We start from the raw sequence: 72089 nt of genomic DNA, 5'->3' as shown, positions 1-72089 counted from the left end.
TTTGTATGATATATGAAATAAAGTTATATATAACTTCCCAGCAAAATTTTATGGAAGTGGTTCCATGAGATGTCATGATTTCACTGGATCTTTTGCATTGGTTCAAATGAAGTCGTGAAAGATCCGATCTTTTCATCAGCATTTGAACCAATTCAAAGGAAGTCGTGATAGGTCCGATCTTTTCCTTAGCATTTGAACCCATTCCATCGATCCAATAGAGATGAATTTTGTGTTTTAATTTTTACACATGTATATATTCTTTTATTTATCTAAATATGTACGTTTAAAGCAATGGAAGATTTATTATGCTAGGAACTCCCAATCATTGAGCTAAAAGTAGAGTCGGACTGCACTCTTTGGTATTAGTCGTGTCCCTTAACGTGCCTGAGGTTACCAGTTTTTACCCGCAAAGTGTTTCCTTATTTTTAAAAGCATACAATTTATATGAGAGCAGTTCACCACTTTTACCATTTTTGCAACAATTACCATTTTTAAAAGTAAAGGAACAGACCAATTGTAAAAGTTTCCTTGCCCGCTCTAGAGAACCCTGCTAAACAAGTCGATTTGTAGATCCCTACAAAACAACAAACATTTCCAAAACGTTGTAAAATAAAGCCTTTACCTAAATAACTGCGTGTTGCGTGTGCGTAAAATACAAAAACAAAATACATGTATTTCAAATTGACAACAAAAACAAATACATGTATTTTATTTTTGTTTTTTGAACGCACACGCAGTTAATTAGGTAAAGGCTTAAAATTCACGAAATAGTAATCTGCAGTTGGAGTCAATGTCGAAATCTGCACTGCACTGATGGGAAGTAAAATCCTTTTGTAAGATGAATCAAAATCTGTTGCGGAGGAAGTAAACTCTGTTGCGTGCAGCGGCGGTGTTTAGACTGCAACAGCTGGGACGGCTAATGCCAAAAATAACATTCATTTCACTTTATTATAAAAAAGATTCCGCACAAACCACTTTGAAAAAAAAATGTTGAAAAAATTCTATGAAATGTAAAAAAGTCATAACCCTAATGTTTAGTTTTTAATTAATTTCCTACCACAAATAGTGGATTTTATTTTGCACGTTTGTTTTGTTATTGCTGAAGATTCAATAATACGATTGCTTTAAGTCTGGAGTATTCCCCAATTGGTTTAACTTCATCATTACTCTCTATTACAGAGAATATTGTTTACAAAACAATATTGTAAAGGGTACAAAACACACTGACAGCCTTACAAAATTTATTGATCGCTACCAATATCATGATTTCATCCCGACGAAGGGAATTATCAGTTTTTGAAATGTTTAATTTTTAGTTAAAACTCGAACTTTTTAAGTATCGAGTAAATTAAAATGCTGTCCAATTTTCGGCTTTCCCAAAAACCACCAGAACAAAATATTTTCAAGCTGTCAGCACAACAAAGAGCTCAACAAAGAGCTCATCGAGTTCTATAAGTTGAAGACATCAACACAGTTACCAGTGAGAGAGTTTTTGGAATTTATTTAAAATTCCCTTTGCACTTATTTTGCATGTTTTGTGCAAAGTTTGTGGAAAATACTAAGATTTTTTTTGTAAAATCCCTTCAGTTTTGCAAGGGAGATTTTTTTGGAGCCAAACACATGTTTACGACCTGTTTTTTCTCAACCGGAATTTTTTTCGTGCGGATTTTTTGTTTGTGATGGGAGAAAAGGGAAAAGAGAGAAATTCCTCACAGAATTTTCATTCGTGATTGGACTGATCGTTTTCGTAATGACGTAAGGAGTTTCCAGCATAAATTTTAGACATTTATGGAGTTGGTATCATAAACAGTGGGCCTAATTGTTCAACACAGTCGACAAGAATAAAATCTAAAATTGTTCATATATTTCAAATGTTATCAAGGGAAGTACGGATAACAACATTTTAGATTTGTAACTGGATTTATTCTTAAAAGTGTTTAGCTTTAGCTTAGTCCATCTTAGAACTTGCTCTATCTTTTGGGCAGTAAAATACTAGGTCTCTTGACGAAACCATATAAATGTTAAACTTTTTTACATTACTATGAAGACTCGGCCGAGAACATGTATAATATGTCACACAACTTCGAACTCCACTTTACCCAAACAGGGGAATGACAGCGGCTGTAGAGTGAATTGTACAGTAGTTAGGAAACCCTGTTGCGAAAATTTAAATTTTTGCGAAAAGATATATTCCATATACGAAACTAATCTATGTCTGGTAGAAATTTTATGTACACACAATATCCCACAAACATCTTCGAAGAGACAAGAAATTTTTTCAATCAATAGGTGCAACCCAATTCATAGTAGCTCAATAATATGGGACCAAGTTTTTATAGTTGATTCCACTTTGAAGATAAGTTTTACATGGCTAAATGAATGAAAAACAAGTGAGAACGGCGATAAGTTTGGCCTGGCCGAACTTGTTATAACCCTCCACCACGAGTTATATTGAAGTAAAATTGAACAATTATTTTCCTTTCGTTTATGAAGAAGACTATTTAACAAATTTCAGCAAATTTCGGCGACCTATACCGACAAAATTCCGGGGGAAAGTTTCATACAGGGTTTCGTAGTCGAGGTATTTTGGGCTCGACTCCGACTCCAGACCAATTTCTTTCACGACTCCGGCTCCGACTCCGACTCCGGGTCGACTCCGAGGTTAAAATTCTATACCGCTAAAATTAAGAAATGTGCACAAATTTTTAACTTTTTCGTATATTTGGGCCCATATAGGCTAATCTGTTGATTTTTCCTAGCATATTATTTAGAAAGGGCATCCGTTCGCATATAATACTCAACTACAGAACATAAACATGAAATAAAATTCGTGTCTATATTGTTTCTGCTGAATCTTACAGTAGAAAATAGGAAAAATACAAGTTAGAAAGCATTTATCGGTTTTGCCCGTTGCTTGCACGAGAATATTTGGAAATAACTTTTATCCGTCAGCAAATATGTGAGAATGAAGGAGCAATACAAATCATATACGGACTATACGCAGTAGAAATGATAAGCAATTCATGACCATGTTTTAAATGGATATAAGCCAACAGGTTAGAGATCTTCGAGAGCCCCACCCCAAAAAATCCAAATACAAACCATTTTGCATAATTTTTTTTTTTTTTGAAGAAAATCACGAAAATTTTTTGGTAGATTTTTTCCTTCATCTGAAAGAAGCACTAACCTAATCTACTTTCTGAATTTTTTGTTGAAAAATATTTAGGGCCTTTTTATGTATGTATGTCGATAAGAAAATGAATGAGTAACAAACACTACCAAATTTGAGTGTGTTTTTCAAATAAGTTGTTTTTCTGCAAGGAGTTTTGTGACAAATGACCGTCTACGAAACACTGTTTCATTAAAGCGTTTTGCGGTGCCAACTCTAGCTCGAAAACTAATAATCCGTTAGTCATATGTTTTTGTGGGCTTATCAAAGACATCAAAATCTAGTCTTTCGTCGGTCGATTTTGTAAAAAATATTAGATTGTACGGAAATGGCGGACAGAAAAAGACAAAATTTCTATTTCTGGCTTTACAAAAATGACGTTTTTGGTTATAAAACGGCCAAAAAAGATTTGAAAAATAAAATCAATCGATGAACTACTAGAGGAACATTTCTGTAAGCATTTTTAATTTGGAAAGTCTGATTTTCATTTTCAGTTCAAGAACAAAAAGGACATGGAAGGAACTAAGCTAGAAACACAAAATAATCTACAAAAGGATTCTTCATTCTATTTATCTGAAAACATTTCATCTCAAAATGATGAATCAATATCGCCAAACAAAGATATAAAGCTACTTACTCAAGCATTAATCATTACGTCATAACTCAGAAACTTCTGTTATGGGTCCTTTGGAGCTCTTAATATATTCAATTAGGGGCTTTCATTCCAAAGGTGAATTTTTACCTCCAGACCTTGAATTCCATTTTATGTCCAGTGTAATCAGTAGAATTTCCCATACAGAATGTCCTTCATAGGAGTCCAACAGGTCTTTTAATAGAAGACAAGGATGACATCTCACAAAAGACAAGATAAGAAGATCAGTCGATTTTTTTGTGAGAAGACCACTAGGTTTTCTGACAGAAGACTTGTAGGGCTTATATAAAAGACGTTAAATGTCCAATTATAATTCGATTGTCATAGAACTTTACTCTTGCTTGCAAAAAATTAATGGATCAATTGGACCAAAAAATATTCTGGACATGAATTTTGTAATCAAAATAGAGATGAAATAGACTTCAAAGGACAGTAAATATCCTGTGAATCGTCCTCTAAATTTGTATAGTATACCGTTTGCTTAAATGTTTTCTTTTAGCTACATTTTAAAATAATGATTTTTGAAAAAATGGTGTCCAGAATTTAATGTTATATTTCTAGTTGTAGAAAAAATTGCTCGGAGTCGAGTTATTTTTTCGACTCAGACTCAGACTCCAGCAAAATTGCTCGACTCCGACTCCGAAACCCTGGTTCCATACCCCAGCGAAGACTAAATACTAAATTTTAGTCATTTCGGAGGAATATTGAGGCCACAACCTGCAAAATACCGCAAATCGGAAGGTACCGTTCTAAAAGGGCTATATGAAGACGTGGACCTATACCAACAAAATTCTGGGGCAAAGTTTTATACTCCAAATGAAGACTAAATACTAAATTTCAGCCATTTCGGTGTAATATTGAGGCCACAACCTCCAAAATACCGAAAATCTTGAGGTACCGTTCTATGGGGGCTATATGAACGCGTGGACCTATACCGTAAAAAATCCGGGGGAAAGTTTTATACCCCCAGCAAAGACTAAATGCCAAACTTTAGCCACTTCGGAGGAATAGTGAGGCCACCACCTTCAAAATACCAAAAATCGGGAGGTACAGTTCTATGGGGCTATATGAAGGCGTGGCCCTATACCGACAAAATTCTGGAGGAAAGTTTTATACCCACGGCGAAGACTAAATACCAAATTTTAGCCATTTCGGAGGAATATTGAGGCCACAACCTTCAAAATACCGCAAATTGGGAGGTACCGTGCTATGGGGGCTATATGAAGGCGTTGACCAATACTGACAAAACTCTGAGGGAAAGTTGTATACACCCAACGAAGACTAATTACCAAATTTCAGGCATTTCGATGTGATAATGAAGATAAAAAACCTTAAAAATACCGAAAATCGGGTGGTACCGTTATATGGGGACTATATCAAAACGTGGACCGATATAGCCCATTTGCAATACCAAACATCATAGGAGTAAAAGAAACTTCTATACCAAATTACAAAGCTCTATCTTAAAAATTGCGAGCTGTATCTTGAGTTCAACAGACGGACGGACCGACATGGTTATATCGACTTTGGATTTTACCCTGATCAAGAATATATGTACTTTATAGGGTCTCCGATGAATATTTCGATGTGTTACAAACGGAATGACAAATTTAATTATACCCTCCATATTATGGTGGAGGGTATTAAAATGTAGCCAACGTTACGCTGAGGGGTATTTTTGCCACTGTTGAAAATGTGATGTTGGATAGCCCGGGAATCGAATCTGGGTCTAAATACCATTAAATGAGTGCCCCCTTTAGATACGTGATTCTTTCGTTTATCCAGTTTCGTTTTGCGTTTATTCAGTCCTTGGAACCATTTGGATCACGTTAGAGTGATACCTTCTGGGGCAATTTCCAGGATAATGCTTATGAATATATTCCTAGTTTGCAAAAGTATTAAAATATCATCTCGTCTAATCATCTATCGTTTAAGTTTGTAAACAAAACCTATTAACCTACGTATACGACATTTTCGAAGTATTATACGTCGGAAAAGTATGTCATATACGTTACTCTTCAGTTACACTCTTTTATTTTCGTCAAAAAGGCTTATGTTTTGAAATCAGACTGTAACCTTCACCTAACCCAATTACTTTACTTGATTTTTCTAAAACGAAAAAAATTTGATAAATATTAAAAAAAAACAATTAACCGTTTAAAAGCTTCAATTTCTTGATGTGACCCGTCTACATAATTAAGTCAACGGTTCTTTCTTCAGCCAAACAACATTTCAAAGTAGCGTTAGATTTCAAATGTTTTGTTTTTTTAGTGAAACATCAAAAGAACACATTTTCCTTTTAAATAATACATTATGTAGGAGAACGAATACGACCACAATAATAAATAACTAATAATCATTAGCTGTTGAAACAAAAAATAATATTTTGCCAATGCGAAAACCATAAGAGCCAAAAAGATTTTATTTTTTTAGTGTCAAAGATACTGCTTTGTGTGCTTAGCAGAATTTTTAGCGGTAAATTTTCAGTTCATATAGCACTAAAATTCCATAAGTTTAAATGACCTAAGGGCACGTTTGAGCGGTGCAAATGAAACAAAAAACACTTTATGATAATTTTGGTTGTGTTTCTTTTTTGTTTGTTGTTTTTGGTGACCTTACTTTTGGGCCATATAAACATTTTACATTAACATATTTGGTGGGTTTTCAAAACCTACATAAAAAGAGGGTGGGTTTGGTAAGTTTTTCATACTGTAACAAGGATCATATGCACTCCGAAAATGTAAAAGCCTCGGTATATAGGGGGCTGGCTTTCGTGCTTTCGTTATTTTTGGTACAAGACTAAAAGGAAAAAGGCAACCTAGTTCGAATTTGTCCCGGCCGTTCTTTATTCTTGTGCCAAAAATGACTTAAGGAAGAATATTATGCCATTTACGTATCGAGGTCTTCAGTGTTTGACATCCCTTGTCAAGCTTTTCAACCTCTTTTGAATTGTATGGGTCACTTCATTATGACACTTTGAATATCAGCTGGCACTCTTTGTTATGAACGAAGCCTCCTCCCATCCCTCCTTGTATATTAGTGGTCAATAGATTTATGTAAGAAGCCAATCCATCCTCTAGTTTTCTCTGTAGTAGAGTATCACATGGTTGTCTCACCTTGCCTTGTTACTTGTTTATTTTTATTCTTTTATCAAATCTGTAAAATACCTTCTACAACTATAAACCTTCGATGTCTACTCTTCACCTTTCAATGAAACGGAAAAGTGTTATAAAAACTTTGCTAAAATATATATTAGCATTGGCTATGCTTTTTGTTTTTGTTTTCTTTTTTGGAATATGACAACATCTCCCGCCAAAAAAAGCCAAAACCAAAACAACAATAAAACATACCAAAGAAACCAATTAGTCAAAAGAGAAATATCATATGCGTGCCAAAATGCCTAGAGCAATACGGCTGTGTAGCTCTTTTTCCTGTTTTTGTTTTTGACAAACGTATGGTTTGATGTTTGAAAAAGAAAAAAAATAAATAACCGACAATGAAGCAGACATACGTTTGAAGTTAATTATGCTTGTATTTTCCAAAGAATTTCTTATTTTTACGAAGAAACTAAAGTTTCGAATACTAGTTGTTATCATACACCTGACGAATGAATTCATATTGATAACATATGCATTCCGCTTTAACAAACAAATTTACGAATGTTATTTATTTATTCTCTGAAAACAAAGTTTGATCGAATTCTGACAGATCTGGTGTCACGTTTACGTGAATATCGATCTGACTATTTATACAGAAGGAGTACAAACAAAACATTGGGCTAGTAATTCGTCCCTCCAAACAAACAACATAATATGAAAGAAAACATGAAGGAAACGAAAACCAAACACCTCTAAAGTTGACGGCCCCCGAAAAACAAACACCTCTAAAGTTGACGGCCCCCGCAAACGTTGTTAGGATCATGATTTGCGAATCTTATTTACTTACTTACCTGGCACATTACAGAACATTTGTTCCATAAGCCGAACTAAGACAAGATCTCCAATTCTCTCTATTTGTTGCTTCGCTTTATGGGATACCGCGCCTTGTCATCTCTTCCACCACTTGTTTGCTCCATCGAAGCCTTGGCCTGCCAGCGTGCACCACCATGGGGCGTGTTTATACGCCTTTTTAGCGGGTTCATCATCGCTTATTCTTATGACATGGCCTTGTCGTTGTATAGCAGATACAGCTCGTGGTTCATACGACGTCGATATTCACCGTCAATCAGGGACGTACGTAGGATTTCATTTCGGGGGGGGCCCAACTTGATCAAAAGTCATGAAAATTTTAAATGTTGTGTAGCGTTACGTGAATCTATTTTAAAGGGTTTGTTAGTTGATTTTATATGAAATATTGACACAAATTATATCAATTTAGTAGTATTTAAGATACAATTTTAATTTTTTAAAGAGTATAAAATATAAGTCCTCGTATATTTAGAATTGAAAATAAACTATATCGAAGCCTTTAATCATGTAGGTCTACGATATGGTATATTCCAGAATTTTACAACCGCAGAGAATTGCAATTGTTTTTGTTATCACAAGATTTTAGTATTTCGAATATCTTAGATTAGATTTCGGGATTCCCTATATAACTCTATTCGTGAGTAGGACGAATTAAGTTATACATGGGTTTAATGTGTTGGAGGGTATAGTTCGACCCGATTGTAACCCCTTTTTCGACTTCTATGAATTAAATACCTCGAAAAAGATGAATACTCGAATCCGAATATTTGTTTCTTTACTAGAAGTGATAGAGTCTGTGCAAGACAATTAAAAACGTCAGAAATTTCAAAACTCATGTTGGGCTATGTAAAGAATGGTTGAACAAATATCTCAGAAACCAATATCAGAAATCAATCGGCAAAGTCTTAGCTAAATCGTGACAAAACACTTCAAGTCGAAAAAATCCATGATTGTTTTTTTTGGAATCGATGATATTAAACACTTCTTGCAACTTATTAGAACTAGAATTTAAACATTTCTTAAATTAAATAATTGTATTGCTTCAAATATTGTATTGCTTGACAAACAACAACTGATCCTTAAATAACCCCCCACATAATTATTCGCTAATAATAAGCATATTAATCAAGAAGGACCACTCGTGTCCAAAAGAGTTTTATATTTGTCATAACGTGTAATCGGTTGAAAACGAATTTAAAAAAATCTTGAATTTTGAATTCTGAAAAATTTGCCGAACATATGTGCCCTCAGCCTGCGTGAATTTGCGACAATGACCAGAATAAGAGCTACACAACCCCAAATATTTTACCCAACAATATTGTATTCAGAGAGTTGGACGAAGAAAATTAATAATAAAAAATATCGGAACTTTTGTGGTATTTATCTTAACGATAGTGGACATTCCGTATAAATGCATACGTTTTGCTAATAAATTTAATTTAGATCAAAGAGCTGACGTGTTAAACTTTCGCGGAGAAGGTACCTGTAGAAATGGAGCGACAAAGTAAATTTTGGAAAGGATGTATTCTTTCAATAGTTACCGCGCCACAAGCCCTTTTAGTTTGTCACCGCAGTATTTTGAGCTTTATCAGTAAACAAGACTACAAGTATCAACAAAAAGAAATGTCCAAAGGATCCTCGAACTTTTCTGAGGGATATAACTGAAGATGTTGTCCAAACATATTCTTTTGGAAATTGAGATTAATTTGAAAGTAATTTTACGATATTTGAAGGAGTGGACCGATTAAACCAATATTAGGTTCGATCTATGTCAAGGAAGAAATATTGCGATGTGCAAAGTTTAGATAGAAACGATTACTCCCTTCGAGGGATGTAGTATGCACCATTTTAGCGAACATTTTTGAACGTTTATGGCGGAGGTACCAACATGATTTAAACTTAAAATATTATATAATTGTTCCACAAACATCCCATACGCGACAAGGAAGACTTCTCTCGTATCAATGAGTGCACCCCGATTCATATTAGCTCAATGATATGGGACCTACTGTTTATCGCCGAGTCCGAACGGCGTGTCTTAAGGCACCACTTTGTAGAGAAGTTTTACATGGCTGAAATACTCAGGAAATGTCGCCAACATTACTGAGGGGTATTTTTGCCACCGTTGAAAATTTTGATGTTGACTGGCCGGGTTATCGAACCCACGACCTTCAGCGTACGAGGCGGGTATGCATACCATTGCACCACGGTGGCACCCAAACTTAAAATATTACGAGATTCAAAACTTTGACCAAATCAGTTAATCCGTTCGACAGTTATCATGCGCTCCATCCTGCCAGACAAACAGAGATACAGACAGATTGTGCTAAAGGCCCTAAAGGCTGAGGGTACTATTATACTGAGCAAGACTAAAAATGCAAACAACTTCTGGTTCGAATTTTGTGGCTTCATCTAAACCAGTCTAAAACCACCTTTTTCGCATTATTTGTTTTACAGTCTTTAGCAATATTGTAGACCGACCTCAAGCAGCAGAACTTATATGTCATACAAAAAATCGATTAAATATAGAAAATTTTACATCATTTCTGAAATTCTACTCAATAGCTGCTAAACCATTGGGAGCTGAACCATGTTACCTTTACAGAAAATTTTCCAAAAAGTGCGCTTAACAATTCCTTGGAACATTGTGAAGATGTAAAATGCTTCCTTCATGTTGTTTCAGCAGTATTTTATGTTACTCTTTTTACATCATGTATGTATATCAAACACCGTTAACACGAACACACTATTCTCATATTTGGCAATTCGCGGTGAATTATTGAAATATTTATTAAATGGTCGTTGAAAAATATACTAGATACACCGTGATAGAGACATTAGACAACGAACGCATGTTCAGATGAATTGTGTATCACATTCAAGCGAATATTTTTGCTTTTTTTTTTTTTTTTTTGAAAGATATCATGACGACAAATTGAAAGTTTGGGAGATATGGTGCAAACAATATCAAAACTGTGGTATTTTTAGATATTGCATACATTTTATAGCGCTTATGCAGTTTTTCGAGTCGATTTTTTGCAAAAATATTTTCTTTGTTCCCTTATTTTTAAGTTTGCTAAAAAGGTCAAAACAAAATGCGAATTGGTTTCCAAAATATAGCCCCGATTTGTTCGAAAAAACTAATGTTTAGCAATTTTTAGATGAGAACTTAAAATCTTAGCTTGATCTGACAAAACAATAGCCAACTAAATCCTCGATAGAATTAATTTCACGTCAATATTTTCTTCTACTGTTTAGCAACAAACTTGTCTAAAATGGAATAACAATATTTGGGTGAAGCCAGTGAGACAAATTTCTAATTGGCTTTAATATATAGTTCACGCAAAACCCTTCATACATCTTGTCCAATAGACATTTTTTCATGCACATCCATTGAGTGTAATGCGTCGATACCTCTATATAGCTCGAATATGATATAACCATATTCAATAGTCATTACGGAATTCGTATTTAATAGTGGAATTATATGACATGAAGAAATAATTCAGATTTCATTAGAAGTTTCTCTCAAAAAAAGTATAGGTCCAACCAAAATTTTCAAAACATTTCTTAAAAAGAAACTTATTAATGATGCAAATTTTCTGAATAAACTTCAGAAAAAATATAAGTTTTCATATCTTTTGAAATCTTCAATCATAAAAAAAATGTTTATGAGAAAGAAGATATGTAATAATTTTTTACAGTAGCTTAACAAATTTTGTTCGACCAAACCATATCGGGGGGGCCCGGGCCCCCTGTGCCCCCCCCTGCGTACGTCCCTGCCGTCAATGCAGATTGGTCCGTAGATCTTTCGAAGATTTTTTCTCTCAAACACACCAATACTGCCTTGTCTGCTTGCGCAAGCATCCAGGTTTCGGAACCATACATCAGCACGGGTAGTATCAGTGTTTTGTAAAGCGTTGTTTTTGTTTGACAATATGTGGCTTTGTTTTTAAACTGCTTACTTAAGCCAAAGTAGCATCTGTTGACCAATACAATTCATCTTTTTATTTCACAACTGATGTTATTTGTTGCGTTTAATTATAAGAAAAATTATAAGAGCCAACTTCAACAGTTAGTCCGAGCTCTATGAACGCATTGCGCGTCGACACCATCAACTTGGTCTTCTCGCCGTTTACCGCCAGATCCACTTCAGCAGATTCTCATTCGACCCTCACAAAGGTGTCAGTTACTTCCTTTACCGATCGACCCATGATGTCTATATAATCAGCCTAAGTAAGTAATATTGTGGCATTGTGCCATTTCTTTTAACGTTTGCCTCTCGTATAACTTTTTCCAGCTGACTGTTGAATAAATCACACGAAAGGCTTTCTCCTTATCTAAAACCTCTTTTGATAGAAACCTCTTCGGAGAGGTTCTTTCCTATTTTGACTGCGGATCGAGTGTCAGTTAAAATCATTTTTGGCTTGGAATACCGTTGAACGTAAAGGGTTGTCGAAGGCTGCTTTATAATCGGGAAAAAGGTGGTAGGTGTCGATCTACATCTCCTCTAAGATTTGCAGCAGGGTAAATATCTGGTCAATGGTCAATGATCTGCGAATCTAGACCTGGAATTTTCGCACTCTTTATAGAGAAGGTGCATTATGCATTGACAGAAAAACAAGTGAGCCAAGGCTATAGTCGGGTCGGGGCCGAATATGTGATACCCTACACCACTACCCCTGTACATAAGCTTATGACTGGCAAAATTCAAAATATTAAAATTGGAATAGCTTAGCGCCTTTGCTCTATATGCCTTCATTAATACAGGTCACATTTAAGTACATCGTCAGTACAACTTAAATAAAAAATGGAAAAGTGGGATGTACGCTAACCATTAATAGACTTCTTTCTCTGTGAGACTCCCTCAACCCCCAAAATTTCGTGAGGATCCGATCAAAATTCCGACCTGTAGTGTGATTGCACTCAAATTGGAAAAAGGGATGCATTACCGACTATTGCGATATTTTTTTTTTATGACAACTTACTTCACATCGTTATAACGGCGATATTTTCTAGTTTCCTTGCCAGGTTTTGCTTTCGATATACCTCTTACAGAAGAGAGATATTCGCTTTGAAATAAAACGTTGGCCTTTTCTCCAAATAAGTTTTTTTTTTTCAAATTCCGACCCCTGAATAATATTCGACCATTACCAGAATCAATAGGTAATTTCCTCTGTGAGACCCCCATTAACACCCAAAATTTCGTGACGATCCAATCAAATTTGCGACGTGTAGCGTGATTACAAAAAAAAATAAATAAAAAATTGTATGTATTACTGACTATTGCGATATCTCCGTTATTTGACCAACTACGCCAACCTGCTTTTCATCATTGTAAAGGTTGGATTTTCTTCTTTCATAGTCAGACTTTGCTTTTGGAAGGTCCCCAACCAAAGCTGTGATATTTGTCATTATTATTAAAATCGCAAAACTGAAAAGTTGTGTTCTATTAGCGGCTATTGTGATATTTTCGTTGTTTGACCACCAACGACAACCTACGTTACATCGTTGCAAAGGCGATATTTTCTACTCTCATCAGCAGGTTTTGCTTTTGATATACCCCTTATAGAAGCGGAGATATTCGCTTTGAAATAAAACGTTGACTTTTTCTTCAAATAAGTTTTTTGTCCATTCCGACCAATGAATATAATCCGACCATCACCAAAATCAATAGGCTTCTTCCTCTGTAGGATCCCCAATAACACCCAAAATTTCGTGGCGATCCGATCAAAATTGCGACCTGTAGCGTGATTACAAAAAAATGGAAATATGGAATGTGTTACCGACTATTGCGATATCTCCGTTATTTGGCCCCCTACGCCAACCTACTTTGCATCATTGTAAAGATGGGATTTTCTACTTTCATAGTCAGGCTTTGCTTTTGAAAAGTCGCCAATCAAAGCTGTGATATTCGTCATTATAACTAAAATCGCAAAATTTGGGTTTAATTTGCCGCTATTGCGATATCTTCGTTGTTGGACCACCTACGACAACCTCTTTTACATCGTTGGAAAGGTGATATTTTCTACTTTCATTACCTTTTGGTATACCCCTTATAAAAGCTGAGATATTTGCTTTGGAAATAAACGTTGACTTTTTCTTCAAATAAGTTTTTTGCCCATTCCGACCCCTACATATTATCCGACTATCACCAAAATCAATAGGCTTCTTTCCCTCCGGGACTCTCATCAACACCCAAAATTTGGTGACGATCCAATCAAAATTGCGACCTGTAGCGTGATTACAAGGTTTAGGTGGACAGACGGACACACATAGCCAGATCGTCGAGGCAATCATTTTGATATATATAAGTATGGGTCTACGACCATTATTTCGATGCGTTACAAACTTTTTGGGTAAAACCAACTTATAATACCCTCCCCACATAGTGGTGTAGGGTATAAATAAAAGACCGATATTACTGCCATACAAGAAATACAATGGATTGGGAAAAGGCATCAAAACAACAACTAAAGGTGGTGCACCGTATTATAGCTGCCATGACATAAAGTATGAATTCGATTGCGGATTTCTAGTTGGTCGGAGGTTAAAACATCTAGTCTCCAGCTTCACCATAGTGAATGAACGACTTGCTGACTTGCTGCAATACGCGTAAAAGCAAAATCCTTCAACATCAGCTTTATTTGCGCTCATGCTTCCATTGCAGAAAAGGACGAAGAGACCTAAAATATATTTTACGAGCGCTTACTAGGCGTTTACACCAGACAATTTGTCTTCAAATACAACTCTGATTTACTAACACATACATACATTTGTCGGCTGTCTCCCAGCTGTCCATCAGTTTTTCACAGACAGTAGGGTTAACAAATTTTTGACATTTTTTGTAAAAATGTGTGAGATAATAATTGAAATGTGTTGAAAACAAAAGAACCTGAACAAAAACAAAATATGTGAATGGAAAATAAAAGGAAATCGAAGATTTTCATTCATAATTTTACAACTGTTTTTGCAGTTGTCAGGACGCCTACGTCACACGGGCAAGTTTTGGGATTTTGACAATCAATACATGAAGTCAACTGTCCTGTCTTGTGTAAACGCAGGGTTAGAATAAACATTTGATAGTTGTCCTGCCCATGACATTGAAATTATTCTAGGTTATTTTAAAGCCAAAATTGAAAAGGAGAATATCAGTTTCCACAGCGAAGCATCTGACAATGGAATGAGACAAAAACATGGTAGTAAGGAGTAGCAGATTTAAATATATCGACATTCATAAGTGCACCTGGCTGTCGCAGCCCATCAGATCCTTCTGTCTTATTATTCTTCAGCCGATTATTTTATTTCTTGACCTCACTTTGGCTGGGTGGTAAACAATCCATGCTGTCATGATACATTAGATCTTCAGTACCCCAGCAAAATGTTTGCCTCCAAAGATGCAGTTAAATCGTATGTACAAGTGCATCAAATTATGCATTTTCACTCATGATTTTTACAAAAGCGTGAGTACTGAAAGATGCTTTCCATTAGCACTGCATTTTAAATAACCCTTCGGCACTGCATTTAACTATCCCTTTGGAATCGCATTATAACTAACCCTTAGGGTGGAATAGGATGCAGTTCAAGTTGCATCCAAAGCACGTGTTTTGATGCAGTGCTTTGGATTGAATTTAAAGGCACTCTTTGGAATGTGTTTTTATGCAGTTCAAAGATGCAGTAAAAATGCAAGCCATTGCAAAATATCCCAGAACAAATAAAAATAATTTATTATTTGTGTAAAACAAGAACTTTATTACATTAACTTATTACATTAACACAGATTATGAAATTTCTTCATTAAATTCAATTGTAACTGAGTTTGTTTCGTCCGCTCTCCATTTAATCCAAGCTGAAATGTTTTTGCTTCATCTGCTAAAGAGGTTATTGTATTGTCTTCCCATGACCAGTTAAGATTTCGACAAGCACTCCAAAAGCACTTCATTAGGAAATTTTCTTCTTGTGAGTTACCGTAAAAATGTCCTCATCTCTTGGTTGTATTTTTTTAATTTATATAAAAGTTTTAGAAATTGATGCACACTTTTTCTATCTTTGAAAAAAATTCTGCAGTTGTAGGTATCTACAAATTGGCTTGCTTGCTAGGGATCACTAAGCAACTGCTTGTAAAATGTATCGAACGGAGTGTCTCCCTTGAACTGCATCCGGATGCAGTTTAAATGTGAGAAATGGATGTCAATCGTTCGATCACATCCAAATGCTGTTAAAATGTAAGGGATGGAGTGCCTCTTTCACGACTCCGTTTAAACTGCATCAAAACATGCCGTGAAAGAACTAGTCTACATTGCACTACTTCCAATTTATTTTGCTGGTACGTTATCTATGTTTGTTCCCAGGTTAGCTTGATCACTTTACAGGAGAAGGTGCCTGCACCATATCCTTCAGTCTGGTGTTTTACACTCTCGAAAATTTTGAGGACTTCATTCTGACTCCTGAACATCTGGAATTTCACAGACGCACGTTTTTTCCTGTTATTTCTTCTTCCTTCTAAAAATAAGCTTCTCTTCTCTCCTCATGATAATTTTCCTTGGCGCTTCGTATCGTAGTAACAATAAAATTAAAACAAAAATCTTTATAATTTAAAACAAGTAAAAAAGCGTTAAGTTCGGCCGGGCCGAACTTTTCATACCCTCCACCATAAAATATTCTGAACAAAAATGGAATAATTAGTTTTCATTCTTGTCCTCAGCTTTAAGTGGGTACTTTAAAATGTCAGATAATGTACATAAAATGCTTCATTCGGGAGGCCCTTTTTATGGTGCCTATATCTAACTATGTACATATGTTGACAATTTTTGGTGGGCTAGAAATTGGGAGGTACCGTTATATAGGGGTTATAATAAAACATCGACCTATTTTGACAGTTTTTGATGGGAGCCTTTAATGTCAAATAACTCAAATTCGGTTAAAAATTGTAGCTAGAATCCTCAAAATACCGAAAATCGGTACATAACGTGGGAACTTCAAATGTCATTAACAGCTAGTTCGGAGGTATGTGGGCTATACGAAAATATGAACTTAAATGAATAATTTTTGTTGCAGAATTTTTGTTGGTTTTTAACTTTCAATTTACGGAAAGTACGTCCAAAAATAAAGCTAAGGTACGGAAAGTCGGGAGGTTTGTTTTGGGGCTATACCAAAACATGGACCTACGTTCGGTTAAACAATTTAAGTAAAATATTGGGGCTATGTTGAAAATTGTTGATGCAGATGTGTGGTGACCACTACAACCTTCAAATGTCAAATTACAGTTAGCTAAAATTGCCAAATTACTGAAAATTGGGAGGTACCGTTATATGGGAGCTATATCCGAACATGGACCTATGTTGACAATTTTTGATGGAGAGGTGTTGTGACAACTAATAACTTCAAATGTCAAATTACTGCTAGTTCGGTTAATAATTGTAGCTAAAATTATCAAATTACTGAACATCGGGAGGTGCTTTTATATGGGGGCTTTATCAATACATCGACCTTTCTTGACATTTTTGGTGGAGAGGTGTGGTGACCACTAAGAATTTCAAATGTCAAATGTTCAAATTACAGATAATTCGGTTAAACTTGTAAGCGTGGACCTATGTTCATAATGTCTAGAAATGTGACTTAAATGGGATGGGGGCTATTCCAAAACATGGACCTATGTCCACTAGTTATATAAGTTTATTGACATTTAAGAATCCTAAATGTCAATTTATATCTAAATCGGTCTGAAAATGTACCTAAAAACGTAAAATGCCGTAAATCGGGGGTACCGTTATATGGGGGCTATACCAAAACGTGGACCTATGTCCACAATTGTTGTTATATAAGTTTATTGACATTTAAGAACCATAAATGTCAAATTATAGCTAAATCGGTCTGAAAATGTAGCTAAAAACGTCAAAATACCGTAAATCGGGGTGTACCGTTATATGTGGGCTATACCAAAACGTGGACCGATATAGCCCATCATCGAACTTGACCTGCCTGCAAACAAAAGACGCATTTTCCCAAAATTTCAGACAATTTTGGTGGAGAGGTGTGGTGACCACTAAGAACTTCAAATATCAAATGTTCAAATTATAGCTAATTCGGTTAAAACTTATAGGTAAAAATCTCAAAATACCGAAAATCGGGAGGTACCGTTATATGGGGCTATACCAAAACATGTACCTATGTTCATAATTTTTTCGAATATAAGTTTTTTGGTCACTTAGAACCCTAAATATCCAATTATAGCTAATTCGGTCTAGAAATGTGACTAAAAACGTCAAAAAACCTGAAATCGGGCGGTAACGTTATTAGGGGCTATTCCAAAACATGGACCTATGTCCACTGGTTTTTTTTATATAAGTTTATTGATACTTAAGAACCCTAAATGTCAATTTATAGCTAAATCGGTCTGAAAATGTACCTAAAAACGTCAAAATACCGTAAATCGGGGAGTACCGTTATGTGGGGGCTATACCAAAACGTTGGCCTATGTCCACAAGTTTTGTTATATAAGTTTATTGACACTTAAGAACTTTAAATGTCAAAATATAGCTGAATCGGTCTGAAAATGTAGCTAAAACGTCAAAATACCGTAAATCGGGGGTACCGTTATATGGGGGCTATACCAAAACGTGGACCGATATAGTCCATCATCGAACTTGACCTGCCTGCAAACAAAAGACGCATTTTCCCAAAATTTCAGCGTCCTATCTCCATTTTTGTGGATGCTAGAGTGATTACCACAGACAGACGGACGGACGGACGTGCACAGATCGACTCAGAATTTTACCCTGATCAAGAATATATATACTTTATAGGGTCGCAAATGAGTATTTCAATGAGTTACAAACGGAAAAACAAACTTAATATACCCTCCATACTATGGTGGAGGGTATAAAAATACAAGTTGTCGCGTGTGACACCCCAGACGGCATTATGGCTGTAATATATATGCGGATGATTGTACGATCTTATCGTCGGGTCCTATCGTCGATGACATATGTGATAAGTTAAATGTGTACATAGATGACCTAGTGCAGTACTTTCATCTGAAAATATACGTCACTAAATACACCGTCACTCTGTTCAACACATAGACGGCTGAAATGGGCGTCTCCGGAACATATTGGCAAATGATTGCTACCACTAACTCCCCCCCCAAGATAATGGGTTTAAATTTCGAGAGCATGTTAAATTCATCCGTGCATACCACAGATCAGAAGCAGGAACAAGGTCCTCAAGTCGCTGGCCAGCAGATCAAAGAACCATTGTTAACGTCTTACAAAGCAATAGGCCAACAATACAAAAAAACTTTTTCACCCTCCCGTCGTCGCTTCTAGGTCTTCTATTGCATCATACACACACAGCACTTTAGTTTGAACTAAGCGAGAGCCCTGTTGTTACGCTCTTTGAAAAAAATCCTCTCTCAACCCATAAAAAATATGTTCTAACATAAGAAATATGTATGTTCGTACCCAAACAAATAAAATTGAGATATGTTACAAAATGTTGCTGGCATATATTTGTTTGGACCCAAACATATTTGTAACATATATTCTTCTACCTGTAGATGCTCGTAGAATAATAACATTTGTCTGATAACCTTTCTCCCAGGACGGCAGTGGTCGCAGATAAGACTCATGTTAAAGAACTTCAGTTTTATCCGTATTGTAAAAATCCGGTAGATTTTAGAGGCCAGGTTTTTAAGTTTCTGATTCACCAAGAATCCAACACCTAAGGATAAAATAAAGCAAAGAAGTTTTCTGGCCACAGAGAATTCCAATTGCAAAAATAGTCCATATTAACCACTTTAACCTGAGGTTTTAATAGTGCATCTTTTAAGCAATGGAATATGGTGGCTGGCGATAGTTTGTTATTTAAGTACATGAAGCAACGGTGTCATCAGACAGACTCTGACCACTACCCCGGTTTGATTAGTATTAATTTCATAAATCTTGCTCTTATCAATGATCGAAGTAAAAACTTATTATCGTGTTGTATAAACTTGTGTATATTGTATCACTGTGAGTATTATTTGATATCATTTAATTTGTTTGGAAACTATTGACTTCTTTTAAGCAAATCAAGTAAACGCGATCACAAATTGATATATTGAATATTTTCAGGTTGGAATTCCACGAATTTCCTACTCTACTAATGACTTTTTCGAAAATCACATTTTCAGAACAAAAAGAGTCAATTTTTGTTATTCCATCCTTTGTTGATTTGAGATTAAAACAATAACCTTTCTTTGTTTAAAATGTGTAAAATCTTTTAGAATAACATTGAAAAATGGTAATGACGGGACGCATGACACGGATAGAGAGAGCGATTGAGAGTAGACCTAAGTAAATAAAACGCTTTAACTTGAATGCATAAAATCATTATGAAGCGTAACTAAACCCTTTGGCAAATATAAACAACAGCAGGATCTATGAGCAAAATTTAATCCTTCCACCCACTTTCTCGTATAGGAATTCGAACTACCTGCTCTACTAGAAGTGCACAGAAATAAATATACAACGATTTTGCACATATTATTTTAATGCAATGTTGTTTTTTGCGTTGGATGTTGCCTGACCTGTCTGTGTGCAACAAGTGCATCCAGGTCATCCTTGTATCGAATATAGTTCCTGTCTGATCCCATTAAGTCGTACAATGACTGGCGCCAGTCGTTATTGTGTGAGCTCGTCAGATTAGGGCGTTAAAGTACTTAATCCAGTTTTCCTTAAACCTCTCTGCCTTGTCCACCAGTTAAGCCAACATCGTGCTAGGTGTTGACCTGAAGTGTTTATTTTAGTTGTACTATGTGAATATTTTTAGGTTTGTGTCTGTTTTTATTTTGTGGAAAAGAAGTTGGTGTGTTTTGTTGGCAAAGACAGAAACTGCAAACATTTTTGGCCATTATAAACATAGCAAGATGTTGGTTATGATTGCTGTCTAAGGCCAAAAGTAAATAAAAAGGTGTTAGGTTGTTCTACCCGAACTTTTTAAAACCTTCTCTATTTAGAAAACTTACAAAAACGGTGAGACATGTTTCGGGAAATGATTTGTAGAATGCTTCTTTTAGTACATCAAAATTCCAAATTTTTTATACCATGAGAATAAAATATCCTCATACAAAGTATCAGCAATCATCTATATTTTGCAACAAAAAAAGAAACGCCAATATCTTTTTTGTGTAGAATATTTCTGTTCGAATGCATATTTCAAAATTCTCACTCAACACTTCAAGTGGCAACAGCGGCATTATTTGTGTTAATTGAAAATTAACAAAGTCATCACATAATCCAATAATTTGTTTTATTCGATAATAATCGAAAAACAATGCCAAACAAAAAAAATCCTCCAAGGAACCAATCTTAAGTGGTGCATATAAACATCATGTGTCCATCATATCAAAGGATAATAATAAGTTGCCGCAACGAATGCAAAGGGAAGCATTAAATAAACAAAAGGAAAGACAAAATTGAAACTCAATAAATCTGAAAAGTAAACAGAAAAGTGATCAGCAGCCGTGATCTGATTATGGTGATGACTGGCATTGTTCAATAAGTTTTTAAGGTACTTAAGTTAGGCTGGGGGAAATTAAGGGGCCTTTATTATTTATTATCACTTTTTTTAGAAAACAGTACGAAAAACATTTGGATTTTTTAAGATTTTTAGGAGGACCCTAAGAAGGCACTAAACGAGGATTTTCTATAGACTTTTACGAGGACCCTAAGAAGGCACTAAACATGGATTTTTTAAAGACTTTTACGAGAACCCTAAGAAGATACTAAACGAAGATTTTTTAAAGAGTTTTACGAGGACCCTAAAAAGGCACTTAACATGGATTTTTTAAGACTTTAACTAGGACCCTAAGAAGGCAATGAACGAGAATTTTTCAAAGATTTTTAGGAGGACCATAAGAAGGCACTAAACGAGGATTTTTTAAAGAGTTTTCGAGGACCCTAAGAATGCACTTAACATGGATTTTTAAAGACTTTAACTAGGACCCTAAGAAGGCAATAAACGAGAATTTTTCAAAGATTTTTACGAGGACCCTAAGAAGGCACTAAACGAGGGTTTTTTAAAGGTTTTAGGAGGATTTTTAAAAGATTTTTAAGAAGGCACTAAACGAGGATTTTTTAATGTCTTTTACGAGGACCCTAAGAAGGCACTAAACGTGGATTTTATAAAGACTTTTACGGGGACCCTAAAAAGGCACTAAACATGGATTTTTGGGACCCTAAGAAGATACTAAACGAGGATTTTTTACGAGGACCCTAAGAAGGCACTAAACGTGGATTATTTAAAGACATTTACGGGGACCCTAAGGGTATACTAAGGCACTAAACCTGAATTTTTTAGACTTTTAAGAGGACGCTAAGATGGCACTTAACCTGGATTTGTTAAAGACTTTTACGAGGACCCTAAGAAGGCACTAAACATGGATTTTTTAAAGACTTTTACGACGTGGATTTTTTAAAGGCTTTTACGAGGACCCTAAGAATGCACTAAACATGGATTTTTTTAAAGACTTTTACGACGTGGATTTTTTAAGGGCTTTTACTAGGACCCTAAGAAGGTACACATGGATTTTTTAAAGTCTTTTACGGGGACCCTAAGATGGCACTAAACATGGATTTTTTAAAGACTTTTACGGGGACCCTAAGAAGGCACTAAACATGGATTTTTTAAAGACTTTTACGAGAACCCTAAGAAGATACTAAACGAGGATTTTTTTAAAGTCTTTTAAGAGGACCATAAGAAGGCACTAAACGAGGATTTTTTAAAGAGTTTTACGAGGACCCTAAGAAGGCACTTAACATGGATTTTTTAAGACTTTTACTAGGACCCAAAGAAGGCAATAAACGAGAATTTTTCAAAGATTTTTACGAGGACCCTAAGAAGGCACTAAACGAGGATTTTTTAAAGATTTTTACTAGGACCCTAAGAAGGCACTAAACGAGGATTTTTTAAAGGTTTTAGGAGGATTTTTAAAAGATTTTTAATAAGGCACTAAACGAGGATTTTTTAAAGTCTTTTACGAGGACCCTAAGAAGGCACTAAACGTGGATTTTATAAAGACTTTTACGGGGACCCTAAGAAGGCACTAAACATGGATTTTTTAAAGACTTTTACGGGGACCCTAAGAAGATACTAAACGAGGATTTTTTAAAGACTTTTACGAGGACCCTAAGAAGGCACTAAACGTGGATTTTTTAAAGACACTTACGGGAACCCTAAGGGTATACTAAACGAGGATTTTTTTAAAGACTTTTACAAGGGCCCTAAGAAAGCACTAAACGTGGATTTTTTAAAAAGGACCCTAAGAAGGCACTAAACATGGATTTTTTAAAGAGGACCCTAAGAAGGCACTAAACATGGATTTTTTAAAGACTTTAACGGGGACCCTAAGAATATACTAAACGTGAATTTTTAAAGACTTTTACGAGGTCCCCAAGAAGGCATTAAACGTGGATTTTTTAAAGACTTTTACGAGATGCTTAAGAAAGCACTAAACGAGGATTTTCAAAAGACTTTTAAGGGAACCCTAAGAAGGCTTTTAAATACTTTTAGGAGGAACTTTAGAAGGCACTAAACATGGATTTTTTAAAGACGTTTCCGGGGACCCTAAGAAGATACTAAACTAGGACTTTTAAAGACTTTTACGAGGTCCCTAAAAAGGCATTAAACGTGGATTTTTTAAAGACTTTTACGAGATCCCTAAGAAGGCACTAAACGAGGATTTTCTAAAGACTTTTAAGAAGACCCTAAGAAGGCACTAACCATGGGTTTTAAAGATATTTTCGAGTACCCTAAGGAGGCACTAAACGTGGATTTTTTTAGGACTTTTACGAGAACCCTAAGAAGGCACTAAACGTGGATTTTTTAATGATTTTTACGAGGACCCTAAGAATGCACTAAACGTGGATTTTTTAATGATTTTTACGAGGACCCTAAGAATGCACTAAACGTGGATTTTTTAATGATTTTTACGAGGACCCTAAGAATGCACTAAACGTGGATTTTTTAAAGTCTTTTACGAGGTCCCTAAAATGGCACTAAACGAGGATTTTCTAAAGACTTTTAAGAAGACCCTAAGAAGGCACTAAACGTGGATTTTTTAATGATTTTTACGAGGACCCTAAGAATGCACTAAACGTGGATTTTTTAATGATTTTTACGAGGACCCTAAAAATGCACTAAATGTAATTTTTTTTAAGATTTTTACGAGGACCCTAAGAAAGCACTAAACCTGGATTTTATAAACACTTTAACGAGGACCCTAAGAAGACACTAAACATGGATTTTTTTAAAGACTTTTACGAGGACCCTAAGAAGGCACTAAACATGGTCTTTTTAAAGACTTTTACGAGGACCCCAAACAGGCACTAAACCTGGATTTGTTACAGACTTTTACGAGGACCCCAAAAGATTGTTAGGAGAAATAAGAATTTTTAGCATGACCCTTAGAAGGCCTATGTCTGGATTTGTTAAGAATTTTAGCGGAACCCTAAGAAGGTATTAGGCGCGGATTTTTTAAAAAATTATATTCGGGGCCAAGAAGCCATAAAACGTGGGTTTTTTTAAAGATTTTAGGGGGGCCCTTCGAAGTTATAAAGCGTTGAATTTTTATGGATTTTAATATAATTTTTTAGATGACCCTAGGAAAGATTTTAAGAAGGGCTCTAAGAAGGTATTATGCATGGATTATTAAAGATTTTTAGGAGGTCCCTAGGAATGCATTAAGCGTAGATTTCTTAAAGATTTTTTGGAGGTCCCAAGGAATGTATTAAGCGTTGATTTTTTAAAGATTTTTCGGGAAACCCTTTAAATATATTAAACGTAGATTTGTGAAAGATTTTTAGGAGAACCCTAAGAATATATTAAACTTGGATTTTTAAAAGATTTTTAGGAGGACTCTAATAAAATATTAAACTTGGATTTTTGAAAGATTTTTAGGAGTACCCTCAGAATATAATAAATGGGGATTTTTGAATAATTTTAAGGAGGACCTACATATTTTAAACTTGGATTTTTGAAAGACTTTTAGAAGGACCCTAAGAATATATTAAAAGTGGGTTTTTAAAAGATTTTATGGAGTACCCTCAGAATATATTAAATTTTAAATTTTTGGCGGGACCCTATGTATGGATTTTTTTTTAATTTTTTAGGGCGGATTTTAGTGGGTTCCTTAGAAGACGTTATACGTGGTTGTTTTTGATAGCTTAATGGAGCTCCCTAAGAATGCATTATGGAGGTTGTTTTATATATTTTTAAAGGCACGCTAAGGTGGAGGTTGTAAAAAGTTCGGCTCTGCCGAATGCTGTTGTTGTTTGTTGTCAATGGACCAATTTAAAATTTTTAAAATATTCTTAAGAAATTTTGTTTTTCAAAATAGTCAGGCTTAATCCCATAGTCGTTGTTTTAATATTTTATTAAAACAACTTTAATTTATTAGTGGGAAAAAATTGGCGATGTTTACCAAGGGATAAGGCAGGGAATACTATAGTTTCAGATCTCGCCAACCCTCCTAATTGTGAGACCGGGCACCGTCAAAATGTTGTTTATTGCTTACCAACAAATTAGTTATGTGTTTTTTCGTCGAGAATCGACGAACGCATAGCAGTGGGAAAGATTTGGTTTTGTTTGCAAGTGAAGTTGCTAGAGTTTAGGTAGTGCCAAAGAAATTCACGATCAGAGTGTTTCTTTGCGCACGTATCTATTTGAGCTAGCAATTGACACTTGGGTATAAAAAGTTTCTTGTTGAAAAACAAGAAATAAGGGAACTGATGAAGATCTGTGGCGAGATCTGAAACTATAGTATTCCCTGCCATACCCCTTGGTAAACATCGCCAATTTTTTCCCACTAATATAAAATATTAAAACAACGACTATGGGATTAAGCCTGACTATTTTGAAAAACAAAATAGAAGTCGTCATCCCAAACAAAAAACGCCAACCCTCCTTATTCTTAAAAAAAAAATAAAAATTATTTGTAGCCTTTTGGGCCAGATTTTAATGTTCTAGTTAGACGTACACTCTGCAGACATTTGGAACATATAGAACTCCTATACTTTCTTCTCTCTATCCTATAATATTTCCACCACGTTTGTTCCCCTATTTATCGTTTATTTTTCCTCTCATCATTCTGACCATTTAATAAGGCCCCATAGCAAAAAGCCCCTCATGTTTCTTTGTTTTTTTTTTTTTCTCTTCAATCTTCCTATTGTGGGTTACATCTTTATCAAAACATAATAAGGCGTTTCTAAAGCGCCAAAATAATGAAACCAAACCAAATAATGCTGACTCAATCCATAACTCTTGAATGAATGAAATCATTCAGTCTCTCTTTTATGTGGTGGTTATGGAACGGAAAGTCCCGATAAAGTAGTCATCGAATAGGTAGTGTCAGGTCATACAATTAATTTGTATGACTTGAATTTTCAAGTGAACAATCGATGCTCAGCGTATCCACACTTAGATACAAAACGCTGGTTTATGGATGAACGGACGGATGAAGGAGACTCATAACATCAGCAAAAACAGGCAAGCATCAGCCAGGCTTGGGGCAATAATATGCATAGTACCAATGTCCACTTGACGTTGCTGGTTATTGGAATAGTGGATGGATGGTGGTGGTGGTGGTAGTTACACCTCAAACGTTTGAAGGCACACAAAAAGACAGACAACGGACAGTGAGTGACTCTTTGCTCTATCAAAAACGTCAATCTTTTGCTTGTTGTTGTCAGATAAAGACATAAGGAAGCGAACGAATGAAAAACAAAAACAACAGTATTCAGTAGATGGTTTGTAAATCGAGACACAACAATCATTGAAATAACACAACAACGTTCAATATGTGTAGCATAAACCGAACTTTAATCTTATTTGTTACAAAACGTTCGGACAACAACAATAACAAGAATATATTCCCTGGTCAGAAGCCCTAACCATAATTTGATTATGACCCTTAGATAAGATTGGGCTAGAACAACAATGTTGTCAAACCATCCATGATCGAGACTGGTGGTGATGTCGATCTAATGAAAATGGTAGCATTTGTTTTAATACAAGTTGTTACATTGTCGTTTCAAGCATTCATGCAACAGGTGAGAAAACATCAACATATAAATTCAGCTGGTGGAACTGTGTTTTCCGATAGTGGAAAATCTTTGTAGTCAATGGGGGAGGTAGTAGAAGCCCTTGATTTTTTTGTGTTATATATTTTCATTTTACCATTTTCTTAGTATGTTTGTTTATTTTACTCACAAAAGTTCAAATTTTGTCCATTCACGCTTAAAACTACCCATAAGGCTCTCAATATCACAGGAAGTTCCCCTTCGTATAAATTCAGAAAAGAATATAAATGCGGGAGGAACGAAAGATCTTATATCACCCTATATAGATATATGACTTTTCTCTTGTTATGTTGTTATATATGCAATCAAAAACTCTTGTTGCTCATTCTTTTTTATTTAATTTCCATTTATTTAGACTATAAAAAACAAAAGACTTAAGCTACAAACCTTCGAAAGATCGTCTCACTATTTAGCAAGACTTAAATCAAGTTTTTTCATTAAGATTTTTCTTTTTCGTATATATAAACCTAAAACAGAAGCTAGCTAAGATAGATGGTATGTCATTGTAAATAATGAAGTATGATGTTTCTAAAGCCTTTGAGCTATTGTTAACTGATACTTGTAATTATTGATTATCGGTGGCAAATGATTTGTCACCCAACAACTTTTTATTAGTACAGCTCAGGCACATACACGTACACAAATAAAAATATCTCTGCTACTGTATTAACAAAATTAACACTAACGCAGAGCCTCAAAAACTAAACCAGATATCAATATTAATTAATCTTGTGATCTGCATATTTTGCCTGGGGGAGTTAATTTTAAGATCAGCTACCAAATACAAAACAATGACTAAATCATTTTGATAAATCAAAAGATTAAGTTTCAAGATATCGAAACATTTCCGTAGTGGAATTCTGTAACTCATTTTTCGAATAATCGACAAAACTCGTTAAAATAAAACACAAAATTATGAATGAAAAGTTTAAATTAAATTTAATAGGACTCTTGCTATCGGTAGGACATAACGTCAACTACAATTTGACTTTAATTATTATTTTACGTTAAATTTTCTAATAAATTTGATGAGGCGCTACAGAACATAACGGGCGCGAAAAAATGTTATATTCATATTTTATTTTTGTTGGTTTTCTATATTTTTCTAATTTTAACAGTTGTAAAAACCAATACGTAGCAAAAGTATATGCCAAAAAATTAATTATATGTGATTTTTGTTGACATATTTCCTAGCGTACTACATGTAGTACGTTCGGCACTTGTGTGTAAAAAATAAAAATATTATTTTTACATTTTTTATCACTAAATGCGATAATAAAGGTCTTAGAAGAAATATTCAAACAGTTTTCTACACGATTTTCATGGCTTCGCAATTGTACCCGCCGAAGGTGTGAATACGAGGGCTTCTAGATAAGTTTCTGGCCTAGGCAATATCGTCCAAAACGGCCGTTGTGCCAGAAAATATTGATGCCGTGCAAGAACTAATACCCCGGTTACACTTACGAGGGCAGTTCGGAAACTTCTTAGCCTAGCACAAAAAGCGCGGTATAATCAGAAAAAAGTTAAGTGTGTTGGAAACTTCCATCTCTGTTATGAACACATGTTAAATTTTGTTTCGATCTGGGAACTCCTTCATATAGAAACAGGTGTTCAAAAAAGACGCATCCGCAATTTTTTTACAATGGAAAAATTAGAAATGCGTGCTGTCATTAAATATTTACATAAAAAAGGTTTATCGGGACAAGAAATTCATAATGATATGGTGAATGTGTTAGGTGAAAGTGCTCCTTCATATGCAACAGTAAAAAATTGGGTTGCTGAATTTAAACGTATTGAACATGAACCACGTAGTGGACGTCCAAAAACAGCAACAACAACAAAAATTGTAGCCAAAGTGCATGATATGGTATTAAATGATCGACGAATAAAAGTGCGTGAAATTGCAAATATCATGGGCATCTCAAATGATGGGTGCCGAATTTGTTATCAGCCGATCAAAAACGCATAAGAATGAACATTTCTCAAGCTTGTTTGGATCGTTTTAAGCGAAATAAAATGGATTTTAAGCGTCGTTTCATAACTGTTGATGAGACATGGATCCACCACTATACTCCAGAGACAAAAGAACAATCCAAACAATGGACTGAAGCTGGAGAAAGTGCCCCAAAGAAGGCAAAAACAATTCAAAGGTATTTTATTGATTGACTATCTGCAAAAGGGTAAAACAATAAATTCAGAGTACTATTGCAACCTTTTGGATCAATTAAATGTACAAATTCGAGAAAAACGTCCTGGCTTACAACACAAAAAAATAATTTTTCATCTACACAACGCACCAGCGCACAAGAGTGTTTTAACAATGGCTAAAATCAACGAATTAAAGTACGAGTTGCTTGACCACCCACCTTATTCTCCTGATTTAGCTCCCAGTGACTTTTACTTGTTCCCTAATCTAAAAAAATTCCTTGCTGGCAAGCGTTTTACCTCAAATGAAGATGCAATTACAGTTGTAAACCACTATTTTGAAGACCTTGAGGAAAACTATTTTAATCAAGGGATATAATTGCTAGAAAAGCGTTGGACTAAGTGTATTGAAGTTTCAGGAGATTATATTGAAAAATAAAAATATTTTTGAAAAACTAACTATTCTCTTTCATTGATAGGCTAAGAAGTTTCTGAACCGCCCTCGTAAACGGATTAACCCAGTACGTGTGGATTTCAAATGTCAATTCCATAACGCAAACGTCAAATAAATCCTCTCCGGCAAAAAACTGTAGTGTAACCGTACTATAATAATGCAAAATCGTCATGTGATATACGGTGAGATATAGGCAGCCTTAGTCATTTTTACATATTGCATAAACACATGTCCGTAAAAAAGGTTTTGTTGTCGTTGGAACCTCCACAATTTGGCAATCGCTCGTGTCGATTGGTGCAAAGAAATGTTGAAAAATATGACTGCGGTGCTTCACACGACGTTTATACGGTCGTCACAGGTGACAAATCGTGGGTATAAGCGTATGAGCCTGAAACAAAACAGCAATTGACCATGGGGTCTTCGAAGACGAGGCAAATCCAACTAAAGCTGTTCATTGACGAATCACTTCGAAACAAATGGTCGCCTGTTTCTGCGGCTGAACTGATTATATGGCAACTATATGGCTTGAAAAACGTATGACGATAAATTCTGAGTGGCACACCACAATTTGTTTAATGCCTGATGTCTTCGGAAACGAACAAGAAAAGTCGAATCATCGTGCACCATGACAATGTGAGCTCTTACATATCGATTCAAACCAAAGCATTTTTGACCGGAATTGATGGGTCATCCGCCGTACATCCCTGACTTGGAACCCAATGTCTTCATTTGGTTCCCGCACATCAAGAAAAACCAGTGTGGTCAACGATTTTCGTCGCCAGAAGATGCTGTTGAAGCGTTCAATAACCATGTTTTGGAGATGTCTCATCCGGAGTGGAAACAGTGCTTGAACAATTGGTTTGAGTGGTGCCAAAAGTGCATAAATCATGATGGAGAATACTTTAGAAAACAACAGAACTATTTTTGATTATAAATATTCGCGTTTTCATTATTAGGTCTGAAACTTTTATAGAGCCCTCTTAATTACATTATAGATGAAGATCCTGGAGTAGATGATGCGAATTTTAAAAATTTTCTCCTCCATTATTAAATGTTCAAGCTGATTTTTTTCGAAATCTTTATTCCACTGTTTCAGATAGCGATGACGATATTGCACTTGCGTTATTGTAACAGATATTGCTTTGCTCTTCTCACTGACAGCTTGATACGTCAGTGAAAAGAGCGAAGCAATATCTGGAAGACACCGATTCTATTATTTCAGCATTTTAGCTAAAACCAAAATTGTTTATGGTGATTTGGTGCAAGTTATACATGATAAAACTATATTTATCTTTTGCATACGTATATGCCGAGTCATGATACAATAAGAAGGTAGCAGCAACTGCCGTTTTTGGTAACATAAGATGTCAAAATTTGACATAAATTCAATGCAATTGACACATTATGTTACCATCAGCTGGGCTGATAATGCTACCTTCTTATTGTATCATGTGCCGAGTGTACTACATGTAGTACGGCCCTAAAATCCAAGTTAGAAAATATTTTTCTTTATTTTTTCTTCAGTTTTGTAATATTATCAGTCAGAATAACAATATTTCGGAAAATCGCGAAAATTGCTGCATTAGTTTGCCCGTCGGCATATCCGGGTTAAGAAAAAATCGTCATTCAAAATCTGTTTTTGTAACTAATTTTGATCGTTGCGCGCAAAAGATAAAGATGCTCTAATTTTAATAATTAGAAAAAATTCTACAAAAGTCGCGGCTTACTATAATAAGCTCTTATATCCCATTACCGTTTCCAAAATTTTTACTCTTTGCGATGATGGTAAAATAATTATAAAAAGTCTCAGCGGATTCGCGAAGATCGAATTTCTTACAAAATTTTACGTATTTACAAACATAAATTGTATAATAATAGCGCTTGTACTAACAAAAGATACATTAAAAAAATACAACAGCCTCCACACAATGTGAGAAATAAAATGATGCCTAAGTCGTGCAGCTTGAAGCTGTAATATACATACATGTTATTTGCAAAAATACAAAATAGGAAAAAAATGTTTGAGTTCTTCGTATTTTTCGTTAAAATTTCACCCAATAGTGAAGATATTCCATTGCAACCAAAAGTTGGCGTTATAGTTTTCCTATTAGCGAACATTTTTAGATCATTATATAAAATCAGAAGGATTTCCAATTGGGATATAAAATTAAAATAAAGTTAAGCTGTAAACAGATACAACGTTTGGGTAAAGTTTTGTGTCGTTTTGGCCGATTTTACACTGTTGGGCATGATGCCGAAAAATTCAAATTCATTTGAAATATATGCCGGCAAACAGATAAACGCTGGACTTTGGTATCGTCGTCGCCCTGTTGTTGTTGTTTTTTTCTCGACGCCCAACGCAAAACTTTAATCAAACGTTGTATCTGTTTTCAGCTTTAAAGTAAATATTACAACACTTGAAACGCATAGAAACCGCGTAATAGTGGAAATGACATTATGTGCATCCTACCTTCCAAAACAGCGAATCAATCCCTTTTATTTGATATACACTTTGTGAAATTCCATTTGGCGACCACGACGTAGCGACAGTTGCATGTTAGGGTGCACATAAACATTTACATTTACGTTTTATGCGCATCCGTTTTTAATAATCACCATTAAAAAATACCCATTCTATGCTATTTCAGTGCGTTCCATCAAGAAACGTGGATGTAGCATCGCACTCAGTTTTTAGAAAAAATCTATTTTATCTCCGGATTTGCGAACGTTTTTAAATATCTGTTTTCGCACATTTTAAACAGGTGCTTTGCTCTATTTATCTAAGTAGGAATAACACATCAAAAACGCGTCTAAATATATGTATACGGGCCGATCTAGTGGATGGATTTAGACGCGCAATGGCTTGTTAGATTGAGGACGTAAAAAAAACTAAATTTATGCGGGTTTCCACTGAAATCGAATGACAATTGTAAATTTTGAATCCAATAAAAAAGTTTTTTTAGAAAAATTTACGCACAAGAATTTCAACCTTGAGCGCAGATTGCTGTGATCCTTTGAAGGTTACACGCCCACGTAAAGCAGAAAAAATGCGAAATTGCGAGTACTACAATCACATAATAAGCTCTTAGATAAATCCGGCTGCGCCTCCCGATTAGAGTAAAAATTCAACAAAACCCCAATTTTAACAAAAGAAACGAGATAGACCCATAGTTCCTTTTAGGGATATACATAGAATCAGTTTCTGAGTCGATTTACGCATGTCCGTCTGTCTGTCTGTCTGTCTGTCCGTCTGTCCATGTATTTTTGTAAACAAAGCACAGGTCGCATTTATTGTCCGATTCGCATGAAAATTGTGGAAGATAGTTTCTTGGCCAAAGGACGAACGCTATTTATTTTGGTAAAAATCGGTTTAGATTTGGATATAGCCCACATATATATCTTCGCCCGATTTAAGGCATTTGGTGCGCGAAACACGTTATATATGTCCGATTTCAATGAAATTTGGAATGTGCGACGAAATTTAGTCTAGAAATAAGTGTGCCAAATTATATAGAAATCGGTTCAGATTTGGATATAGCCCCCATAAATTTGGAATGTGCGAAGGTAATTAGCGTAGAAATAAGTGTACCAAATTATATATAAATTGGTTCAGATTTGGATACAGCTCCCATATATATTCTCGGCCGATTTTACGAAACGCGCTATATATCTCCGATTTCACTAAAATTTGGAATGTTTGTCGAGATTTGGCCTAGAAATAGGTGTGCCAAAATATATTGAAATCGGTTTAGATTTGGATATAGCTCTCATATATATTTTAGCAGATTTGAGGTATTTGATGCAGGAAACACGCTATATTTGTCCGAAATTTTGAATGTGTGACTGTGGTTAGTCTAGAAATAACTGTGCCAAATCATATTGAAATCGGTTCAGATTTGCATATAGCTCCCATATATATTTTCGACCGATTTAAGGTATTTGTCCAATTTTGATAAAATTTGGACTATGTGACGGAATTTGGTCTACAAATAAGTGTGAAAAATTATATCGAAATCTGTTCTGATTTGGATTTAGCTCCCACATATATATTTTACATATTCACAGTGATGTAGGGTATTATATAGCCGGCCCGCCTGACTTTGATCCTTTCCTTACTGGTTAAGTCTTCAAAATGTCAGCATCCGTTTGAGGTATATACAGTGGATATATTAAAAAATCATACATTAGAAACCTCATATCTGAAGTGTATTCTTTAACTTCTTCCTAGAGAATTAAGTTCTACATTGTGTTGTAACACAAAAAACTCGTTTCCTTATCCTATTTTTATTATTATTTGAAGAAACCCACCGGTGAATCGGGTAAAACAGATTATTTTACCGAAATGCGTTCAAAAGCTATGGATAGTACAAATTTTCGCAAGTTACAGTTCCCCATACTTCAGTTTCAACATAAGTTAATTTTCTATAAAAAGGTCGTTATGGAAATTCAACAGCATATCAACAAATACATACTGAGATATTTCGGTTTCTTTAGGAGCGATACATCCAATATGATTTTAAAAGTGAATCCGAGATAAGACAGTCTCAGACAATAACCATAAGATAACCACCATTGTAAGAATCAGTTTAGGAAATATGAATTGGAGTTATTTTAAAATGTGACAACCGTTGTATATCGTCACCATAAATGCCGGAAGACGTAACCCACAAAAATAAAACTTTACAAGAGAAGCAAAAAACGTTATAAAATTAAAAAGTGTTTTATGGAATATTAATCTTATGAATGCGAGTATATGGGACATTATCGATCATATACGAAGGGGAATTAGTAGTGAAACGAAAACCGCTGAAGTGCTTAGGTTTGAGATCCTCCATTACAACAAAATCGGCAATATTATCCCATTTTCCGAAATGCCATTTCTTGAATAACATCGTTGTTTTTGAACGTAGAAGCCTGAAATTTTGCCAGAGCATGTATTTTAGCTTTATGTATCAGATTCCACCAAAAAACGAATTTCGATTTTCATGTCGGTTACGTCTTCCGGCATTTATGGTGACGATATATAACTATACAATCATAATAAATGTATGCGTCAGTTCCATCGAATGCGGCGATTCCCAATATGCTGATCATATTATTTCAAAAGTTATGACCTGCATAAAGAGGTGACATTGCTGTAGGCATGATACGATCTTCCTTCAAAATAATATAAATTCAAAGACAATATCTTTTTTTCACACGAAACAATAACACAAATAAAAAATTACGGGTAGTTCGGTCAAACAATGAAACTAAAATACTCAAAATACCGAAAATCGGTAGGTACCATTCTATGTGGGCTATACAAAAACATGGACCTATTTTGACAATTTATTGTCGAGAAGTTTGGTGAGCACAACCGTTATATGGATGATATTCCCAGACATGAACCTATGCTTACAATTTTTGGTTGCGAAGTTTCGTGACTGCAAAGCACCTCAAATGTCAAACTTTCGGAAGCTCTGTCAAAAAAGTGTTTCCTTAAAATACTGAAAATCGGGAGGTACCGTTGTATGGGAACTATACCAAAATATGGGCCTATATTGGCAGCTTTTGTTAAAGAAGTTGTGACCAATAGGAACTTCAACTGTCAAATTACAGCAAGTTCGGTCAAGGAATACAGCTAACATTTTCAAAATACCGAAAATCGAATTTAACTCATATTGACCAAAACTTTATTATATTTTGAGGAAACAGAAAAACACAGAGATCCTGCCTTAAGGTCTCAGGTCCAAGTACCGCTGTAATAATATCGTCTTTTATGGCTTAATGGACGAAAACTTAGCGGCAAATTTATACCCCGATCCGATAATTTTATAATTGAATATAATTTTATAACAGAAAAAATGTTATAAAATTATAGTTGACTTTACCTGTAAATAGTTGACTTTACCTGTTAGCAATGCTATGGCATGTGCTTAAAATATTATGTAAAGTCTCCATGCACCTTATTGAAGTTCCAAAAATTATACCTATAATATATTTTCCTTTCAATAAGGGCTGGTAACATGTATAGTATGGCATGCAATCGACTCTAATATGCAACAGATCTCTTGGAATCGATGCCAAATGAATACTACCCAAACTTTCTAACAAAAAGTATTACTGTCGAATTACCAAATTTGAATAGTACCAAATTTGAGGTATTATTAAAGGGCATAATTTTGACTGTGTCTCCTTTATTAGATTTCGTTACATATCTTCCTAAAAAATAATGACATTATGTGGACAATATATTGCGATCAAATTGATCTAACTCAGAGATATAAAGAATTACAAATATACATTTCATAAAATTTATATTTAAAATATTTCGTGAAAAGTTAGTGTCTAGGAGTAGTGCTGATGGTAATGATCGTCCCCTTCCTACTATTGCTCTCACTTGCCTTGACTTATAGAAGTCTTACAAGTCTTCTGCTAGAAGTCGTACTGGTCTTCTCATCTTATTTTCTATGATCATCAACATGAAGACCAACATGTTTTCTACATATGTCCTAAGATCTTCTATGATGAAACATACCGATCTTCAAGGAAGAGATTAGAACAATTTCTATGAAAAGACCTATTGGTCTGCCTATGTGTTGGTTGGTGTTCACTATAATTCTGAAATATTTTGATACAATTTTTCATTTCACTCTTTATCATCGAACATTTTGCTGGGTAGCTAAACAAAGGTTGATTTTGGACGACAGGAAATTAGTATCCGATTGACCCAATATAAGTCGGGGTGCACTTATTGATATGAGAGAAATATCCCTTGTCCCTTTTCGGATATTTGTGGAAGCGTATATATGCATATAGACTTTGAGTAAATTACATTTTTGCATTTTAAATTACGATTTTTGTGGGCGAATTAATACTATCTGACATAATCGCATAAAGACTCTAAAAAACTGTCGACACTAACTTAAAAGACTGATAAACACGAAACTTAGCAAATCGTAATTTTCCTTCCAAATTTACCTCATGTTCATAGAAAGTATATATCGGATAACACCTTCGGGTATATTTCGGACAACACCTTCGGGTATATTCTGCCCAAAAGCTCAAAATGTTCGCTGTACGATAATTACCGAAGGAGTGACATTTCCTCGACAAAGTTCAAGCCTTGTACATGTAAATCCATTTAAAGACCACTTGTAGGGTCGTGTTGAAAATGTCGCAATATCTAAGTAACACCTTCCGCACAGTTAATTCCAGGTTTACCGCAGGTAGTCTTTGTGTGCCTCCATAGTGCAATGGCATGCATAACCGCCTTGCAGTCTGAAAATTCCCAGATTCCCACACAACATCACGTTTTCAACTGAGACAAAGGTAATGTTGGCGACACACCAGAGTATTTCAGCCATGTAAATCTTCTCTACTGGTGGTTTCGTGTTGAAATTATAATAATAGTTGGTCCTTGTGACCATGACTACAAAAGTATAATTTGGTTATGGGGGAAGTCAATTCGTTTTCAGAAATTTGCCGCAAAATATCCCAATATCAAGGGTAACACCTTCCACACAAAAGCGCAGTTAATTCCAGTTTCTTGCTGCAGGTAATTTTTGAGTGCCTCCGTAATACAATGACATGTATTCCCGCCTTACACTTTGGAAGTTCGCGTTCTATTCTTAGATAACATCAATTTTTCAACTGCGACAAAAATACCCCCAGCGTAATGTTCGCGACACTTTCTGAGTATTTCAGTTATGCATAGAGATGGACAGTGGGTAAATACCCAATGGGTAAATACCCGGTAAATTGGGTAAATTGGGTAAATACCGGGTAAATACCCATTTGTGGGTATTTATTTGGGTATTTACTATATTGAATCGCTAATACAACATCTTAGACCCTATTTCTGGGTTTAGGCTATGAAATCGATTCAAAATGGATAGTTTTACAATACTTTAAACAAGTGGGTAAATACTTGGGTAAATACCCGAGTATTTACCCAAGTGTTGGGTAAAAACTCATTAACTGCCGAACCACTTGACGTAGGCTGACAAAATTTGGCTCAAATCTTACTTATGTCAAGAGAATATCTAGCATTGAAAATGGGGTCTCTGGGTCCATGTTTTGATATAGCCCCCATATAACCGTACCTCCCGATTTAAGGTATTTTTTGTCTATTTGCCTCATTGTACAATCATAGTGGCTGAAATTTGGCATAGTGAGTTCTCAATATGTAGCAAATACCCTTGCAAAAACTTGTCAATATAGGTCCACGTTTTCTAATAGCCCCCGTATAAGTGTACCCCGATTTCGAGTATTTACCCAAATTTTGGGTAAAAACTCTTTAACTGGCGAACCACTTGACGTAGGCTGACAAAACTTGGCATAAATCTTTCTTATGTCAAAAGAACTTCTGGTACTGAACATGGGGTCTCTAGGTCCATGTCTTAATATAGCCCCCATATAGCCGTACCTCCCGATTTAAGGTATTTTTCATCTATTAGCCACATTTTACAACCAAATTGGCTGTAAATTAGCACAGTGAGTCCTCAAGGAGTAGAAAATATCCTTGCAAAAATTTGTCAATATAGGTCCACGTTTTCTAATAGCCCCCATATTAGGGTACCCCGATTTCGAGTATTTACCCAAATTTTGGGTAAAAATTCATTAACTGCCGAACCACTTGACGTAGGCTGACAAAACGTGGCATAAATCTTTCTTATGTCAAAAGAACTTCTGGTACTGAACATGGGGTCTCTAGGTCCATGTTTTAATATAGCCCCCATATAGCCGTACCTCCCGATTTAAGGTATTTTTCATCTATTAGCCACATTTTACAACCAATTTGGCTGTAATTTGGCACAGTGAGTCCTCAAAGAGTATAATATATCCTTGCACATATTTGTCAACGTAGGTCCACGTTTTCCTGTAGCCCCCATATAAGGGTACCCCGATTTCGAGTATTTACCCATCTCTAGTTATGCAAACCTTATCTACAACCGATGTCTTTGGACAAGGCGGTAAAAAGTAAATCCAATATCATTAGGCTAATATAATATGATATGTATCTTCTTGGATGCTTGTAGGAGCGTATATACACATGTAAATAGTCTCTGAGTAAATTTAATCAATGTTGTATTTCACAGATTTATGACAAATAAAATTTCCTTTTGATCATGTTTGTGTCTTAAGTCTTTTGTTTCATTGATCTCTTTTCTATCGTACCATTTGTTGTGGCAACAAATACAGCTGATACACAGTTAACCTCTGTAATATGAAACTAGGGAAATATGTGAACAATATGATGATCCCCATGACACTGGGAAGGGGGCATTTCAAAACTGTGCAAACTGTGCAGTGTAATTATCTTGAAGTTGTAGTGAAAAGGCTTAATGAGCACTTTGCCACTATGAATTAATTGTTTTGTTTGGTTTCTAGATGTGTAACTCCCGCAGAAAAAGAAAACAACAAAAAAACATTCACAAGTAAAGAAATGTATGCAAACCGGGTTACATTTCCATCAATGCCATCACATGCAAATTTATTATGATGATGCTGCTCACTGCAATGATGAGATGTACTTATCCAGAAAATAACTGTACAAAGTATTCAGTAGCTAAAAATAATGTTCAGTGAAACTTTGGCCGATGTGTGTGCATATAACTTTGTTGCGGGCCATCAACGGTATCTGAAACCTAATGAAATGTGATTGTGTGAAAGTAAGTTCAGCTAGCTAACTTACAACTCAACGAAAAGCAAAACTACCGGGACTTTGGTGTGTATGGTATGTCCGTCTGTCTGTTGTTTGTCCATGCAACTTTTTATGTTGCACTAACATGAAACAACTGATATTTATGTTGCATAAACGCCCCACAAGCAGTAGCAACTAGTTGCCATCATAGCTGGAAGCTAGAAGTTAAGTTCAACCCCCAAGATTTTATACACACTCTCTCTCGCTCAGTGTTCATGCGAATATGTGAGTTTATCCACACAGCTCTAAAGTCTTGAAGCAATCATTAAGCGTGTAGCTGAGGAATTATTGCTTAAATCGTGCGCTGTGGCAAAGGCGTTGGTGTACATTTAGGAAAAAATGAAATTATGTTGAGGGAGATGCTGGGATCTTAAGAATCAGCAGATGATATCCAGAATGTTTAGCGAATATTTGCCAATAAGAAACAGTGGCTCATAAAGAATTAAAACATCTGTTAATTATTAAAAGTAGTGAGGAAAGAAAAACAAATCAACACGATCTGAGAAGTGGCCTTAAAGAAGGTTAGAGCGGAAAACTTCAAAACTATCATCGATTAGCCCTTAAACCGCATTTGAGCGAAAATTAGTGAAGTTTTGTGCAGGAGATACTGGAAAGATGGACTAGACTGAACTTCTTTTAAGTTTTGAAGAAATGTAACGATGCATGGAGTTTGGAACAAATCGAATATCGAGAGTTAACGTGTGCCAGGTGCACACCCGCCGGACATACGGACATGGCTACATCGACTATAACTTATGGGGGATCTAAATCCGTTATTTTCATGAAATATTTTTTCCTTTCAAAGTGTATTATTACCCTCCTCAAACATAAGGTTTAGGGTATAAAACATGCAGTTGTTCAAAGAGATGCAACATATGATCTAGTCAGTTTAATCTTATTTTATTCGTCATCAATTCTTCTTCTTTATTCGGATTCAAGTCATGTAAGTAAAAACGCGTTGATTTGGGCCGGGCCGAACTTTTATATCCTCCATAGTTTAATATTCTTATATGGAATAATTAACCTACTTTCTGTAATTGTGAAGTTTTTTAACAACTGTGAAACCCAAGTACATAATTTTAGCTAATTCCATCAGCTAAAAACCAGAAAATACCAGAAATCGGGAGGTACCGTCAGACGGGGCTATACCACAACATGGAGCTATGTTAACAATTTTTGGTGGAGAAGTTTTGTGACCGCTGGGAACCTTAATTATTAAATTACAGGGACTTCAGTCAAAAAATTTAGCTATTGTCTTCAAAATGTCTTAAATCGGGAGGTACTGTTGTATGGGGGGCTATACTAAAACCCTTTCAGAAAAGGCCTATCGAATCACCATTTCTTTCATAAAAAGTCTACCGAAGGTCCATTTCTTTAAGAAAGGATCTATAGAAGGACCCTTTCCTTCAGAAAAGGTCTATAGAAGCAACCTTTCTTTCAGGAAGGGTTTATAGGAGACCCCTTTATTTCATAAAAGGCATACAAAAGCCCGCTTTCTTTCAAAAAGGGTTATAGAAGAACCCTTTCTTTCAAAAAGGGTCTATAAAAGCACCCTTTCTTTCAGAATGGGTCTATAGAAGCACCCTTTTTTCAGAAAGGTTCTATCGAAGCACCCCTTCTTTCAGAAAGGTTCTATCGAAGCACCCCTTCTTTCAGAAAGGTTCTATCGAAGCACCCTTTCTTTCAGAAATGATCTATCGAAGCACCCTTTCTTCCAGAAAGGACTATCGAAGCACCCTTTTTTCAGAAAGGGTCTATCGAAGCACCCTTTATTTTAAAAATGCCTGTCTATAGAAGCGCCCTTCAGAAAGGGTATATCGAAGCACCCCTTCTTTCAGAAAGGTTCTATCGAAGCACCCTTTCTTTCAGAAGGGTTCTACCGAAGCACCCTTTCTTTCAGAAGGGTTCTATCGAAGCACCCTTTCTTTCAGAAGGGTTCTATCGAAGCACCCTTTCTTTCAGAAAAGGTCTATCGAAGCACCCTTTCTTTCAGAAATGATCTATCGAAGCACCCTTTCTTTGAGAAAGGACTATCGAAGCACCCTTTTTTCGGAAAGGACTATCGAAGCACCCCTTTTTCAGAAAGGGTCTATCGAAGCACCCTTTCTTTCAGAAAGGGTCTATAAAAGCACCCTTTCTTTCAGAAAGGGTCTATAAAAGCACCCTTTCTTTCAAAAAGGGTATATCGAAGCACCCCTTCTTTCAGAAAGGGTTCTATCGAAGCACCCTTTCTTTCAGAAGGGTTCTATCGAAGCACCCTTTCTTTCAGAAAGGGCATATCGAAGCACCCCTTCTTTCAGAAAGTTCTATCGAAGCACCCCTTCTTTCGGAAAGTTCTATCGAAGCACCCTTTCTTTCAGGAAGGTTGTATCGAAGCACCCTTTCTTTCAGAAAGGTTCTATCGAAGCACCCTTTCTTTCAGAAGGGTTCTATCGAAGCACCCTTTCTTTCAGAAGGGTTCTATCGAAGCACCTTTTCTTTCAGTCCTATATAATTACATTATAGATCTGAACATTTTTAGTAACTGTTTCACCGTTCAGCTTGTCAAAGATTATCATCATCACCATCATGGTAGTCACATCACTACTACTATCAGTAGCATCATGATTATCACCAAAATCTAGGTATATCCTACTTCCAGTTGAACAACGACATCCGTATATTGGCATATGTTATTGAAAGTATTCAACATCAAATCCACGAATATTCATGTCGCCCATTTTTTGCCAGACCATGGCAGCAGCAACAACAACAGCACTTGCATTCTGATTACTAAATACATGCAGCTACCAGTTAAATGCATGTTAGGTGCGTGTTAGGCGTTTACAAAACATAAACAACACAACCAAAAAATCCCCATCCTGAAACTTATGAAGCATAGAGCAACAGATCCACACTAGTACAACAAATATTTCATCGGTCAAGAGGTAGGAGCACATACATACATACTTACGAATGTTGCACGAGGCAAAATAGCCTCACATTTTTGTTTTATTTGTCGTTTTGTAAAAATGAACAGAAATGCAACACGGCTACTAACCATCCCCACTGTTAAATGCAACCGTAGCGGCAGCAGCAGCAACAGGAAGAGCAGGCAACAAACTTGTAGTTGTCCGGAAAACAAGAAAAAGGAGCAGCATCTTCTGCAATGTTAACTTGAAAAGTCACTCACCATGTTCGTTTGTTGTTCGTGTTTCGTGATGGTATTGTTTTTTTCGTTATTTTAGTTTGTTGAAAACACATTGTCCATTGCCGCTGGGGAGGACCTTCTTTTGTTTTCCATCAGGAGGATGCACAAAACCAATCCAGACCGGGTTACCAAGTAAAATGTGGCATGAGAGCATCATTAACTGAAAGTTGAAGTCCCCACAGTGTTTGCTGGATATTAATGGAGGATGTGGTTTATATGTCGCATAAATTATTGGTGTAAAGTTCAAGGAGAAGGTGTATACATGCAAGCAGTCTATTCAAATCCTTAAGTTGATGTTTTCTATACCGAAAGAATAAAGTCATTTAAAGTTAGTTAAGACTCACCGTGAAATTCTTAACTAACTTTAAATGAAAAATGCTTACACCTGAGAAGTTTTTGCGGATTCTGAATCAGGATTTTTTAGTATTTCACGATTTTACTTGAAAATGGCAAGTCTTATCGAAATGGGACTTAAAAAATGCCACAGCTGTAAAAATTTTCTACAAGATTGACTTTTATGATTATTTCCTAGATTTTACCATTTTTGAGGTATAGAAGTTAAAATTATGACATTGCACTGACTCCATCGCCTGCTTATGAAACAATGTCATGACTACCATTTTCTGGAAGCAGGCGATCAAGTCAGTGAGAACAGCAGAAACCAAATTAACTAAACACATACCCTAAACGAGGGTACGATCACCTACCTCTGACAACTTGACAAAAACTGACTTGGAGAACAAAACAAGAAAAACAGACGAAAAGCAAATAAAAGTTACGGTACACGGCCCAGTACATGTGCTTTTTTAGACCCTTTCTAAAAGAAAGTAGGCTTCGATAGACCCTTTCTGAAATAAAGTGTGCTTTTATAGATCCTTTCTAAAATAAAGGATGTTTTTATAGAATCTTTCTGAAAGAAAGGGGATTCGATAGATCTTTTCTGGAATAAAGGGTGCTTCGATAGATCCTTTCTGAAAGAAAGGGTGCTTCGATAGATCCTTTCTGAAAGAAAGGGTGCTTCGATAGATCCTTTCTGAAAGAAAGGGTGCTTCGATAGATCCTTTCTGAAAGAAAGGGTGCTTCGATAGATCCTTTCTGAAAGAAAGGGTGCTTCGATAGATCCTTTCTGAAAGAAAGGGTGCTTCGATAGATCCTTTCTAAAAGAAAGGGTGCTTTTATAGAACCTTTCTGAAAGAAAGGGTGCTTTTATAGAACCTTTCTGAAAGAAAGGGTGCTTTTATAGAACCTTTCTGAAAGAAAGGGCGCTTTTATAGAACCTTTCTGAAAGAAAGGGTGCTTTTATAGAACCTTTCTCAAAGAAAGGGTGCTTTTATAGAACCTTTCTGAAAGAAAGGGTGCTTTTATAGAACCTTTCTGAAAGAAAGGGTGCTTTTATAGAACCTTTCTGAAAGAAAGGGTGCTTTTATAGAACCTTTCTGAAAGAAAGGGTGCTTTTATAGAACCTTTCTGAAAGAAAGGGTGCTTTTATAGAACCTTTCTGAAAGAAAGGGTGCTTTTATAGAACCTTTCTGAAAGAAAGGGTGCTTTTATAGAACCTTTCTGAAAGAAAGGGTGCTTTTATAGAACCTTTCTGAAAGAAAGGGTGCTTTTATAGAACCTTTCTGAAAGAAAGGGTGCTTTTATAGAACCTTTCTGAAAGAAAGGGTGCTTTTATAGAACCTTTCTGAAAGAAAGGGTGCTTTTATAGAACCTTTCTGAAAGAAAGGGTGCTTTTATAGAACCTTTCTGAAAGAAAGGGTGCTTTTATAGAACCTTTCTGAAAGAAAGGGTGCTTTTATAGAACCTTTCTGAAAGAAAGGGTGCTTTTATAGAACCTTTCTGAAAGAAAGGGTGCTTTTATAGAACCTTTCTGAAAGAAAGGGTGCTTTTATAGAACCTTTCTGAAAGAAAGGGTGCTTTTATAGAACCTTTCTGAAAGAAAGGGTGCTTTTATAGAACCTTTCTGAAAGAAAGGGTGCTTTTATAGAACCTTTCTGAAAGAAAGGGTGCTTTTATAGAACCTTTCTGAAAGAAAGGGTGCTTTTATAGAACCTTTCTGAAAGAAAGGGTGCTTTTATAGAACCTTTCTGAAAGAAAGGGTGCTTTTATAGAACCTTTCTGAAAGAAAGGGTGCTTTTATAGAACCTTTCTGAAAGAAAGGGTGCTTTTATAGAACCTTTCTGAAAGAAAGGGTGCTTTTATAGAACCTTTCTGAAAGAAAGGGTGCTTTTATAGAACCTTTCTGAAAGAAAGGGTGCTTTTATAGAACCTTTCTGAAAGAAAGGGTGCTTTTATAGAACCTTTCTGAAAGAAAGGGTGCTTTTATAGAACCTTTCTGAAAGAAAGGGTGCTTTTATAGAACCTTTCTGAAAGAAAGGGTGCTTTTATAGAACCTTTCTGAAAGAAAGGGTGCTTTTATAGAACCTTTCTGAAAGAAAGGGTGCTTTTATAGAACCTTTCTGAAAGAAAGGGTGCTTTTATAGAACCTTTCTGAAAGAAAGGGTGCTTTTATAGAACCTTTCTGAAAGAAAGGGTGCTTTTATAGAACCTTTCTGAAAGAAAGGGTGCTTTTATAGAACCTTTCTGAAAGAAAGGGTGCTTTTATAGAACCTTTCTGAAAGAAAGGGTGCTTTTATAGAACCTTTCTGAAAGAAAGGGTGCTTTTATAGAACCTTTCTGAAAGAAAGGGTGCTTTTATAGAACCTTTCTGAAAGAAAGGGTGCTTTTATAGAACCTTTCTGAAAGAAAGGGTGCTTTTATAGAACCTTTCTGAAAGAAAGGGTGCTTTTATAGAACCTTTCTGAAAGAAAGGGTGCTTTTATAGAACCTTTCTGAAAGAAAGGGTGCTTTTATAGAACCTTTCTGAAAGAAAGGGTGCTTTTATAGAACCTTTCTGAAAGAAAGGGTGCTTTTATAGAACCTTTCTGAAAGAAAGGGTGCTTTTATAGAACCTTTCTGAAAGAAAGGGTGCTTTTATAGAACCTTTCTGAAAGAAAGGGTGCTTTTATAGAACCTTTCTGAAAGAAAGGGTGCTTTTATAGAACCTTTCTGAAAGAAAGGGTGCTTTTATAGAACCTTTCTGAAAGAAAGGGTGCTTTTATAGAACCTTTCTGAAAGAAAGGGTGCTTTTATAGAACCTTTCTGAAAGAAAGGGTGCTTTTATAGAACCTTTCTGAAAGAAAGGGTGCTTTTATAGAACCTTTCTGAAAGAAAGGGTGCTTTTATAGAACCTTTCTGAAAGAAAGGGTGCTTTTATAGAACCTTTCTGAAAGAAAGGGTGCTTTTATAGAACCTTTCTGAAAGAAAGGGTGCTTTTATAGAACCTTTCTGAAAGAAAGGGTGCTTTTATAGGACCTTTCTGAAAGAAAGGGTGCTTTTATAGAACCTTTCTGAAAGAAAGGGTGCTTTTATAGAACCTTTCTGAAAGAAAGGGTTTTACTATAGACCTTTTTCTGAAAGAAAGGGTTTTACTATAGACCTTTTTCTGAAAGAAAGGGTGCTTCTATAAAACATTTCTGAAAGAAAAGATGCTTCAATAGACCCTTTCTGAAAGAAAGGGTGCTTTTATAGAACCTTTCTGAAAGAAAGGGTGCTTTTATAGAACCTTTCTGAAAGAAAGGGTGCTTTTATAGAACCTTTCTGAAAGAAAGGGTGCTTTTATAGAACCTTTCTGAAAGAAAGGGTGCTTTTATAGAACCTTTCTGAAAGAAAGGGTGCTTTTATAGAACCTTTCTGAAAGAAAGGGTGCTTTTATAGAACCTTTCTGAAAGAAAGGGTGCTTTTATAGAACCTTTCTGAAAGAAAGGGTGCTTTTATAGAACCTTTCTGAAAGAAAGGGTGCTTTTATAGAACCTTTCTGAAAGAAAGGGTGCTTTTATAGAACCTTTCTGAAAGAAAGGGTGCTTTTATAGAACCTTTCTGAAAGAAAGGGTGCTTTTATAGAACCTTTCTGAAAGAAAGGGTGCTTTTATAGAACCTTTCTGAAAGAAAGGGTGCTTTTATAGAACCTTTCTGAAAGAAAGGGTGCTTTTATAGAACCTTTCTGAAAGAAAGGGTGCTTTTATAGAACCTTTCTGAAAGAAAGGGTGCTTTTATAGAACCTTTCTGAAAGAAAGGGTGCTTTTATAGAACCTTTCTGAAAGAAAGGGTGCTTTTATAGAACCTTTCTGAAAGAAAGGGTGCTTTTATAGAACCTTTCTGAAAGAAAGGGTGCTTTTATAGAACCTTTCTGAAAGAAAGGGTGCTTTTATAGAACCTTTCTGAAAGAAAGGGTGCTTTTATAGAACCTTTCTGAAAGAAAGGGTGCTTTTATAGAACCTTTCTGAAAGAAAGGGTGCTTTTATAGAACCTTTCTGAAAGAAAGGGTGCTTTTATAGAACCTTTCTGAAAGAAAGGGTGCTTTTATAGAACCTTTCTGAAAGAAAGGGTGCTTTTATAGAACCTTTCTGAAAGAAAGGGTGCTTTTATAGAACCTTTCTGAAAGAAAGGGTGCTTTTATAGAACCTTTCTGAAAGAAAGGGTGCTTTTATAGAACCTTTCTGAAAGAAAGGGTGCTTTTATAGAACCTTTCTGAAAGAAAGGGTGCTTTTATAGAACCTTTCTGAAAGAAAGGGTGCTTTTATAGAACCTTTCTGAAAGAAAGGGTGCTTTTATAGAACCTTTCTGAAAGAAAGGGTGCTTTTATAGAACCTTTCTGAAAGAAAGGGTGCTTTTATAGAACCTTTCTGAAAGAAAGGGTGCTTTTATAGAACCTTTCTGAAAGAAAGGGTGCTTTTATAGAACCTTTCTGAAAGAAAGGGTGCTTTTATAGAACCTTTCTGAAAGAAAGGGTGCTTTTATAGAACCTTTCTGAAAGAAAGGGTGCTTTTATAGAACCTTTCTGAAAGAAAGGGTGCTTTTATAGAACCTTTCTGAAAGAAAGGGTGCTTTTATAGAACCTTTCTGAAAGAAAGGGTGCTTTTATAGAACCTTTCTGAAAGAAAGGGTGCTTTTATAGAACCTTTCTGAAAGAAAGGGTGCTTTTATAGAACCTTTCTGAAAGAAAGGGTGCTTTTATAGAACCTTTCTGAAAGAAAGGGTGCTTTTATAGAACCTTTCTGAAAGAAAGGGTGCTTTTATAGAACCTTTCTGAAAGAAAGGGTGCTTTTATAGAACCTTTCTGAAAGAAAGGGTGCTTTTATAGAACCTTTCTGAAAGAAAGGGTGCTTTTATAGAACCTTTCTGAAAGAAAGGGTGCTTTTATAGAACCTTTCTGAAAGAAAGGGTGCTTTTATAGAACCTTTCTGAAAGAAAGGGTGCTTTTATAGAACCTTTCTGAAAGAAAGGGTGCTTTTATAGAACCTTTCTGAAAGAAAGGGTGCTTTTATAGAACCTTTCTGAAAGAAAGGGTGCTTTTATAGAACCTTTCTGAAAGAAAGGGTGCTTTTATAGAACCTTTCTGAAAGAAAGGGTGCTTTTATAGAACCTTTCTGAAAGAAAGGGTGCTTTTATAGAACCTTTCTGAAAGAAAGGGTGCTTTTATAGAACCTTTCCGAAAGAAAGGGTGCTTTTATAGAACCTTTCCGAAAGAAAGGGTGCTTTTATAGAACCTTTCTGAAAGAAAGGGGGCTTCGGTAGACCCTTTCCGAAAGAAAGCTTGCTTTTATAGAACCTTTCTGAAAGAAAGGGGGCTTCGGTAGACCCTTTCTGAAAGAAAGCTTGCTTTTATAGAACCTTTCTAAAAGAAAGAGTGCTTATATAGAACCTTTCTGAAAGAAAGCTTGCTTTTATAGAACCTTTCTAAAAGAAAGAGTGCTTTTATAGAACCTTTCTGAAAGAAAGGGTTTTACTATAGACCTTTTTCTGAAAGAAAGGGTGCTTCTATAAAACATTTCTGAAAGAAAAGATGCTTCAATAGACCCTTTCTTAAAGGAAGGGTGCTTCTATAGAACCTTTCTGAAAGAAAGAGTGCTTCGATAGGTCCTTTCTGAAATAAAGTGTGCTTTTATAGATCCTTTCTAAAATAAAGGGTATTTTTATAGAACCATTCTGAAAGAAAGAGGGCTTCGATAGATCTTTTCTGGAATAAAGGGTGCTTCGATAGATCCTTTCTGAAAGAAAGGTTGCTTTGTAGAACCTTTCTAAAAGAAATGGTGCTTTTATAGAACCTTTCTAAAAGAAAGGGTGCTTTTATAGAACCTTTCTAAAAGAAAGGGTGCCTTTATAAAACCTTTCTAAAAGAAAGGGTGCCTTTATAAAACCTTTCTAAAAGAAAGGGTGCTTTAAAAGAAAGGTTGCTTCTATAGAACCTTTCTGAAAGAAAGGGGGCTTCGGTAGACCCTTTCTGAAAGAAAGCTTGATATTATAGAACCTTTCTAAAAGAAAGAGTGCTTTTATAGAACCTTTCTAAAAGAAAGAGTGCTTTTATAGAACCTTTCTAAAAGAAAGAGTGCTTCTATAGAACCTTTCTGAAAGAAAGAGTGCTTCGATAGATCCTTTCTGGAAGAAAGGGTGCTTCGATAGATCCTTTCTTGAGGAAAGTGTGCTTCGATAGACCTTTCTGAAAGAAAGGGTCCTTCGAGCCACAAACATCGCCCACAGATGAGCATGCCTTGGCATCTGTGGTCGTAGGTACTACTAGCACACAACCTAAAAAAAAGGAAGAGGAAAATGTGAAAATCAGGGAAATATTTAACTTGACTCAATTATCAGAGACTGGGGGCGACCCTGACTACGAATTCGACACCAATAGGAAAATAAACACCACAGTTGTGGAAAACCCCAATAAAAGTGATGTCTGCATGATGGTAGAAGGATTACGCGATAGTATCGGAAGTTTAAGAAGATACAGGCATGACTGAACTTTAGGAGTATAACAGCGGTATACTCCTAAAGAGAACCCTCCACTTCCTCAGAAGTGAATAAAAGAATAAAATCTCTTGAGGAACAAAAAACACCTCTAAAAGCTTCCCAGCCTCACATGTCCCGAGCAAACCTCGTCAAACCCCATGTGGAGGAGAGTTTCAAATGGATCCATTAACATAGGTCGTGCAGAACCTTCTGGAATAACCGGGACTCAGAAAAGAAGCCTAGAAGCTTTCAAAAGAGGAAGATGCCGCGGAAACCAAAGCGGAGCCGCCATCTACTTGTGCCGAGATAATCAGACAACACTACAAGGACGAGCGTCACTAGTGCATGAAGAGGGTGAGCGCCACTTCACAATCTTCTGGAATTACCGGGGACTCAGAAATGAAGCCTAGGACCTTACAGAAAAGGAAGGTGGCGGCGGAAACCAAAGCGGAGCCGCCACCTACATGTGCCGAGATAACCAGACGACACCACACGGATGAGCGTCACTAGTACAGGGTCCGACAGACTACCAAAACCATCAGGAGGTCATCGAAAAAATGATCAACAACAAAATAGTGGAACACACGCTTCTGGACGTGGACCAATAAAAATAGTCAGCAGTGAATATAAGGGGGACCTTTAAATGTACCAGATGCCAAACCGGCCACTCTCGGGGTGATAGTCAGCCTTTCTGGAATGAACGGGGACTCAGAAAAGAAGCCTAGAAACTTTCAGAAGAGGAAGCGGAAACGGCAGCGGAGTCGCCAAAGTATTCTCTGACATAGGGCGTCAAGGTGAGTTCGGACATGAAGAGGGTGAGCGCCACTTCATAATGGTCGGGGACTCAGAAAAGAAGCCTAGGACCTTACAGAAGAAGAAGAAGGTGGTCGCGGAAACCAAAGCGGGGCCGCCATCTAGTTGTTGCAACAGTACAGGCCCGGCAGACTGCCAAAAACCATCAGGAGGTCATTGAAAAGATGATCAACAATAAAATAGTGGAACACATACTTCAGGACGTGGACCTTTAAATGTACCAGATGCCAAGCCGGCCACTCTCGGGGTGATAGCCAGCATTTCTGGAATGACAGGGGACCCAAAACGAAGCCTAGGACCTTTCAGAAGAGGAAGAGGGCCGCGGAAACGGCAGCGGATCTGCCAAAGTATACTTAAACATAGGGTGACATCAAGAGGGTGAGCGCGACTTCAGAACCTTCTGGAATGAACGGGAACTCGGAAAGGAAGCCTAGGACCTTACAACAGAGGAAAGTGGCCGCGGAAACCAAAGCGGAGTCGCCATCTACTTGTGCCAAGATAAGCAGATGTCACTACAAGGACGAGCGTCACTAGTACAGGATACAGCAGACAAGCCAATAATCATCAGGAGGCCATCGAATAAGGGTCAAAGACAAAATATTGGAACACATACTTCTAGGACTTGGACCAATAAAAATAGACAGTAGGGAGCTTAGGGGGGACTTTTAAATGTACCACATTCCACATTTAAAGCTGACCTCTCTCGGGAAGGTAGTCAGCAGTTTGGCAACTCTATGGAAAGGTGGACAATTTAAGCTGATGAGGAAGGAGGAAATTCCTCACCTGACCAAATCGGTGGTATACGTCGTGGGTTATGGCTGCAAACTCGAGACGGAGAGCATGCTCGAGGTCTTTGGTAAATAAAACGAGGCTTTGGAAGTGAAGAGATGTGAAGTCTTTCTTTGTGGTGGAACTTGTAAATCTCTCCCTAGCTAGTCAGGGCAGAGCGTACTACATCTTCAACGCAGTCAGCTTCAAAATTGGAAGAGCAAGGATCGGAGAGGAGGATGATGTCCAACAAAACATCCAGGTGGGTAAACCACAGAGCAATACGCAAGTGGGAGCCGAAACCATCAGCGGCTCCCAAGAAGCCCAGGAAGACCCAATCCTACGACGGAGGGTTCTTCAATGCCGTATTGACCCGGAAGCAAACAACACCTGTGTTTCGGTCAGCGGCTGCCACCTCAACGTACGCATATTTGTTTTGGTATCATTTTTCTGTGTTGGGAGCTGCATATCCCGAAACACCTGTTGCGGATTCTTTTGGTCCTTGCCGGGACGGAGGAAAATCTAGTTTGTCACATCTACATCCACCACAAACAAACTTCGGTGAGATGCAATAGATGGCGTGGGTAGGTGCATCTCAGGACTCGTCCATCCGAGGGACTACGACAGGGACTATGTTAGGAATACGCGACTCCACCGCAGTCCCCACACAGCAGCCGCACTCGCAGCACTTAACACCAGTGTTTGTTGTCCCAATCCCTGAAAATGATTCCTTTTTTGCAATTTAATTGCAATAGACTCCGAGATAAGATCGAGGAAATAATGGATTTCAGACTCGTGGCACTAATGACCCACACATAAAATGTCGGGACATATACGTTCAGCAACTATACCTCGGCAATTCCATACCATACTCCTACCCCCAAGAGTTGCTGAACGTATACATTCCGCCGATAAATAGCTGCACTCCAGGTTATAGGCCCAACATTAGCCCGCTTTTTGAACTTCATTACCGTCTGGTCTTGGGGAAATTTAATGCCCGTCATGAGTTGTGACATTCGGTCCTCGGAAACGACCAGAGGGGTATAGTGCTGGCTAAGCAGATTGATAGTACTAAGTTTAGCAAAGTTAATGAAAACGCCCATAACAGAATTAGAAGAGAGTGTCACAATTCGCCAGACATAACCGTCGTGTCGTTATGTCGTTTCATTTGGATCAGACCATCTTCCCGCAATTTTCTCCATCAGCAGACCTCCAGAATGCATCACCTCTGAAAGCTAATTGGCCTAGTTTCAGAGAGTTCACAAATCACCGTTCGGGTAGCAGAAAGGACGTTCCGAGGAATCTACACTGATGAAGCCGCTCGCCATATATCTGCTGGTCGAATACTCGAAGTGAGATCAAACTTCCCAGCGGTGGCGGTGGGATTAGCAGTAACCCCAGAGTCAGGGAGCTGACATTCGAAGTTAACAGGTTGGTTCGTGAGCATAAGCGGATCAAGTGGCTTAATCATCTGCAGAGTTGCAATAACGAAATAAGTGAATTGTGGGCGACACTTAAGTTACTTTCGAATTATGGGAAGAAGGAAGATAGGACCTCAATGACGTTTGGCGACGTTACGCCGACTGATCTGAAGAGGTGCTCAAGTTATTTCATTAGACAGTCTATAGAGGACGCTGGGAGTGACAGGGCGAAAAAAAAGTACTGCGATGCATTAGATTTCTTTCGGCTGAGGATGAACCACCAAAATTTATAATGGATGATGTTGTGAATGTACCAGGCACGCTAAATTAAATGCTGAAACTGCTGAAAGTGCTGGGAGTCGAGTATCGCACTAAAGTTCGCAACCTGTCGCTAGACAACCACATCGTTCCCGATGTCTTGAATATGGACAGGCCGATTCTGATACTGAAGCCAGGCAAGGATGCTAGCAAAGGTGAATCGTTCAGACCGATTACCCTTTTGTCGCCCATAGCAAATACCCTTTAGGCTCTGGTCCTACTCTGCGTCAGAAATAGCTATCCAGTTGCGATAATCAGTATTGGTTCCGCAAGCAGCACTCGCACGCCATCTTCGCACATATTAGTCGAGGACTCAAGCAGAGCATACAGTAGTGGTGGCGCTCGACTTGTCAAAAGCCTTTGATACTGTCAAGCACTACACCCTGTTTGAGGACATAGAGTAGACTCCCCTTCGGTCAAGTTTGAGACGTTCCAGTTGTACATGGAATTCAAGAACAAGAATTCCAGTCCCTGTAGAGTGAAATAGGCAGTTCCCCAAAGCGGGGTGATATCTCCGGAACTTTTTAACCTCAACCTCTCTTATATTCCGACCCCTCCAGACGGTATTGACATATTGGCAAATAAGAGTAGTTTTGGCTCGGGATGGTGCAGCTGTCTGATTTCATATAGTGCAAGGATATATGACAAAACATCTGCCCAGCATGCGCCACAGCCCGCACTAGGGTTATGACTTTTTTACAACCTCATATCCCTGTATATATGTTGTCGAGTTTTTACCTAAGATTACATAAAATCTTAATTATAAAGTGATTAGATAAAAAAGCTTCAGCAAAAAAAGCTTTTAAAGTTGTTATTTTTCAAAACTTTGGAACATTTTTTGAAGTCACTGTAAGCATATATTTAATTGAAAACACTGTATAGGGGCACACGACATAACTAAAATGGCATAACCGTTTGTTTCTCACTAATTTTGTCATCGTATTATACCATACGAGGGCGGTTCGGAAACTTCTTAGCCTATCAATGAATGAGAATAGTTAGTTTTTCAAAAATATTTTTATTTTTCAATATAATCTCCTGAAACTTCAATACACTTAGTCCAACGCTTTTCTAGCAATTCTATCCCTTGATTAAAATAGCTTTCCTCAAGGTCTTCAAAATAGTGGTTTACAACTGTGTTGTCTCTTCATTTGAGGTAAAACGCTTGCCAGCAAGGAATTTTTTTAGATTTGGGAACAAGTAAAAGTCACTGGGAGCTAAATCAGGAGAATAAGGTGGGTGGTCAAGCAACTCGTACTTTAATTCGTTGATTTTAGCCATTGTTAAAACACTCTTGTGCGCTGGTGCGTTGTCTTGATGAAAAATAATTTTTTTTTGTGTTGTAAGCCAGGACGTTTTTCTCGAATTTGTACATTTAATTGATCCAAAAGGTTGCAATAGTACTCTGAATTTATTGTTTTACCCTTTTGCAGATAGTCAATCAATAAAATACCTTTGAAGTTTCAAAAAACCGTTGCCACCGTATATATCATCTTATATTATATAACTTTATTTCATATATCCAAAAAAAAAAAAATGTGCGGGACCTTTTTTCAAATTTAAGTGGAATAAAAGTTATTAAGTGAATAGGTAAAAGACCATCCATTCGTACAACAGGAAATCATTTCTTTGAGAAAAAATTGTTTTCATTTCATAGAATATTTTCAAAAATTTTTTTTTTTCAAAGTGGTTTGTGCGGAACCTGTTTTTATAATAAAGTGGAATGAATGTGATTTTAAACATTAGTAGGCAAAAGTCCATTCATTCCTTCTACAGGAAATCATTTTTGAGAAAAACTGTCAAAAAGTCATAACCCTAGCTCACGTACATACTGCACACACACACTGCACTTTTTCAACTGCCCTGCCAAACCTACTCAACTAACTCCAGTAGATCTGTGGTTACATACATCCCATCTAAGCCGCCTCATTCCTAGAACTGGAAATAGACTCAGAGCCAGATTAAACAGAAAACGAAGATACAAATATTTGAAGCTACAATAAGCCCGTTTACTGTAGGACCTATGATTGAGGTCATCCTGAAAAACCACCATCGGAGTGAAACGGCAACTCAAGCCCTGACGGAGAAAATAAATAGAGGTTATATACACGCAGAAAAATTTATGTTAGAAATATGTTTGGATCCAAACAAATATATGTTTGGGACCGGTTGCAAACAAATATATGTTTGGATCCAAACATAATATGTTTGGGTCCAAACAAATATATGTTTGCAACATTTTGTAACATATCTCAATTCGATATGTTTGGGTAAAACATATTTTTTATGTTAGAACATTTTTTCATGTGTGGAGAGAGGATGTTTGTCAACGAGAGTGATGACAGTGCTCTCGCGGCTGTGGAATGATGTTTTATAAAAAAGAGTTGTGTGTATTTTATAATAGAAGACGTAGAAGCGAAGAAGGGGGCTTTGGTGGCATGTATGCGTCATACTCGTGTGTTTCTTGTTTTGTTGTTGTTAAACAACTTAGCAGGCAAGAAGAAATGATATTAATTATATTTTATTCTTTCTTCAGTGTTTTAGTTGCCAGCGTAGCGTCAAGACGGTAAAGTGAGTGCATAAATCAGTGTTTTGTGTTTTCTTAAAGAAATTGAGCATTTTAGTAAATTAAATGCCCAATACATTTTATAATTGAATCGGAAAGTTGAATGGAATTATTTTATTGGACAAGGAAGAAATCGCATTTAATATTGGTAATTACATACATACTTGTGTATATTTGAAATATGGCATATCCATATTTATTTATTACATTACATAATCATTTGATTCTAGATGCCGATTCCCCGCTGATGATTTCAACTATGAGGACAATTTGTTTTATTTCACAACTAAGGAGAAGAGTTCAACTAAGTTTCTGTATATTTTTCCTTTTTAAAAGTGTGACTATTTACAAATTATTTCAATCAGTTTTTCTTTTATTAAAGTGTGTTATGTATTTCTTTGGAATTTTGTATGTACCTATGTGTTTGTTGTTCTTTTGGCTTTCAATAAAAAACCACAACATTTGTGTGTATACTATAGAGATAGCCAGTGAGTTCTTACTGAGAGCAAGTGAGCACACATTTTAAAGTGTTTTACATTGAATTTTAAGCTCCCTTGCTCTCAGTAAGCGCCCACTGGTGCATGTGTTTGTTTTTTTTGTGCCTTTTGGGTTTGTATTCTTGTGCACCCAAACATATAAAATGTTTGCACCCAAACATAAAATTGTTTCCACCCAAACATATCTTTGTTTGCACCCAAACATATATATCTTTGCACCCAAACATAAATATCTTTGCACCCAAACATATATATGTTTGCACCCAAACATATATTTGTTTCCACCCAAACATATATTTGTTTGCAGACCCAAACATATATTATGTTTGGGACTGTTGCAAACATATATATGTTTGCTGCAAAATATGTTTGGGACATATGTTAGAGAGGCCGTTTTTTTTTGCGTGTACATATTGGTTTTATCCAGGAACTTTGTACAGTAAAGACCAAGGTACCCGGGCTGAACCATATGTTCATTCTGGTTTGAACCCGACCTCTATTAATTTCGTATTGATTGGTCAATAATTGCAGACTGGAGTTACAATTACATTTATAACGGACAGATGGACACACTTAGAGGTATTTTACAATAGCTATCAATGTCATATGACACGAAATAAAAACATTCCATATCTACTCACGCAGGCAATGTGGAGACGTAATTTCACTGAATTTTTGCTGGTGTGGACGCAAAAAGTAAAAGCCCCAATATTGCACACAGTAGCGACTGTATAACGATGGAGAATTTCAGCACATATGAAATTGATAGATAGTGTAAGCAACCTCTTAGCTAGATCGTTTTATATTGTCGCAACATGAAAATCAGTGTAACTAGGACCAACGTTACGGCCCGAAATTTAGACTTTCATCTAAGGACAGCTCGAGTACTGGTTACGGAACCGAATTTTTTTTCCTCGAAAGATGGTAAGGATTTGTGGGGAATTCCGAAACTATAGTCTCAAATGCCTTTACCTAACACAAAAATATTCATCTACAAACCACGTTAAAAATTTGGTGTTTTGTTAGAGATTACCTTGATTTACTTTACAAATACGAATTTCAAAATTATTTTTTAAACACTGTTCCATAATTTTCTAACTCTCAACAATGCATGGCAGTTGATTTCCTCTAAATTTACATACACACATCCATCTGCACCACACCTGATTTCAAACTTATGTTGGATGCTGTACAAGTTAATATTCGTAGAAAAGTTGTCATGAATTTCAGTTCCAGTTGTCAAGAGCGGTACGAAAACAACACCAACAAAAAACAAGGTAAAATATGAAACAACTAAAACTTGCTTACAACTTGCAATAATGCTACTGTATAGTTTTTATTGAAAGCGAATATGGTACATTGTGGATGAGACTGCTTGCTGCATTGCATAGCTTGAACGTCGTAACACTGGATGATGGAGTTTGTTCTGAATTTGCGTTTTTGTTTTGTTATTCATGCGAATGTTACTGCTTGTTTGTGTTTCTTGTTTTTTCGTTTCATATACTTGCGTTATATATTGCGAAGCAATGTTATGTATGTGATGCTGCCACACCAATGTACGTTATGAAGCTATAATTATTGCATCCATGTCTTTGCATTTGCTACTTCATAAATTAGCATGCTATGCGCTCATATCTGGATATTGTATGAGAGTTGCCCCGTTGCCATCCATGACTTAGGTCTACTTTATATCCTCCATGTCATGTTTTCTGCTAAGATGCTTCTGATGTCTCTGTGAATGTTGTTGGTGTTTTGTTTTGTTTTACTTTTAATTTATCATTGCGCTAATGAACACTAAGAAAAATGCAGCAATGGCTAGAAAATAGAAAAAATACTGGTATTTCCCAAAAATATTTTTCTATTATTCCAGAGTGATCAGCCGATTTTTATACCCTACACCACTATGTGGTAAGGGGTATTATGTGTTAGTGCATTTGTATGTAACATACAAAAGGAAGCGAGATAGACCCATAGTTCCTTCTAGGGATATACATAGAATCACTTTCTGAGTCGATTTATGCATGTCCGTCCGTCCGTCTGTTCGCAACATACAGGTCGCATTTGTTGACCGATTGAGCTGAAAATTGGGGAATACCATTTTTTTAGCCGTCGGAAGATCAAGTTCGAAGATGGGATATATCGGTCCACGTTTTGGTATAGCCCCCATATAACGGTACCCCCCGATTTACGGTATTTTGATGTTTTTAGCTACATTTTCAGACCGATATAGCTATAATTTGACATTTAGGGTTCTTAAGTGTCAATAAACATATATAACAAAACTTGTGGACATAGGTCCACGTTTTGGTATAGCCCCCATATAACGGTACCCCCCGATTTGCGGTATTTTGACGTTTTTAGCTACATTTTCAGACAGATTTAGCTATAACTTGACATTTAGGGTTCTTAAGTATTAATAAACTTATATAACAAAAGTTGTGGACATAGGTCCACGTTTTGGTATAGCCCCCATATAACGGTACCCCCCAATTTACGGTATTTTGACGTTTTTAGCTACATTTTCAGACCGATGTAGCTATAATTTAACATTTAGGGTTCTTAAGTTTCAATAAACTTATATAACAAAAGTTGTGGACATAGGTCCCCGTTTTGGTATAGCCCCCATATAACGGTGCCCCCCGATTTACGGTGTTTTGATGTTTTTAGCTACATTTTCAGACCGATATAGCTATAATTTGACATTTAGGGTTCTTAAGTGTCAATAAACTTATATAACAAAAGTTGTGGACATAGGTCCACGTTTTGGTATAGCCCCCATATTACGGTACCCTCCGATTTGCGGTATTTTGACGTTTTAGCTACATTTTCAGACCGATGTAGCTATAATTTGACATTTAGGGTTTTTAAATGTCAATAAACTTATATAACAAAAGTTGTGGACATAGGTCCACGTTTCGGTATAGCCCCCATATAACGGTACCCCCCGATTTACGGTATTTTGACAGTTTTAGCTACATTTTCAGACCGATGTAGCTATAATTTGACATTTAAATTTAATAGGTCTATAAATAAATGAACCAAATTATATCGAAATCGGTTCAGATTTGGATATAGCTCCCATATATTTTTCCGCCGATTTGGCGTATTTGCTGCACCAAACACGCTATATACGTCCGATTTTGATGAAATTTTGAATGTGTAACTGAATTCGGTCTCAAAATAAATGTCCCAAACTACATCGAAATCGATTCATATTTTGATATAGCTCCCAAATATATTTTCGGCCGATTTGACGTATTTGCTGAAAACACGCTATTTACGTGCAATTTTGATGAAATTTGGAATGTGTGACTGAATTTAGTCTAGAAATAAGTGTAACAACTTATATCGAAATCGGTTCAGATTTGGATATAGCTCCTATGTATATTTTCGACCGCTCTGTCTAATTTTGATGAAATTTGGGATGTGTATATATATGTATATAAATCAGTTCAAATTGATACATATCTCCTATATTTTACATATTCACAGTGGTGTAGGGTATCATATAGTCGGCCCCGCCCGACTATGATCCTTTCCTTACTGGTTTATATATAAGGGTGGGTATAGTAATCGCTATAACACGGTAGTTCTAACGAAGTTGATATGTACCTCCAACGCCGAGTGGCCTGCAGATCTTTCGAAGGATTTTTTCTTAAACACACCAAGTACTGCCTTATCGGTTTGCGGAAATGCCCATTCATCGGAACCATACATTAACAGGGGTAGTTTCACTGTTTTGTAATGTTTGATTTTAGTTTGACGAGGTATTTTTTGAACTTCTTACTTAGTCCAATGTAGCGTATGTTGGACAAAATTCATATTTTTCCTCAACTGGGTTGTTTGTTGTATTTATGACAGTGCCTTGATAGATGATGTCTTTAACTATGTTACAAATGTAAATACCAACTGCCAAAGTTGGGCCGAGTTCGGTAGACGCTTTGTGCGTCGATACCATAGATTTTAGCAGATTCTCATTCGATTTCCTCCGTTAGATTAGGTTAGCTTGAAAAGAGGGGACATACACTAAGACAAGAAGAAGGCCTGTTGTGCGCTCTAGGCTAGGTTTGTTTGAAGAAGGGGACTCCACGGTATTTTATTTAAGGAATTCTGTGCACTTAACAAAATCCCTTAATTGTTTCAGGTCGTTTACAATTATCTGATTAAGACCTGGTATTCTTTCGTTATCTAAAAACTGGGATTTGATGTTTGCGAAAGCGGGGCATTGGCATAGAAAATGTTCCAGTGTTTCATCATCTTCTCCGCATGACCAGCATATGCTGTTGTCTGCACAATTAATTTTGTGCTGATGGGCTTGTAAACCCAGGTGACCTGTAAGGACACCTACAAGCCTACTCAACTCTGCCTTACCTAGCAGTAATAGATTTTTATTTTTTTCTCATTTGGGTCTCCCCATAGGATTTTTGTGGTTTTTCCTATTTCCTCTCTATTGCATAGGGATAAGTGGGCATTTTTGACCAAGTTTTTAATTCTAGACGAGACGCATTTAGTGGCTTTGCATTCTATTAGTTTACTGTTGCTAATTCCTTTCCATTCCATTCTTGTCATTACCTCCATTCTCTGCATGTCCCGGTATCCATATTATACACACCGAGTCATGTTGAGGATAGCAGTTGATCTAATTTATACAATCCAAGACTGTTTGCGATTTTACTGTCTTGGATGTTTTTGCTTTGATTGCAGTTTTACTGTCCGCAGGGACGTTAACAGTAGTTGGTCTCGTGTTAGCATTAAGCCAGTTCAGACACTCTGTAGTCTCTCTGATCTTCGCTTGATAGACCGTATTGTGATCCCGCAAACGAAGAGATATTTTGGTCTCTGGTTCTTCAATGAAAATACCCAGTCCAGTTCTCCCACCTACCATTGAGCCGTCTGTATAACAACAGTTTCCAGTCGGCATTTGTGCTAGAGTTCCGTCGATCCAGGAGTCTGTGTCTGGAATTAATGCCTCGCATGAGGTATACGGTCAGATACAATGTTATCCATTGACTCTCCCGTTGTTATCCGTAAAAAGTTTTGAGGGTAAGTTACGTGGTCCATTCTGATCCACTCGTGCATCGCTTTAAGTCGTATAGCTGGGACGGCCGCTTCATGTCTTATCTGGATTTCTATTGAGTGTGTAAATAGAATAGTTTCTAATGCAATAGTTGGTGTTGTCCTCATTGCGCCGCTTACACTTAAACAGCACATACGTTGGACTTTCTGTAGTACTTTAATATTACACTTTTTATTCATAGCTGTCCACCAGACTACTGAAGCGTATGTTAGAGTAGGTATAACTACGCTTTTGTATAGCCAGTGTGTCATCTTAGGATTAAGACCCCACTTGTAGCCTATAGCCCTTCTACAGTTTGACCAACATCTATAAGCTTCGTTAGCTCTCTCTCTTGAATATGGTTTTTCCATTTAAGTTTCCTATCCCCTCTGCCAAAGGATTCTCGGAACAGTTTCCGTTGCGTGGTTCTTGACGCGGTGCACTCGAAACATTTGGAGCTCTTTTTCTTCTTTGTCGGCTTTACAGTGTTCTACTCTTCCAAAGAAGTGGAGGGAGTGTTCATGATCCCTTTGGGAGCATCCTGCGGTATAGCCTTTTTGTTTGCCCGTTGCTTCCTGAACTTGCGCCGTTGAGTCCCAGACAGCTGTTTCTTGTGTTTTGAGCTTTGCAATGCTGTCGCTTGCTTCGTCTACCATCTTTTGGACCTCCTCTTTATCGAGATTTCCATGACGGTCACCACCTGTATCTGAAGGCTGGGTCGAGCATGAACTTGCCCTTAGTTTCTCAGTCTCTTCCTCCCTGTATTTGCCCTTAGGGTGTGTGCTTGTCGCAGTACCTTCGACCACAGGTGCCAAGGCACCGACACCTGTGGGAGAGATTTGCTCACGATCGCATGATGACGACGGGGTGTGACTCGTAGACAGATCAACATACCTGTCGGTACTGGGTTTATTAGGCCCTGTACCGTAATTTTTTTACATTATCCACCTTTCTTCAATATTGGGTTTTTTTGTTTTTTAGAGGAACACCCCCATAGCAATTTTTTGTCCGCGGGGAAAGTAAATTCCATATGGCATGTGATCTCACTAATCCGCTCCGGAAGAGGTTTAGTAACATAGTGAATTCCCCAGATCTAGAACAAATTAGTACGATCATCCGCCTCCCCCTATCCACCGGTGGGGACGCGCCCGTTAGGTGAACTAACAAACACCCTCGGGATTTCCTCCGTTACTTCGTCTAGAGGTCGACACATAATGATGATGATTCAGAGGTAGATCTCTGATATAGCTTTGACATCATGGGTCGATATCTAGACGAAGTAATGAAGAAAATCGAATTAGAATCTGCTAAATTTAAAGGTTTCGCGCGCAATGCGTCTGATAACTCGGATGGATCTCACGGTAACACTAGAGCAAGTTCTGCAATGGTAGCATACAATTGTGTGGTGTACTGGAAGAGTCATAGTCTCCTGATGTCGATGGTCCACTGAAGACATGAGCAGGCACCCTGTTGAAGTTCTGAATATTTTGCACTTATATTCGCGGCCACATAGCTTACCAGAGACCCTCTTATGGCATTATATGGTCCATAAAGTTTCTTTATTTCTTTCTTGAGGAGTTTGTTCCTATATCTCAGCGTGACGTGAGCATGCCGTCTCCGAGCTCGGAATTCTGCTATCATGGACCATTCCATTCAGCTGAGCGCTCATCGGGTGTCAAAAGCGAATTCGATCTACACGATTCACCCTTGCTGGTATTATTCTACCTTAAGTAGCGAGACCACCCTCCCCATTTTCTAAACTTCGGGCACGATCCGAAATACTAAATTCCCGGCTCATCTAGCTGTTTCGGAATTACTTTGGAGATTCCGTCAGGGCTCAACGCTGACTGAGGTTGTATCTTCCTTCTTCACAGAGTTCGAGAGTGACTTAACCGTTGCTAACAAATCACATATCCGTTGTTGCAAATCTTCAGATGAGTTAGCCAGTTGATCAGTTTATGTTCAGCGACCAACATTTAACTTTCAGTGTTAGCTCGATTACTCTCCCGATTTTCGGTATTTTGAAGATTTGAGCTAAATTTCTGGACCAAACGACTTATAATTTCACATTTGAGGTCACAAAATATCTCCACCAAAAAGCGTCAGCTTAGGTGCATGATTTGGTACAGCATCCATATAACGATACCTCCCGATTTTCGGTATTTTGCGGATTTTAGCAACAGTTTGCATCGAACTACCTGTGATTTAACATTTGAGGTTCCCATAGGTCATAAAACATCTCCACCAAAAATTGTCAATATAGGTCCATGTTTTGTCATAGCCTCCGGATTTCCGGTATTTTGCGGATTTTAGCTAAATTTTTGGACTGAACTACCTATAATTTAACATTTTAGGTTGACAGTGGTCAAAAAACATCTCCACTAAAATTGTGCAATATTGGCCCCCGTTTTGGTATGTTTAATCGAAGTAGCCGTAATTTGCCATTTGAGGTTCTCAGTGGTCACAAAAATTTCTCCACAAAAAATTTTCTACATAGGTTAATGTTTTGGTATAGCCCCGATATAACAGTACCTCCCGATTTTAGGTATTTTTAGAAGATTAGCGACATTTGTTGACCGAACTATCTGTAATTTGACATTTGAGGTTCCAGTGTTCGCATAACTTCTTCACGAAAAAAAGTCAAAATAGGTCCATCCTTTAATATATATAGGCTCAATTTAAAGGAGCCGCCCGATTGAATAGATTTTTTGATACATTTTCTGACGATATATAGGCATTTGAGGCGCGTGGTCACAAAATATCTCCATCTAAAATTGTGAACAGGAAAGAAAACTAATTAATATTTTATGGTAAAGGATATTGTTTTTTCACTTGTTGGCATTAACATATTTTATAGTTCGTCAGTTCATCCTTGTCTTCTGTGGGGTCATGGCGACAGATAGGCCTAATAATTATCCACAGGGATGAAACAGAAGACCAGATGTATAAACTTCCGGCTAACTATAAATAGGACTTATAAAATAGCAGCTATGATACGTGGCGTCTTTCCCAAAGTATTTCCTGTATCTCCTTTGTACTTTGCGGTACGTCCGCCAGTGCTGACACTGGACCTTTTCTATAAAAAGTTCTAACATTCTAGGTGCAGATCATAGTCTCTAAAACGTGTTGATATTGTCGCCTTTAGAGGAGGTTGATTTTTCTTTGTTTTTCATAGAAGGATGTTATATTATTATACCCTCAGCATTTATGCTAACGACAAAATGTACCTCATCGAAATAATAGTTTTAGACCCAAGTATGCTTGGCCGAAATCCATTTCAGACAATTTGGAGTTGATTTAGCCATGCCCGTTCGTCTGTCTGACTGGCTGGAACGCACGATAACTCTCGAACGAATCAACAGATTCTGTCCAAAATCTAGCTATCGAAGATAGATTATCCTTCCGGTACCTCCACCACAAAAGTTCAAAAATGTTCGTAAAATTTGTGCGTACGATAACTCTTGAAGGGAGTAACCGATATAGTCCATACTTTGTATATCGTTAAATTTCTACCAGACTTAGATGTGGTTCGAATATGGAGTTAATGGGTCAACTCCTTTGTGTATGTCCCCCAAAAAATTAAAAAAAGCTCTCGAATCGTTCTGATGTTTATTGTAGCAACTTGTATTCACTGCGCGCCATACGACGGTACAAGTTCCATCAGGGGTAAGTTAATACTTCCTGAGATAGTAGGCTGAAAGGTGGAAAAAACCCATATGACACCGTTCGTAGTGGTTGGAGCGGAAGATAACTCTCGAACGGATCTGCCGATTCGGTCCAAAATGTGGCCTTCGTAAACTTAGTTTAAGTTCGAAGATAAGCCATATCGGTCCACTCCTTCAGGTATCTCCCCCACAAAAGTTCAAAAATGCTGGGAAAAATTGTGCGCAGGATAACTCTTGAATGTTCCATACTTTACATATCTACCAGATATAGATCAGCTTCGAATATGGACTATATTTGTCCAATCTTTCGGGTACTTTCCACACAAAATGTTGGATAAGTTCACTTTAAGACCTGCTCTCGAATCACTTTGATTTCTGTTGAAGCAACTTGCATTCGCTGCCTCAATTACGACGGTAAAAGTTTTTTCAGGGGCAAGTCCATACATCTTTAGAAAACAGCCCGAAAGGGGCTATATCACCATATGTAATGGCTGGGGAGCACGATAACTCTCAAACTGATCAACCGATTTGTTCCAAAATTTGGCTTTAGTCATATTTTGTCCAAACTTTATTTCAGTTCGCAGATGGGCAATACCGGTCCACAACTTTCGGTACGTCTTCCCAATATTTAAAAAATTTCACTAAATTGGTATACACAACATCTCTCGAACGGGACAACCAATTTGGTCCAAATTTTGGGACTCCTTGTATTTTGTCCAAATTTAGTTTAACCTCTAAAATGACCAATATCGGTCCTTTCCTTTCCTTAGGGTACTTCCCCAACAAAAGTTCAACATTTGTGTCTAACTGCAATTTAGGGTCTGTTCGAAGATCGTTTGGAAATGTGTACCGATGCTGTTGTGGTCCTGCTTACAGCGATATTATGTTTTCCGTGGACAAGTCCATGCTTCCTGGCATACTGGTCCAAAGGTTATACGAAATTACTAGGGGGCGCGATGTCTATCGAAAAGATATGACTCCCAAAATAAGATCGGCTTCCATTATGGACTATGTCGGTCAATTCCTTCAAGTACCTCCTCCGCAACACTTTTGAACTTTAATCCTGATCCACTTTTTTGTCGGCAAGGTCAAATGTCCCAAAAGGGCCAAAGTTCTGAAAAAAACCCTAAATACTTTCAATTTGTCCGTAGATGAAAATTTCAATTTACATAGGTTGAGGGTATATCTCTGCCGGCAAAGACTGATACTTTGTTACTTCTCTGATTTAATTTAGACATTTGCTGTATCCGTGGTCGAAAAACTTTTCCATCTTAAATTGCGGACAGGAAATAAACTATTTATTTAATTTTAGTTCAAAATATTTTATGATGTAGGGAAAAGTTTGGCCCGATCGAACTTAACGATTAGCGAAAATAACCAAATATTCTATTTCCTCCTTTGCCCTCTGAAATATCCTATGAATCTGAAATTGACTAACCAAAAAGATGTTGTTGATTCGTTTTTCTCAGTGTATCAATAAAACCATCCCACTTGCCATAATGGCAAATGTTTTGTTAGATTTTGACAGCGCCAATGGCGCTTCTGTCCAGCATGCACACATACATAAAAGTCTAGATGTGAGAAGAAATATAAATGGATGGAATCTGCAGTGCCAACAACTACCGGTCATACTAGCAGACAAAACGAACAGAAATTAAGAAGCCGGATCTTGATGCTGTCTGTGGTGTCTGTCTTGCATCAAACATTCACTTGCCATTCAAGAGTTGCATGCAAGACCAAATCTCTAGAACGCAATTTTCTAAGAAACTTCCAAATTACACTTACCAAAAACAAATAAATTAGCGATATTCGCTTGTAAGACAAGACGAAAAACAGCAAAATTATGGAGTTTTCATTTTTCATGGCCTCCATGTTGTCAATCATTAGCTACTAGAAATTAGCTGACTTTGTCTAACAATGTCCTTTGAGTTAAAGTAGCAGCAACACTTTTCAAATCTGACATTTTTCTGATTTGGGTGATTTACTAATAAAGCCAGAGGGAGGCTATGAATCAAGTCCGCCCCACACCCTTCCTCTCAAAATCACAATAAAAAACGCAAAAATTATTATTAGCATTTGTTGTCGTTGTTGTCGCTTTGTGAAACTTTTATTTGAAAAACAAAAATTGTACTTGCAAAACGTAACAAAACACAAAGAATCTGGTTATTTTGGGGTTTGCGTGTCTCAAGGTTCTTCATTTTATGTTTTTTGCTCGTTCATTTGTATCTCACATTTTTTTCGATTGTTTCAAGAGAATTGAAAATAAGACAACAAAATCTTAAACACGAATATAAAAATGAAATGAAAAACAGATTCATTTCAATTCAAGGTGGCAAACGCCATATCTAAAAAAGAAACACTTTAACTTCGGTATACAGCAACTGAAATAATATTCCAACAACAGCAACAACAACTTTTGATCAATAATAATATTGAAGCCATGCTTTGCGATGACGCCATATCTGTGAAAGATGTCATCACTGTCATTGCTGCCGGACATGCCTGTTTACCGCTTTACAAAATGAATTGAGATTTTCATGAGATTAAAGAAAACGTGTTTTTCACAATAGTTTTCAATTCAATTGTATGGTTTATGGTTTAAATGTGGAACCACAGTGGAAAATTTTCCATTGATTGGAATCTTTTGTGGACTTGGGCTTAATAATAAATGAAGTAAGAGACGATAGATAAATATCTCGATTTTCACGATGTTATAAATAGGGAAATTCCCACGTTAGATAAGTAACCTATACAAGAACAATTAAGCACGGCGTTCAGTTCAGCTAGGCCGAAATTTTTATACTCTCCACCACGAGTTGTATTGAAGTAAAATGGAAAAATTAGTTTCCTTTCGCTTATAAAGAAGACTAAATACCAAGTTTCAGCAAGTTCGGTAAAACTATGTGGCTAACCTTCAAAATACCGAAATTCGGGAGGTACCGTTCCTTGGGGCTCTATCAAAACGGAGACTAAATACCAAATTTTCGATATTTCTGTAAAAATACTGATAATTCTCTTCTGGAATATTTGATAACTACATGGAAGACTAAATAACAAATTTCAGTCTTTCGGTGGGATATTGACGTCACAACTTCAGAATTACGAAAATCGGGAGGTACCGTTCAATGTGGGCTATATTGAAACGTGGACCCGTGCCGACGAATTTCAGTCAACAACAAAGACTAAGTACCAGATTTCAGCCATTTCGGTGTGATAAAGAGGCTAAAAAAGAGGTACCGTTCTATGGGTGCTATACTAAGGCATGGATCTATACCGAAAAAATTCTGGGAGAAAGTTTAATACCCCCAACGAAGAATAAGTACCAAATTTCAGCCATTTCTGGTTCAAAATACCAAAAATCGGGTGGTATCGTTCTATGGGGTCTATATGAAGGCATTGACCAATATCGACAATTTAAATATGGAATGAAGACCAAATACCAAATTTCAGCTATTTCGGTGGAATATTGAGACCACAACCTTTAAAATACCGGAAATAGTTAGGTACCGTTCTATGGGGGTTATACTAAGGCGTGGACCTGTACCGACAAGCTTCTGAAGGAAAGTTTTATACCCCCAACGAAAACTAAATACCAAATTTCAGCCATTTCTGAGAAATATTTAGGCCACAACCTTCAAAACACCTAAAATCGGGTCATACCGTTATACGGGGGCTATATAAAGGCGTGGACCTATACCGACAAATTTCATATGGAACGTTTAATACCCCAAATGAAGAGCAAATACCAAGTTTTAGCCATTTTGGTGTATTATTGTGGCCACAAGCTTCAAAATACCGCAAATCGGGTGGTATCGTCCTATGGGGGCTATATCAAAACGTGGACAGATATAGCTCATTTGCAATACCAAACATCCTAGGAGTAATAGAAACCTCTATACCAAATTACAAAACTCTATCTTAACAAGTAAAAAAGTATCAGTAGGCTTTGCCGACAGAGATATACCCTCAGCCTGTGCAAATTGGGACACTTTTTTCACAAAAAACTTATGTATTTAGGGGGTTTCAAAAAATGTTGGTCGTATGAACCGACACAAATGTTGATTAGGATTAAAGTTCAAAAATTTTGCGGAAAAGGTACTTAAAGAAATGGACCGACATAGACCATAGACCATTACGAAAGCCAAATTTTGGACCGAATCGGCAGATCCGTTCGAGAGTTATCTTGCGCTCCAACCACTACACACGGTGTCATAGGGTTTTTTGTAACTTTCAGGCTATTTTCTCAGGAAGTATGGACTTGCCCCTAATGAAACTTACAGCGTCGTATAGATGACAGCGAATACAACTTGCGTAAACAAAAATCAAAGCGATTCGAGACCAGGTCCTAAACTGAACTTTTCCGAAATTTTGTTTGGGAGGTAACCGAAGGAGTGGACCGATTGAGTCCATATTGGAACCTCATCTAAGTTTGGTAGAAATTACACGATGTGCAAAGTATGGACCAAATCGGTTATTCTCTACAAGAGTTATCGTGCGCACAAGTTTTGCGACAATTTTTGAACATTTGTGTGGGAGGTACCTGAAGGAGTGGACCTATATGGCCCATCTTCGAACTTATCGTGCGCACCAGCCTGCCAGACCGACACAGACAGACGGATGGACATTAATAGATCTACTCAAAATTGTCTGAAACGGATATCGTACAAACATACTTGGGGTCTAAAACCATTATTTCGATGAGGCACATTTTTGGTCGTATCAAAGTGTAAATACCCTCTTTAGCCTAAAGGCTGAGGGTATAAAAATTACGAGCTGTATCTTGATTTCAAAAGACCGACGAGAGAAGACCGATGTATATATCGACTTAGAATTTTACGCTGATCAAGAATAGGGTCTCCGATGAATATTTCGACGTGTTATAAACGGAATGACAAATTTAATTATACCCTCCATATTATGGTGGAGGATAAGAACCTCTAAGAACCTCGAGTATAAAAACGCTTTCTATTGACAAAAGAACTTTAGAAGGTATTCTATGGAAAGATGATCGATTATGAAGGACTCTAATCTGCGAATCTGCACTTGAAATATATGGACTCTTTATAGAGATGCTGCAGCTTATACACTGGAGGATGTTCTTTTAAATCAAAAGGGCGATGGTAACACCTTACAGGCAGTGTTACCGAATTTGACGATTTTTTGTCCCAAAATTGGAAAAAAAGCCAACATTGCATGAAATAAAACAGGATAACCACGGCGCTCTTAAAGCAAATTTAAATGGAAGGTGCTTATACCTGGAATGTTTTTGCAGATTTTGAAACTCAAATGTTCATAGATGAGAAAAATCAAACAAACAAAAAATCGCCGGAGCGCTTTTTACATAAATCACGATTCAATTCAGTTCTGTATCGCCCCTTATAAAACAATGTCATGACTGAAAATTCCCAACTTACGATTATATATCTAAAAAATGGTACAACCTAGGATAGGTTAATTAAGCCAGTCTTGTAGAGAATTTTCTCAGCTTTGAGATTTTCTCAGGTCCCATATTGATAACACTTGCCGTATTCAAGCAAAATCGCGAAACCCTAACAAAAAATCTAAAAATGTAAACTGACCTTCTTTATCTCAACAATGGTACAGCCTGGAAACAAATCATAAACGTCAATCTTCTAGAGAATTTTTACAGCTACAACATTTTCCTTAGCTCCATTTCGATTGGACTTGCGGTTTCCAAGCAAAATCGTGAATATTGACCGCGATTTATTTCAAAATCTCTATAGCGATTTTTTCTTGTTTTTGAATTTTTCTCATCTATAAACATTGCTGTTTCAGAATTCAGAAAAACGTCCCCTATGTAAGCGTTTTTCATTAAAAGTTAGTTAAGGCGCGCCATTCATGACATTGTTTTATAAGGGGACGATACAGTCAGTGCATTGTCCCAATTTGAACTTCTATATCTCAAAAATGGTAAAACCTACGAAAATATCTTATGGGTCAATCTTGTAGAGAATTTTGATAGCTACAACATTTTCCTTAGTCCTATTATTATAGGACTTGTGGTTTCCAAGCAACATCGCTAAAACCTAAACCACCCCTAAAAATGTCAACTTAAATCGCGATTTATTTAAAAAGCGGTCCGGTGATTTTTTTTAATTTAATTAATCGAGCTTTTTTATGACCTAAGGAGATTACATTGAAAAATTGATATCTAGCGAAGTCCTACACACACATCAACCACTATGCGACGATCGTTTCGTTAGCTGGTTAGGCTAACATTATCAGGCATATTAGATGTTGTTGTTGTTGCTAGACAATTTTCGCCATTTGGAGCTCCTATTTATACATTAGGGTTATGACTTTTTTACAACCTCATATCCCTGCATCATAGCGTGATGAGTTTTCCCATAAGATTACATAAAATCTTAATTATAAGGTGATTCGGTGAAAAAACCTCACGCACAAAATGATTTTAAAATTTGAATTTATCAAAATTATGGACAATTTGTTGAAGTCTCTGAAAACAGATATATAATTGAAAATAAACTTTAGAGCCACATGAGATAATTAAAATGACATAAAATTTATTCCTCACTATTTTTCATCAATTCTGAGAATCGTAAAAATGTCGTAAACGCTTTTATTCAAAAATATAATTTTTTAACAAAAAACAAAAAATTTACAATTTTTTCAAAGTAACTTTTTTCGCGACTTTTTTAATATTTGAATGAAATAAACGTTATTATAGTTATTAGTAGGCTTATATTTATTCATTCCACATTGGGCCCAATGACAGGTTTTTGAGGCAACAAGTCACTGGAAGCAGCTAGAGCTACCAAATTTCGTTCCAATGTTTTTAATGGGCATAAAAGTACTTCTGCAAAATTTGGTAAGAATCGGTTCAGATATAGATATAGTTTTCATGTATATGTTTCATCCGATTTAATCCGATTTTATTTTTAAGTCCCACAAAGGTCACAATTTGCATCCGATCGCCTTAAAATTTGATATGGTAAATCCTGTTCAGGTTAGAATCAGGTCCTGAAAATTTGGCTCTGATCGGTTCAGATATATATCTACATATATATAGAAACCTTTTCAGGTATACCATGATGTTCGAAATATAAATCTTCTGAAATGGCTGGACCGAATTTGATAAAATTTTGTTTGTAGATAAGGTCTGAGAATAGATCGTAAGGTACTTTTTATACCGAAAAATGGAGGGGGTGGGGGACCTCCCCCACAACAAGTTTTAGCCAAACGCGAAATCTCAGAGATTATTAGACGCATTGGTATACAAAACAATAGTAATTGTGGCCTCTATCATTAATTTATGTTTTGGAAGTAGAAAACCGCGATCGCGTCCGTTATTTGAAAACTTTATAATTACAGGTTAAGATCTTGAAATTTAGTAGGTGTTTGTAGTACCAGTTATTAAATTTAAAGATCTAGAATATTGAAGATTTCAATGCTTGGTGTAACTCGGATAAGATTACTATAAAATTTGGCGACTTGTGTCATATTGAGCATCGTCCAGTCCCAACCCAGTCTAATAAATTAAAATATCCACATTTTTAAGTGTCACGCTATCTGTAAGTAATTTTCTATAAGTATTCGGATCCATACGGACATGAAATTTTTTTACACATATAGTACTCACTATTACCTTCTATCAGATATATATAGTTTAGACAATACGTCGCAATACCGCGAGTTTTATTCCAAAAACTATTTAAACTACAATACGAACTACACAAAAAATACACCACAAGTCTACTTCAAATATTCCTTACCAAATCTAACTTCTTTTAT

Source organism: Musca autumnalis, unplaced genomic scaffold (assembly GCF_047663935.1).
Source record: "Musca autumnalis isolate F117 unplaced genomic scaffold, ASM4766393v1 scaffold_5, whole genome shotgun sequence".
Classification (NCBI taxonomy): Eukaryota; Metazoa; Arthropoda; class Insecta; order Diptera; family Muscidae; genus Musca; species Musca autumnalis.
The sequence above is the reverse complement of the archived record's forward strand: the minus strand, read 5'-3'. Positions refer to the sequence as shown.